Source organism: Phaethon aethereus (assembly GCF_964289735.1).
Source record: "Phaethon aethereus genome assembly, chromosome: 9".
Taxonomy (NCBI): domain Eukaryota; kingdom Metazoa; phylum Chordata; class Aves; order Phaethontiformes; family Phaethontidae; genus Phaethon; species Phaethon aethereus.
The window spans coordinates 6,160,530-6,229,162 of NC_138585.1; the positions used below are offsets into that span (position 1 = coordinate 6,160,530).

At 40.4% G+C, this 68,633-nt stretch overlaps 1 protein-coding gene across 1 annotated transcript; it reads right to left on the minus strand.

Moving 5' to 3' along the window:
- Positions 1 to 19,286: 19,286 nt before the first annotated feature.
- LOC309407804 (vesicle-associated membrane protein 3-like) lies at positions 19,287 to 28,706 on the minus strand (the record flags this gene model as incomplete). Its single annotated transcript, XM_082003448.1, has 5 exons — positions 19,287 to 19,742; positions 21,421 to 21,579; positions 25,137 to 25,251; positions 27,995 to 28,063; positions 28,678 to 28,706. 5 exons carry the CDS (start codon positions 28,704 to 28,706, stop codon positions 19,683 to 19,685), a joined length of 432 nt encoding a protein of 143 aa, XP_081859574.1. The 3' UTR covers positions 19,287 to 19,682.
- Between the last annotated feature and the right edge of the window lie 39,927 nt (positions 28,707 to 68,633).

Below are 68,633 nucleotides of genomic sequence, written 5' to 3' on the forward strand. Positions count from 1 at the left end.
TGACATACCTGGCCACACTACTGGAAAACAAAGTAGGGATTTTAATAAGCTTTTCAGGCACTGCAGAAGTCCCTCGTAGACTAAGTCAATTCAAGATACTTCAGTAAATAAAGTTTCACAGACTGTGTTCACAAATAAATTGAAAATTTCTTATAAGCAATCAGAAATTCTTTTATTTTAATAAATTGAAAGAAAAAGAGAAAGGATAGATCACTTTGTACCCTGTCATTGATCCACAGCACCAAGGAGTGAAGGACTGATACAAATTCTGTTAGGATAACTCCCTTTGATTTAACTAGCTTGGGGAACTTGCTCTAAAGACGACAATAATTGAAACAAAGAGAGCAGAAAACTTTCCCATCTTTATGGATTATCTGGTGTTTAATTGGTATGAGCTTAACTACAGCCCTTTCCTCAGTGCAGCTCTAGGGAGACTTTCTTCACCTACCTGGTTTCCAAGGTATACAATTTCTTGGAAATTATGTGTCCAAAATATTCTTGTGACTTCTTCCTATTTGTCACATTTGTAGACACTGGCCAATAAATTTAAAATTACCAGGTGAATGGGGAGAGGCAAGCAAGCAGACAGAATCAAAGTGATCACATGAGCCTTATTTACATAGACAAAGACTAAAATATAGTACTTATTGTCATAATGAAACACATTTTATCCACTTGTAACATGTGATACTCCATTAGCGGTAGGAGACCTTTGGAATTCAATGCTTTGGTTGTGTAACTACACAATAAAAAAAATAAAACAAGCAGTTTAATTCAGTCAAAAGGAAAAAAAAAATCCCTTACATTCCTTAAAGGAGAAAGGTTAAAGGGCATAAAAGGGAAGCAGGAATTAGTAATCCTAAGTAGTATTAGCTAATTGTAGCTCATTAGAGGAAAGGCTAGTGTCATCTTAAAGCACTGTGCTACAGGAAAGCTAAGGAAGTACATTTGAGAAAAAAGGGGTAGTTAGAGCAAAACAAAAAGACTGAAAGAAATCTTACCTCGCCAAAAAAGCAGAGCCATGAGATATGCCTCCTGTAGTCAATTATAAAACTGATGTAAGGCTCATGGTTTCCTTGGTGTCTGGGTAGAAAACTGGGTAAGCAGCAGGATTTATTTTTTCCTAGTGGGTCTGAAAAGCATATCCAGCTGCCTTTCACCCCTTTTATCAATCTGGGTAATTTACAATGATTATTTTGTGTCCCCAGCCCTACTCTTTCACAGTGCATTACTAACCAGCTATTGTTGTTAATAATACTGGTAGCTTTTGCTGTCTTCATTTAATGCTGAAGAAAGCAGCACTTAGTTAGGTAGGCTGATTCCTCTCATGCAGTAATAGCATTCTTTTTCTTTTTTAAATGAATACAGTGCAGGGAAAACAGTGACTCGGGGCAGCCTTAGAGTACATCTGCATTGCAGGGACAGCCTATGAAGGCATATTCAAGCCAGCTTTAAAATAGTAGGAACTCGCTAGATGGGTACAAAGCTCAGCACGGATGGAAAGCCCACCCAAGGAGCTCAGTCAGTGCGAAGGCATTTAGCCCATTCTGCTAGAGCATTCCTCCAGCTGGTTAGCACAAAGCAGGTTTGGGCAGGCTGGTCTCTGCTGCAGGTATCCTCCCGAGTGGTGGTGCCTAAGAAGTTTGCTGAGGTTATTTCTTTATGTGTTCTCCTGCTCATGTGACTACTAGAAAGAAGATAACTTCCCCCTGCAGAAAAGCTTTATAACCTTTACTTTGTTATTTTGCACCTGGTCCTACCTGGGGTTCACTAGCAAGAGTTACCAAGCTTAAGTTAAGAAGAATGATAAAAGCAACATGTGTTTTGACTAAACTTAAGGGGTGTATTTAAACACTAGGCTCACCTACATCTACTTCAGCTGTTAACCAAAATTAGTTGTGAAGCTTTGTCATCTCTGCTCTTCTAATCTCAATTAGTCCAAGGCATGTGCACATCTCTTCTTGCAGAACGGAAGGCAAATTTGAGTTTCATCAGAATTTCCACCCCACCCCCATATAGTATAAAATAAGTTACCTACTGTGGCATTTAAGCAACTTTACTAAAACCAAAAACTGAGTAATTTTAAAACTAAGCTGTCAGTTTGTCCTTACCTGCAAGTCAAAGAATTTACCAGTCAGGCCAATTTAAACCTTTCCTTGCCTTTACCTCTAGAAGGAACAAAATAGGTCTGAACACCAGCAGAATTTGAGGTGTTTTGGCCTAGTCAGAGAGGATGCATGTGCTACTCTTCAAGGCACTTCAGAAAGCAAACCAAAAAAGGGAGGGTTTTTAAAATGACCGATTTTATACTTCACTGGAACCTAACAGCCAATGAATCAACTTTTGTCATACACTGACTGTCTACTGAGACAACATCTCTTCTCAAGCAATCAAAGTGCATTGTGTCACTATCTAAAAGCCATTACCTCAGTGCAAACTTGATCATTAGAGCTTGGACTCAGGTCCTTCAGAAATACAGATTAGTGCTCAAGATCAGAGACATGGCGCTCCACAATGCTGTTACATGTAACCACGCCTCAAATCTTGAGATGGAGCATCTTGTGATTCACACTGACTTAATGCGAATGTCAGTTACAGAAGCCAAATCGATGTAAAGAAACTCCTTCCCCAGTCATGTCGTGGATTACAGTAAAATGAATTGTGTAGGGAGACCATTAACAAAATATATTTGAAAACTGCACTGTGCCCATCGAGACACAGCCATTATTGGTGAAGTGAATGCACTCTATTGTTGGCAAGTTAATTAGGTATGATCGGTCCACTACAATCAAACTGAAACTATAGGAGAAGACCTAGTATGAGGAGTAGTGTATTGCACATTCAGAAAATTATGCTGTTATTTGCATGTTGTAATGCTAAATCTGAGATGATCCCTCAGTTCCACTTATATAATTGAGATTTTCTGTTGTTGTTGGCATCCGTGGAGTTGAGATTTTATAATACCAAAACTATTTCACAAATAGACTTCAAATGTTAAAAATTTACCCTGACGTTATCATTTCTATGATCTACTTTCTCAAAAAGAGTTTTACCAAAGTGTTGATATACCACAAGGTGGAGAAGCATAGGCATAGCAGGATTTAATTTCTTAGCCCCTTGTTAAGAAAACTGAGTGTGGAAGTTGAGCACTCCTGGGTGTGAAGTCACCAATTCTTGATGGCTTGGTCAGACTAAATACAAATCTTATTTGCAGAACCCTGTTCCCAGCTCAACTCAATTATTATCATCATCAAGGATGATGATCCCTCCTCAGCACACCAACATTTTGTATTTCTAAAGCTTTTTGTGTTTAAAACCAATGTTTTAAATCATGTTCATTTGACATGTTCATTCACTAGTATTGTTAGTATTGGCATGTCAGTATGTGCTGCTAGAGGTGATTACATTACAAGAGCTCAGACATCATCAGAGAAGCAGTAATTGTGGAGGGACAGTTCTTTCAAACATGCTCCTGCAGCAGAGTAAGTGGCATGTGAGAATGCTGTGCAGAGCTGACTGAAGAACTCTTTGTTCTCCCTTCAGTTCTAGTTTACTGACTTTGGTGAAACCAGTTATTAAAAGGGAAGGTAGGGAATGTACTTAAATGAGTCATGTTTCTTCTATGACTGTCAGACTACATCCGTAACTGGTTCAGTAGCTCTATTCAACTGGTGAGGTCATTCCCATGCAGCACATGACACAGGGAGCCTTTGTACAGACAGCTGCAGGCAACATGCTTCATATTGGCTCCTGACTTAACAGGTGTTCCATGAAGGGATCAACAAGAACTTCACGTTGATGCAGCATTTTCTGATGCCTGCAAGAGTACAAGAAAGACCTAAAACACATGAGAAACTTAGAGCCTTTCCTTCTAAGGCAAAAGTGCATTTATATTATATACTTGTTTTTTAAACAAGAGTTGAAAGAGTTTATTAAGGATGAATGAGACAACATAATCAGTCACCCTGAGCAATGCCAAACCAGAGAATGTCAGTATGCAGGAGGCCACCTTGGAAGCATCAGGAAACTACAAAGACCTTGATGGCTTAGTCAAAGTGTGCAGCCGTTGTGGCTAGACACAAATTTTCTGATTTCTTTTTTCTGTAGAGAAAGTGGGGAACATAAGAGTTCAATGAAATGATTTGAGAAGTAGTAGCTCTTGTAGACAAGAGGGGGAACAATATTCTCAAATTCAAATTCAGCACCATGAAACAGAGAACGGGTGGGATGAAGCAGAGAGGGAGAATGAGGCACTGCCAAAACCACAAAGAAAAATGCCGTTAAAAAAAGTTACAAAAGTAACTGATGTACAGGAGACAAAAAAGAGATCTGAAGAACTGTTAAAATGAATGTCAGTTACGGCAGAATGGTTAACCCAAGGGATAGACAATGCAGTTTAATCCTGTACAGGCAAATTGTTGAACAAATTTGTTTTGCGTTTGAGATCGAGTCTGACACTGTTGGCATCACTTGTGAAATAAATTCACTAGAATAATGGAGGGGTGACTGACAATGCCCATGCTGTCGCTGCCACTGTTGGCCTTTTCGCGGGCTGCACACCACAGGGTGGTTACTGCTTGCTGGGCCGGACGCCGCCTGAGCCCAGTGCAGACTCACTTCGGGGCACCGCAGCAGGCAGGCGGCTGCACTGCCGGCTGGCTCAAACCTGGAAATGGGTCTTTTTTTTTTTCCCCGTCCATTAAGGCAGTTTTAAAAGCAATACAAGATTTCTTTTTAAATATTTTGTTATTTATTTAAAGCAAAACAAAGTTTAAAAGACAACTTGCTTTCTGGCATTGCACATACTTAGTGATGTGCCCACTCTTGTCAACACATTTTAAGGAGGTGAGAGCAGTTCTGCAAATCTCTGCCAGAAGCCCCTACAAATTCTGCTGTGGTCTGCGAAGAGAAAACAATCGGGAATAGATTGAAAATAGATAGAAAACCTACTAGTTTGGGTGCATTGAGATTTGATTCCTCCCTCATGTCTGAGTCAAATAGGAGCAAGACACATATGCTGAAGGGCTCACATTTAATGATTATGTACCTTTTTGCTTCTCCTCTTTTTCAGACACAGATCATGTTAAGTGTGATGTGTTGTACAGCTATATAAGGCTGAAGAAGAGTTCACACTGCACTTAATCATGTATTAATGATCTAACTGCCCAAAGACAATTTTGTAATAAGATCCAGACACAGGGATGCCTGTAAGATGGTGGTGTCTTAACGGCATCAGAAGACATTTCAATATCCTACGTGAGAGCCGATAAGTCTACATACAGCCAAGGGAAGCTCACAATGGGCACAGCACCACCAAAAAAACCTGCTTATATGGCCGGCTTAGCTTTGTCACTTCATAAGCCTTCAGGTTCTAGGCTTAGCTGTGGGCTGGCTCTTTGTCTAGATTAGACAGGACTTGAGGATGCTGCTTTTGCCTACAGCTCCCCAGAAATGCCTTTTCTCATCAAGACAGACTGCTACTCTATTTTTTCCATCTTGCTGCCAACCCTAGGCATCTCAGAAATAATAGCATTTTCAACCAGCATTTGTGTTCAAAGGGAACAGAGATGTCTGAATAGTCAAGAAATGCTTAAGCAGTGAGTGCAGTAAGCAAGAATTTTACTTTTGGTATACTAACACCTCTGTGGAAAAAAAAAAAAAAATCACTCAAACTTTCAGACTTTTGAGTGAAAAAAAAGACCCTGAAATGAAACTATTAGTTGATTGCCTACCACAGGCAACATCTCAGGCCACTTAGTTACCATTTGGCCAGGCATTGGAAGCATCACCAGGATTTGTTTTGGTGGTAGAGGCAGGAGAATTTGAATCAAATTTATCCTTGAGGATATTGCTTACTATTGTTTCACCAGTGATAACTTCATTGGTCCTAAGCTATAGAGATACGAGTAAGATATTTTAAAAAAAAAAAAAAAGGCATCAAGTGTAGCACAGGATAATTAGGATGACTGCCGTGAGGGTGGGAGGATAAATGCAGTTGTGAGAAATACTAATATGGTAGTAGGATGTTTCAGTTTTCTTTAATAGAGACAATGAAATGTTTGTGCCACTACATACAGCATTTGGTGAGCCTTTACTTGGAACAGAGCACTGACTACAGACCAGCTTCTCTGGTCACCAGAGGCTGACTGTCAGGATGACTAAGGAGGACATGGGCTAGTCAAACTGAAGAAAAATAGCAAAGAAAAGAGTAAGAACTATACATTGTTCCTAGATAGTAACCAGGACATTAGAAAAAGTTTCCTAGCCAGCTCAAGAATTAAGTTCAGAACGAGCTTTCTAGAAGACTGAAGGGGGCAAAGAGTGCATGTGGTTATCAAATGGTGCCTGATAAGCAGGTGGGGCAAAACTGATCCAGACAGTTCCTGGTGATAAAAAATTGAACTTTGTTATTGGACCTTGTAGGTGTCTCCAAAGTGGTTTGAAAGGAGATGGAATTGTTCTTTACCAGTGCAATATGTACATTGTAATAGCCCCGTATTTCAAGGCTTCCTTTGTCTAGAAAGCTATATAAAACTGGTTTAGTTTCCCAGCTCCTCAAGCAGTATTAATCCCAGTGTTCCTTGTGGCATTACAGTTTCAGATGCTTGCTTTCTGCATCCTATTCACAGTTAAACTAACTCACTGGATTCTGAGCTGAGAAAAGGAATTTCCCCCCACCCCCCGCTCATTTGACCTAAGCTAGGGAGAATTTTTAGATTTCTCTCCTCTGTAGCCTTTTTGGATCATTAGGAAGGAAGTTTAACAAACTCTGGGTTGATGCAGGGCTATACGATGCTGGTGACACCCTCGATCTATCCAGTTCTTTCAGTGCACTGTAGTTACAGCTTACTACAGATACATCAGAGAGGCATGCACTGTATGGTATTGGGAAGTCTTTCCATGCTCCTGGTGAAGCTGGACTATGGAGCAGGTGTTTTCTAGGCTAACCCAGAGAATATGTAAATAACATGATGCTATATTGTACGTGTTCTAGTAAAAAAGAACAACCTGTGAGTTACTAGAGAAGCACTAGAAGTTTAGTTATCAAATCCATGGGCTACACTGAACAGAGCAAAGCCAACAGAAGGTAGAAAAGACAGGCTTACTTGCCTTTGTAAAGCAGTTCAGCTAACAGCTGTTAAATTATAACCAGACTGTTCAGATGCAAACGGAGAAGGCAAGGGTCTTATTTCTGCAGAATCATTCTAAAAGCTGCCTTAAAAGTGCAGTAACTCAGTGCATTCGGTACAAGGAAGTTCCCATGTATTTAATATGTCTACCACATCACAGTAAGAGCTTTTGATAATAGCTGCCCAAACCACAGGTGGTGTTACAAGGTTACGCTCCCCCTGATTTGAAACACCTGGGAAAGCAAAAAAATATGGTTTGGTTTTATAGTAGTCATCATCACTGCCTAGCTCTCCCTCATATAGAGCTTTAGCAGTCTCAGGATTACCTGCTTTTCTTCTCACATGCAGTTCTGCCCATCTTTAGTCATGTAAGATTTTTAAATTTTATTTTACATCTGTCAGGAGCGCTTAAAAACATCTTATTAAAAGCACTTACCTCCATGTACTTCAGTTCACAAAGCAAAGTATGTAGACAGTCACTTCAAGGTTTGTTTTGTCTTTGAGGTACCTTCTATTGACTTTCCAAAGCATACACAAGTCCCTGAGCTCTTCACACCACATAATTTAGTAACCCCTAAGAAGTAGTCCTTCCTTTTGCTCCCTGAACTTCCATTAATTCTGCAAATCTGCTATCTGAACAGCATGCAAACATACATAAGATTTTTCATATAATCTTACTCATTCTGCCATCTTCACCTTAAACTCTCCATTACATTACACGTAATTTCATTTTCACTTGGTTTCATCATTTGCTAGAGTTCTTTGTAAGCTCAAAAGTCAGAAATTAGGACATTTTGTTTCAACAAAACCAAGCTAAATATGCAGCCTAACTACAAAAGTGCTAATGGAGTATTAGCCCATTGTGCTCTCTTAATTAGCATAAGCCTCATTTTGGCTTTGATCATTTTCTGGTGTTCTTCACTATCGCATTCATATGCACCAATCAACCTAATTTACCCTCTCACTTAGTCCTTATTTGCTATTTCATGTAGACTAGAATATGCATTGTATGAAATAAATTGATGGCTTTTTTCCAGCTCCTCCTTATAGGCTCATAGTGCCCTCTATTTATTGCCAGTTGTGCTAAGGGTTACCAAGGAAAAGTCTATAGTTTTACTAATAAAGCACTGTCGTATGAGAAGGCATCTTGACATTATCTGGTTTTGGTGTGTTTGGCTGGGGAGAAATGATGCTGTGCCCTTTATATGTGCTGAGTTGATCTGCAACAAAATTAGAAGAGCTGTTGAGTAACACCCCATATGCATGAAGGTACAGAGCTACCTAGGAGTTGCTGTGATGCTTATATATTTTAAAATGTAGATGTAGCCACTAGGAGGGGGAGAAAAACAGCTTCCAACTCATGTCCCTTCAAAGAGCTTAATTACTTGTTAGGAATAATGATGGCAACAGTTACCGTGCCCCATTAAGCAATCACACTAGTGGCCAGCATCAGCTGTTTCAAGTTAAGGCACAAGATGCTCCTGCAAGAGTCTGTATCCCTCTCACAAAGAATCCTGCTTTCTTCATTTAAAAAATGTGTCCAAAGTACACCAAATTTGTGAACTAACAGTATCTCGCGGCAACAAGTTCCCTGAGTTCACTGTGTCCTATTAAAAGGAAGACATATTCTACCATTAAGAAAGTTAAGAATAAGGTCAAATGCACTAAATGCATTCTCCCATCTGCTCCTCTTCACAATTCTTTAATGGTTGTACCACTGTCTCCCCTCCCCGCTTTTGTACATTTTGTTCATTATTGTTTATACAACAGAAGTGTTTTTTTCTTTTCTATTAGACTGAATATATAAAAACTCAGTGTGAATTAGAAAATTTTAATTTCCAGAACTCTTTAGCACTTAACACAGGGAATGAAAGCTGAAGCTACTTAACTGTCCTTAAACTGTGTGTATTGGGAACAGAGATGATACCAAAAGCAACTTCTTAAAACAAGATTTATTGGCACAAACATACATGTTACAAATGTCTACGATATTCTTGGAAAATATGTTCACCACTTCAAAAAAAAAATCACTGTCCACAGGAAAGTACAGTAATATCAAACTTTGTAAGTCATCACAATTTTAGCATCAAAATGCATGCATTCATTGTTTATAAATGGAATTCCACTGACCTCCAGGTAAAGCACTTTAAGAAATTTCCTGGTCTTCACAACATTAATTTTCCTCCCCAAGTATCTCTAATAACATGCAAATGGAATGTTTTCTGTAGAGGCACAAATCACAATTTTTTGCTCAGTACAGCTGAGTCTACAAGGTGAGAGATGCTGTTCTCAGCACAGACTTTCAGATCCTTTCCAAGTGTACATTACGACATAGCTTAACACTACTGTGTGGCCTTTAAAAGGATGCAATTAAAGGTTTGGTCTGGAGTTTAGTTTTTAAAAGGGCAACTGAAAACTTATTTCTGGTTATTCCTATTAGATGAAGTAAAGCTTGAAGAATTGAAAGGAAAGAGGTAGAAGAAAGGTCTTTATTTTGCATTGCCATTCCAGCAGCAGTTGTAAGAGTAAACATTGCTAAGGTGACTTCTGAGGAGAAATAGTAATCTTAGTAAATCCTCTTCTTTCTTTGCTGCCAGTGTAGTAACTTAGTAGCCAATGAAGGTTTTGTCACAGACCTCAGACAGTACAGAAAGAGACTTTATCAGATGTCCTGCTATTGATGACCTCAGCTTTAGTGTTAGAGGAGCAGGCTTCACATACACAGAGGGGACAGAATGCACTGATATCCTCAGCTTGATCAGATCTGGCCTAGTCCCATGTAAACGAGGAAGAAAGAAAAGTTCTTAGTGTCAGTGGAAGTCTTTGAAAAATAGGGGTTGCACTTACTCCCACCAGATCTGAATTTGACTCTAATCAGATCAGTGCACACACAAAAAAGGCAAAAACATAAACCACATACACTTAGGAAGGTGCATGCTGCGCTTTTATCAACCTTAGTAAAGCAGAGAATATATCCAATGGCAGAATTCGCTGTGGAATCGCCATCCTTGGAGACTTTCAAAACTCATCAAGACAAACCCTGTGCAACCTGATCCAGTCTGAAAGGTAGCCCTGCTTCGAGCAGGAGACTGGACTAGATAAACCCAAGGGGTCCTTTGCAACCAGATTTTTTTATCATTCAAAGGAAAGGCTTTTCCTCTCCTGAATTAGAACATGGCACAGATTCCATATCAGGACTGGATTTAGTAAGGACAAATAAGGGGGTTGTGTTGTTTTAAACAGAGAATGGAAATGCTCCATATGCTTAAGCACATGTTTAAGTTGCTTCCAGAACAGGGCATGCTTTGCCCTTCACTCCAGGCCAGAGAGTGTGACATGCTCAACCATCTGTCCATTTCAAGTCTACAGTGCTGAACTGATTAGACAGCACCTCCAGAGGCCGCTTTTCTGTGTTAAGACTCAAGCATAAGTCATTAAGGAAAATACTAATTAGCTGGCTACAAACTCATTTCCTGCAATGACTAAAACAAGTTTATAATAAGAGTTCATATATTGCCACTAAGAGAACTTTTTATGCTGCAAAACAAACTAAAGGTTGCTCACAGTAGATACTGGCTATGTTTCATCTCTCTCATACTTGAAAAGAGAACATATCACCCAAATAGCAAATGCCTGTCTACATATATAAGCACTTCTTTTGGAAAGGGGGAGGAAAAAAGAATAGGAGTTGTCAAATAAAAATTTAACCGCTTCAACAGTTGGTGTTTCCCTCTCAAAATGTATTTTTGCAACAGACAAAGGATGTTTTTAAGCCCTGCTCTTGAGTAGGAGCTACTAATTTCTAACCTTTCATTAGTGCTGCTATACATAATGTGACTAATATTTTACCACATATAGGGTTGGGAGAGGGAGGATTTTCATTAACAAGACAAAGTAATGATGTTATTCATGATAAGTAGTGGGCTATCAGTAACATTTTATTGTGCAGACCTGTGCGTGTCTTAGCTACATTAGCATTTTAGTTTATTTCCAATCTAGAGAAAAAGTAAATGGAACATAGATTGAACTTAGCATTTCTAATGAGAAAAAAATATTCCTTCATTAATAAATAGGCTTTGCAAGCTAATCATTTTATTATGTGTATAGCTGCTAATCACTTCAATAATAAGATAAATAATACTTAAATAAGTAATGGTTAAACTGTGTACCCATGGCCTTTACTAAACATTTCTACTTTTATTCAGAATCTTTTTTCCCTTTAAGTTTAATGGAAGGCTGAACTTGCATTATTTAGTACACTGTAGCTTGCTAGTGGCACAGTAGCCACACTGACCACTGAATTTTCAGGTCCAGCCAGCACTACTGTCACTAATGGAGAAATTGATGCAAACTTTCAGGTCAATACTATAAATATTAATAGCTAAACTTCTGTATGTTGGCTATATTTCACTTAAACCGTTTCCCAATTTACTATCTTGTCATTATCACATTATCCTTATTTGCTGTTTCCTTTCTTTTCCATCAAAATTGATGAAATTACTGTTACAAGAAATGTTAAATACATTTAATTAAAACTGCAGTGTTACAATTAAAGTAGTTTAGCAAAAATGCTGTTGTCTAGTAGTCAGGAGCCTTCTTCTGTATCACATCATTTTGAACTGAATTAAGATCCAGGAGCCATGTTCTGCTCCCAGTGTTCTCGTCCCATCAGTGGAGACTGCCTTGAGGACAGCAGGGCATTATGGGGAGGAGGTTCTGCTCCACTTAGGCCTGCCTCAGCTCTGATTGAGGTCAACAATAACAATATGGCAGAAGGCAGGGAGTCAACTCAGAAGGCAGCAGAACAACCTTAGCCCAAATATGCTATGTTCTAAATACACTGCACTCCAAAAACAATAAGGCTTTCTAAGAGAATAGAGACTTGAAGAATAATGGAGAAGCCAGCCACTGTGAGAAGAGCTAAAGAACGGAGAAGCTTTTTTCATAATTATCTTTGTTGTTCTCTATGATATTTTCTCTTTGAGAACAAGTCCTTTGCCCTTTTAAACTTTTAGCACATGGCTTCTTTGGTTGAATAGAGTGTTACCTATGAACCATGAGGCTGTATTTATGTTTTAAACCAGTATAGGTTATGATTTTTGCTTTGGAGAGTTAGCAGATGTGATACAGTCACGACAGAATGAGGTTACTGCAGAAATGACTCATTGTTGAATAATCAAGTGTTTTCTCCACCAAAACTGCATGTAACTGGACTGCCACAGTTTTTCTGCTTTACTGTAAGATGTTGTTTTTAAATGTCAGTGCATCAGGAAGAAAGGTAAACTCCGTGGGTGGCTCAAATCTCCTTTTATGTATGTGTTTAAAGGCAGACAGTCTTCTGATTCTCAATGGAGAAAAAAAACTACTGAGTATATCAGTGGAGACATACATTATTGAAATAAGGAAGGGAAGTTAGCTGAAGAGGAAAACAAAATCCTTTCTTGAAGTGGAATAGAGAAGTGTTTCTGAAGGAAACCATATGAAGAAAGAACAATTGACGTGAGGTTCTGGTTTGATTATTTCATACATCCCAATCTAGCATCCCTCCTGAAAATAATGCCACCATCTCAGAAATCTTCAGCCAATCATTTATATAGAAACAATTCATTTTTTTCAAACTACATTCTCTGGCCTTTTTGGTTTTACTTTTAAAGAATGTAATTTAAGGGTGCTTGTGAGGGTTCTCTCTCGCATGAAGAAACACGTGCTCAAATATATCTCATCTAGCAAGAGCGACCTAAATCAGGTGAGAGGAATAACTGGCTGGAAGAGCATCTCACTCTTCTGACTACAGAGTGGGCCCAAAGGTTATGATCTGTTTCGGGTCTAGAGTTCAGATCAAGACATGAATCCAGACCAAAGAGACTTTGGTCTCTTCAAGGCCTTTCTCCAATACTCACTGTGTACATTGGGAGCAAGCCCAGTGCCTTATATGGCTACTGGTTTAGCCCTCTTCCCTGTTTAAAGGGCAGGAGAAGCAGCGTTGAGATCTAAATCCTGGATCACATCCAAGTGCTCTCTAGTTTCTTTGTGAAGGTCTAGCACCAACATGTGTGATTGAGGCACTGTCATAAAAAAATAATAGATTATATATACTTCCACTGGGTGGATAACCTTTCATGGAATAGAGAAAAACTCACTCTGCAAAAGCATGAAAAAGAGTTGAGTAACATCTGAGCTTCTAAAAGTTCCTGAAGTTTGTCTCCCATGGTAGATGCCCTTGTGAGAAGCAGACATCACCATTTTACAGGTATGCTCTAACACAGATGTCAAGTCATGGACTTGCTCTTAAGAGCTAAAGCCCATTGTATTCAGACAAGAAGTAGCTCAACTGCTCATATAGTTAAAGTTATGTGAGAGGAGTGACAGAAATGAGACTCAGAAACAGAAGAATTTCAAAAGGTCTTGCTACCCAGACAAAAACATAGCAGATTGTGGCTGTTCTAATTAATTCCTTGCACAGTTAATACCGTCCTCCTCTTCTGTCATTGTGGGTGCTAAAGTTACTTATTGCAGATGACTATTTAAAAAGAAAAAAGCCAAGGTTTTACCTGCCTGAACTGTTCCTGGGGCTAACATCATGCAGGTTCCAATGGAATTAAAAATCAAACTGACTGCATTTCTAAATCACCTCGTGTCCTACAGATCCTAGGTTACATTCAGAATCTTTATCAGTTTCTCCCCTCCTCCTTCTAATAATATTGGATTATGTTGGACTATGTTGGATTGACTGCACTGTTACATAATGTCATCAAGTGAAAACAAGTCAAGTGTCCCTGTCTGGGCTTCCACGCTACTTGCTGCTGCAAGTTCTGTGTACCAATTTTTTAGGTTTAAAGCCACATTTATGTTATTGCAAGGTGAGCTAAATTAGAAGGAAGAAGATATAATGCCCAAGCAGGACCATGCTAGCTTGTGGATAGTGGATGCAAATAACACTTCTTCAACCTCAGAAGCTGATGTGCACTGATTGGCAAGCCAAACAGCAGCTGTAATACAAGCACAGACCAGTCCCTAACCATCCCATTTCAGCTATGCTGTTTCTGAATGGCGTATCATGCTAGCATCCTAGCTGTACAGCTGTAGCCCAGAAATCAGAGGAAGAGTAAAAACTTCTTATAAGGATAGAATATGCAAGTCTCAAACAATGCCTAACTCTGGCTAACGCTCTCAAAATCCTTGCTTGCAGCCAGAGAAGTCTTCAGTCTTCAGTCCCCAAGATGGCAGTCAGAAAGCAATCAGCTTTGCAGTCCCCTGAGGGTTTGCTGAGGAGCGGGTAAAAAGAAGCCCTTTTGCGCCTAGACAGTAGTTAGTGATGAAGATCAGTGGCTGAAATTTTACCCACTAATTGAAATTCTAATCAGTGTTGACTAAACGAGTTAATCTTTTCATGGGAAATTTACAAGTAGGCAGTTGTAACTATGCATGGACATTTTAAATGCAGAGGCAGTGAGTGGAAAGCAATCAATCCTGGCTTCAACACAAATAAGATCTCCAACTGTGTTTATATAGATTGTCCTCTGTACCAGTCTACATATATGTGATGGTGTTGCACAATCTATGACCCTGAACAGTCCTATATTACCTTATTCTCCTTGCAGAAGAATAAACCCTCCGCAGGAGCAGTTCAACTCTGGGTGTGTACATCAGGGAAGGACATACTTGTTCATGCTTCCTGGGCTGAATTAGAAATGTTACATGTCTTATCTTACTGATTGCAACCAACCAGTACAGCACAACTAGTAAACATTCAGCATTCTTGAGCACACTATATGCAAACAACTTAAGAGATAAACACATTAATTTAGAATATTTCATTAGCACATAGGAGAAAATTGTCTCTTCACAAACATTTTACAACCCACTAGAGGCTAGGTTTCTTGACTAAACTCTTCCTTGCAAATTCTCACCAACGTTTAGCAGTCATCCCCATTAGGTACTGTTTTGAGGGAGAATGAGTACACATTCCACAACCAGCAGTTCCTCTTCTCCAGCCTCCCTAAAGCCCCCACTTCATTAAGTTGCGTGAGATACATTAGCTAGGAGGATGTAAGCTTTGCATCCTTAGAGCAGTTTCATTACAGTTTCATTGTGAAACCTTGCATCTTTCTACCTAGAGGATCCAAACTCTTTCATGTGTATTTGCAGCCATATCAGCTAAGTAGCCATTTCAGACTCTCATAGGAGAAGGCACCATCTACATTAGGGATATGTATCAGCATATGATCTCACTGATTGTACCATCTCCAGTGAAAGTTGTCTTCATCTCATGAGTCTTTTCAGCATTCCTGTAGAGAAGCTCTGTGTGGATCAAGCCATTCTCAACACAGGTAGAAGTGACAGGGTTTCATGAGGTAATTCTTTCCTATCAGCTAGCCAAATATCTTAGTAGTTTAAAAAGGGTCCTGAAGTTGGACAGCTTATTCCTTTTCCAGCAAAGGTTCAGTTATACATAGCATTCAGCTGTGACACCTCAGGGATTCAGGCCCTTAACAACAGCAGAGTTTTCTGTCTGGCCCATAAGGGTTTTAGAATTGTTTACGTACTCGCTCCGCTGAAGGACTGAAGTGAACAGGGCATACCAAGAAGCCCAGTAGCACATTAGTAACTTTGAAAGTTAATTTTCCTTGAGACTGTGGCCACCTACTACTTAATGATATGAAACATGTGAATATTAAGTAATAAATATATACAGAAAAAAATGCAACTTGAACCTTTCAACTATCATTGCTTTTTCTCTCTGCAAAATTCTACTTAAGCAGAATTTGTGTATATATCCACTGCAACAAGCTGGTCTGGGTCTCTGATTTTTTAATCTAAGATCATGTCAAGAGTGGGAATATTTACACTACTATTATCACCATGTCTATGTCCTAATTAAATTGCGGACAAAAAACAACAAACCAACCAATTATTTCTTTTTTTTTTAATTCTATGCATTTATCTTAGAAATTCTGAAGGAGTTATTCTAAAAATAACCTTTCAGAATTTCCTGGCTCAAAATTTAATAATTCATTTTTACTTTGGTTAACTATGATTGAACTCTTCAGTGTTTAAAAAATTAAAAGGAATCCAACATTTGGGAGAAACCCTACAATCATAGCATACAAGAACTTTCTCTCAAACCATAATATATAATTTCTTTTAATTACATCAAATGTTAAACTAATTGAATATGAAAAATATCTCGGCTGAGCACTTTACAAAGAAGACACTATAGTTTATGAACTATACACACACACAAATTAAATTTTTAAAAAGCTATTAACACCACCACTTTGGAACAGTGTTTCTCTGCCCTCCTATTCTCCAGGAAAGCTTTTCTAGGCACCCTTCCTTTTCTTGGCCTCTCTCCACTGTTCCCTTTATTTATCCATACCTTTTTCTTCCTGATTTTTGAACAGTCCTCACAGTGGGGACCACTTCTGTAAAATGGTGCAAAGGTAGCTTCCTACAATTGTGCTGGGAAGCCACAGACATCACCAAAGTTGTTCATGTGCTTTAAGTTAGGGCCATAAGTTTTGGGGACTGGCATTCAAGAGAGTCCCATGAAGTCTGACAAACTGCCTTAAGTTTTTAGCAAGAGTCTGTATCTTGGTTATTTATGATACTTATAGTACCATTTTTGCATTTCATTGGGCTTTTTCAAGACTGTGCTAGCTATCTAGCAACAAGCTGGTCTGGGTCTTTTTGTTGTCATACAGTTTTCTTCATGGCTTTCATATTGAGGCCATCCTGGTTGTACAGAACACCCCATAAGGAAAAATTAAAATCCATAGAAGATGATAATCCAGTCCTATTTATTTTCTGCAGGCAATATTTTTAGACTTGGATACTACAACTAATCTCAAAAAATCTGTGTTTGGCTAAGTTGAAATGAGATGTCTTACGTGAGTACTTGTAGGTACCACTCCCTTCAATGGGAGTAGCAGATACTCACTACCTCAAAAAGTTACATCTGATAGTGGATTTTGCCATCCAACTTTAGGTGCTCAGATTGAGAATTTTGGCCCTAATGTTTGCTGCAACCTTAGGGTTTGGGTCCAATCCACCTGACAGTGTCTCTTTAAGCAACAGCTTCCCCATAGTTGCGTTCTCTGATTCTGAGATGTTTAGGATGCTTTTCCTATACTACAGTTTCTGAAGGTCAGTGTGTACACATTTTAAGACACAGTGATAAGACAGTGTATGGAACTACTTGGCAGTATTTAGCTGGTACAGTTTCTTGTGGAAACAACAGAATTCCAAAACACACGACACTGAATGCTTATGGGTTATTACAAGCAAAAATCCCAAGACACCAGGAATTAAAAAGCGGAGTTCAACAAAGGAACACTGATATCATTGGTTGATATGAACAAAGTTGTGCCAAGTCTTCCTTCTTCGCTTTTTCAAGTGGAGAAATAAACTGGGAAAGGAAGCACAAGGGAAAAAAAAAAGACATAAACCAGCAGTTATTGCGCTTTATCTCACAGAAGTGTGTGCTGTCAGAGGCAAACACCTTTAGCACACCTTTGCTGAAAAGCACGGCATGTCTTGCACACCGTATGCCTTCCTGACTGGAACAGGGCTGCTCCTCCCTTGTCAAAAGGAAGGGGAACTGGAGTGGAAAGCAGGGGAGGCTGCGGCTCGAAAGATAGAAAGGGCAAGGACTGATGGTGATGTTAGCCGCCATCCTCAGCTCCAGCAACACCTGCAGACCCACATGTTGTAACTCTTCCTTCAGCAGGGAGCCAGCCTGCTTCTCCAGGGCCCCATTACTAGGTTGGTAGGAAGCCTGGCATGGGCCAAGCTACCACCCATGGTAGCTTTTTGCTCTGAGGAACTACCAAATTTATCTGCGTCTATAGCCAGCCCTGCATGGAGGGTATGATCTTGCTCCCGTTCAAATCAGTGACAAGAAAAGCCATGCAGGCCTCGTCTGTGGCAGCACTTGGACACTTGATGTCAACAGGATTTAAACATATACTTGAGAGCTACTGTAAATAAATACATCATCGAATTCAACACACAGTGTCCCCCTTGAAGCTGCAATCTTTAGGCACTATTACAGAAGGGTCAAACAGACTGAAAAAATAATTTAAGATCCAGAGCTTAAATACATTTAAATCTCACCAAACTTGCACTTGTACTATGGCGTACCATGACCTGGGTTTGATGATGTGACCCTCAAGTTTGTGATTAAATATCCTAAACCCAACCTAAGCCATGTCAAACCTGCTATTTCTGTTCCTAAACTTATCAGGACAGGCATCCAACATTTAAAACCAGGAGGGAAACAATGTTATTACTTGTATATAATTTCAGGCTTAACTTCTAAGGAGAAATTATGGGCTATCATGTCTGCTTTTTACTTTCTTCTTAAAATACACATAACGCAAAGTGATGCATATATACACAGCAATCAATTCAATGGCTGCACATCTGTCTTCCCAGGTTGCTGCACTAGACTGCAGAACAAAGGCCTGTCTTTCCCTTGAAGCCATTTGCCTTGAGTACCCAGTTAATATAGTTAATTAATATCTAGCCATTTCCCATTCTTGCTGTATCAGTGTTACGAAACCCTAGAATTATTCTGGGTCACTCTGGTGCCAGCATTCATAAGACTAATAAATTGCCACATGTATCTTAATCCATTTAGTCATGTTTACAGGTGATTCTGTAAGCCTTCTTGAGAGAAGCAACAGAGGAAAATGGAAACATGCCGAATATAAGGCATGTAATTTGATAGCTGGGAATTAATTCACATCCACAGCCTAGCCTCCTGGTGAATCTCTTCTGGGTTACTAGCTGGACTGTCTGACTCAAGAAATCTCCCTTTTGGAAGTTAATGCCATATTACAATTATGTAACATAATGGCTGTTGCTAACACAGAGGTTACATAAATAAAATGTTCAGTTCCTGTCATTACAAGATCCCTGGCTCCCAACCAGCATGACTGCTATTATTCATTTATATGCTATCTCTCCTATAACAAATGCGTAGAATGAGATGATCTTTTGAGACAAGAAATCAGTAAGACTTTGCGCCATCTTTTAACAATATTTAGGTATTTGAGATGAAAAGGGATTTTCAGAAGCACCACCATCTCAAATTCCAGCTGATTTGGTGGGAACTAGGCACCTACATGCTTTTAAAAAATTCATCAGGTGCCCATTTGCCTATGCACCTTCACCTTCTTTTATAGGCATGAGGTAATTCAAACATTACTGTTCACAATAGAAAATACCAGGACTGGTTGTAATGAAAGGAAGATGTCTGAGGCTGCTTAAAAATGTATATAAATATCAAAAGGGAGAGTCTTTAATCCTAGGGAAAGTTATGTAACATGCTAGTGTAAAATACATTAAATGTCCACAAATTCTATCTATATAAGGGTCCAGAGAGTTTGCAGTAATTCTCACTATAACAGCATGACACTAGAAGGGGAATTTCACAAATGAATCAGTTTAAATATTTTAAATCCATTTTTTGTTTAGTTTTGTTTTTTAATATATCAGCACTTTGTAAGTAACAGAGCTATTGAGATCATAAACAGAAGAGAAAATTAATTACTCACTTATAATTATAATGAGAATGACTGCGCATACTATACCAAGGATGATCATCATCTGTAAAAAGAAAGTTATGAGAAAAAAAAAAAAAAAGAATGTCAGGTTTTCACATGAAAGCCATTAACCTCTCAGTTTTTTTGCGTTTACTTAGTGGCTCATTCCTTGCACTTTTAATTCTTGCAAAGACTCACTGCAACAGACTTGTTAAGGCCCCAAATTTAGTGTCAATTTTAAGAACAGCTGAACACCAGCAATGGACATAGCCTCTTGACAAAGTTAGCAAGTTCTTGCCCACCAGCTAACATGCAGTGACCAACCTTGTCCGTTTCCAGCAGTAAAGTAAAGAAAAAGTGAAATTCCAAAATAAAACAACTCCAGAGGTGACTTATGTGGCTGGATTCACACATGGGCACAGACCACTTTATACGAGCATATTGTGATCACTTTTTACCACGTTCCCATAATCAGGGAAGAGACAGCTGTCTAATGCCTAGCAGCTATTTGTGCTGGCTTTTTGTACTTGTGCTGTTGAGAAAGGTAGCCCATGCCTAGCCAGCACGGTTTCCAGCATGTTAGCCTGGAAATAGCTCATCACAAAGTTGAAAAGGAAAGGAGAATGCGAGTAGGTTTGAAGGTCTAGTGTAGTGTAGGTCACTGTGGTGACTGCAGTCAGCATGGGTGAACCTGACTCAAAAATCTATGTCTGTAGCTCCCAAAAGCCCTGCTTCCTGCACCGTTAGGCAAAGCAACGGGGCAACAGCTAGAAGAGGCCCAGAGGAACTGCTCAGTTGAATTTCTAACCTAGATCCACTTATTTCTGGAGTGTTTGTGCCTGTAGTTTACCCAGAATATTTTGCCTTGCTTTATATTTCATAGCACTGTGGATTGAAAAGACAAAGCAGGCAACAGACTGGTAAGAGATATGTGTGGGATTCTCCCTTGGGAACAGGTGGTTTTATTTGGGTGGACATGAATGATTAGCAGCCGAGATGGCATTGAAAAGAAATGGAAATGAAGTTGAACTTTTGGCACAGTGTTCATGTGTTGATGATGCATGAGTAGAAAGAACCAAGTATATGGGGTCTTATATGAATAAAAGCAGCTGACGTTTCTGGGTCCAGAAAACACAAATCCTGGAGGATGTCTAAAAAGCAAAGGAGACCAAGGTTGCCTCTGCTCGTGGGAAAGGATGAGACTTTGAAGACAGCAGGGAAGCGAGCTGGTTGATTAAAGTCCTGCTCTATCCCAATCTGCCCCTCTTTAAAACAGACTGTTATTTCCTCACCTCTCACAGCAGTTTGTGGAACCAGGTATTTTTTTGGTAGTTTACCTTCCTAAGGAAAGATCAAGAGGCTGATGATCTCCCACAAGGAAAAAGCTTCTTTTCTCCCACTACTAGAATTCACTACACACGTTCAGATTTTGTGGTTCACGCAGGGAACTGACATGAATTAACATGGAATGTTCTCCCATCCCTACCTGCAGGCACTGACTGAAGCATCAAAATTTGTATCTACATTTTATATATTGCAGAAATTATCTAAAGAATAGGTTCTGGTAAAGATCAAAGTTGCTTGACTTATTATTCTGGAGCCTAGAGGGCAAGGCATCTCATTCTCCCCTTGACAAGAAAAGACCACTTAGAGATGCCATCCTGCAAGCAAAGTCCCAGTAAATGCAAGTGAAAGTAATGGCTGCCATTAAGAGACTCTTAATAAGAATTTATATTCCTTACCTTGCAATTTTTCCACCAGTATTTCCTCTTCAGTTTGGCTGCACTAGTTTCAAACTGTGAGGCACCTGCTTGCAATGCATCTGCCCGGTTGTCAAGCTCTGATAGCTTCTGGTCTCTTTCTAGCACCTTGTCCACATTCATTCTCATGATGTCTACCACCTGCAAAGACACAGCCTCACATTAGATTCCACACACACTAAAGCCGCAGGTCACCCATACATTCACACTCTGGAATATCATGTGTCATACTGAAACCAGCCATTCGCCATTATGGTATGTGAGGGCAATTACCTGGGCAGTGCCTCAAAATCCATGCCTATGGAAACAGACACATTGAGAACAAGATGATCATAGCTCAACTGTGCTTACATGCCCTTAAAGGTAAAAAATAAAGGGATATTATGAAATACTGTAATTCATTGTATTAAAGCTTTTGATTTCTTTTAGCCTACAACTAGCTACTTCACTATAGATACAAAAAACTGACGGAGCCCAGTAACGCTACTACAATTTGATTGACATTTGTCCAGTCATCACTAAGACCAAGCCATTATTTTCCTTATACATTTAATACAATTTCCTTACCTGAACTAGATAAATTGGCTAGATAAAGGCCACTCTAAAGGGAACTGTATGCATTTCCTGACCAAGGAATTTACTCATTCTGCAGATCCTTCTCAGACAAGATGCCCTCCTAGCCACAATTTGAAGTCCTGCTTGAAAGCAGAAGAGGAGAAAATTTTACCTGAGAAAATTCAGCCTGAAGTGTAGCAGGGAGCTCATGCTACCTCATTGCACAGCCTCAGCGAAAAAAGTGTGCACAGCCAGTACACAATAGGTAAGGCCCATTCATGCATGTATTTTATACACTGAGTTAGACGAAAATCCTCTTCTAGGAAGCGAATAACTCTAAATAGAAATCCTGTACAAATTCATCACTAATGTAAACGTTAGACATTATACCAGTCTCAGTCAAGTTGTGTCCACTATTCTAGCAGTGAATATGGTTGCTGGTCTGTTACTTCTCATACTCTGTAATAAGGAAGTCCATGTTGTTTGTATTTAATATAATTGAACTATTACATGCAAAAACAGAGAGTTATTAAAAAAATACATTATTTAAACACAGTGAGATTAAACTAGTAGTGAAAGAATCTTTGAAATGACTGGCATAGGATTAAATGCTGTTCCAAAACTCAAAGATTTGTTTCACTTGTCTACCAAACGTAAAACAAAATCAAATGTTTTGGTCAACCCAAATTTTCTTACTTGCTTTTCCAAACCAAAACCTTCCAAGCATTTAACTTCAGATCAAATTAAAAAAAAAAAAAAAAAAGTAGTTTTGTTTTCATTTCTCAGCTAGTATTTAGCTGAATTTTGTCATGGTACAATGTTTCGTAGTGAAAATTTTAAATTATTTGAAAATACTGAAAAAAAAAAATACTGTAACATTTCCTACCCATTCTCTCCCTTATTTTGCCCAGAACTATTTATTGAATTTAACCTAGATGCAGCGAACACTTTTCAGGACAAGACTGCATTTTTGTCAAATAAATAAATAAGTGTTTGTCTAGACTAAAACCAAGATCTGAGCCTTAGAAAATAAGCTCTAAGATGCCTAGAGAATTCAGAGGGGAAAACCCAACATGGATATAGCTGAAATACTGTATCAGCATTGATATAGCATTAAAAATGTCAGTCATTTTACTAAGACCAAAAATTTTCTCTTAAGCAAACTCATGATCGTGTTGCTGAGTTCTGGGTTTGTGCCTGTAATGCTGTGCAGAACAGCACTTGGAGCAGAAGAGCCAGAGGAGCATACTGCTGTGCTGTGGTGTTTGGTGCCACCTACAGATACTTTCCCACAAGAGATGAAAGAAAAACAACCAGGAAAGATCTAGTAGGAAGGACAAAGCAATGCTTAACAGATCAGATCTTTACGTGCTATAAACCAGTTTCACCGTGGTGACTTCACAGTACTGAAAGACTAGTGGCGTTTTTCTCCCTTGCTTATTCTTATACTGTGATTTTCCTATTAAACAAGGATCTGCTGACCATGTGCTATCCACTCAAAACCCATACCAACCTCAGTCTCCCTCTCAAACGGGGGGCGAAAAAAACATGGATCCTTATTATCACCCACATAATCCTGAAATCCAAGAGCTACTCACTGTCCCCTCATATTGGGTAAGAGTTCCTGCCAAAATGAGGCTATCATGCTTCACAAGACGACAAACTTGCATGGGGTTGAGTGAAAAGTCTCAGAATACAGAGTATCTTAAACACAAAGCAGAGTTCACTAGCCTCACTGGATCCACCTCCCTTGATCTGCTTGAAAAGTCCTATGTATCTGACCTGCATCACTCATTTTAGGCAATAACTAGCAATTATTTTTCATCTTCTAGGGACAATTACTTTTGCTGTACCTCACATAAACAATTACAGCACCATCATGATGTAATCTGTTCAGGAAAAGAAGTTTATTTCATTATTCTGACCCAAGACAAAAGCTGAAATGTAATATTCCTTTCCTCACTGCAAGAGTCATTCCACTAACGTCAATGAAGTTAGTGTGACGTGAAAATCTGATAATGAGGGAACCAGGCCTAGAAATTTCTGCAGACATTTCTGCAGCCAGAGGATGTTCTTGTAACAAGCCCCAAGCATTAGCGATGGGGAGGCCAGAAAGACCCTGTTTCAGATATTCAGCAAAGAAAAAGTTCTCAGAAAGACAAAGCTCAATTTGACAGGTATATTGAATTCTCTTAAGAAATGCATTTGAGTTGGATGTTGTGAGCTCTTCTCTATTATTTTTAAAACATACCTGGAGCTTTTGAAAATAGAGGCCTTTATGCATGTAAATAGCTATTTTCTAATGTGTATTTCATTGAATTGGCATTAAAGAATCACATAAGCCCTGGCCACTTCCCCATGGACAGTAAGCAAGTTACTTATGTCTTTGTAGGGGTTTAGCAAAACTCTGTACTTAATACCCAGCACACAAATCTGCGCAGCAGGTGTGGAAGGATGCTGCAGCTGCTACTGTACTGCTGCTATGCTGAGGGACTACACCCATGAGCAGTGGTATGCTCACTTATTCCCATTATCACAGCAGTTAGATGGACACTGGCATTACAGCCGAGGTTGCAGGATAGTCTGTAGGCTACACAATTTAAGGATCCAAGCTCAAACAGGCACATGGTCCTCCAAGACCAACAAAAGGAGTGGGGATTTGTCACAGATGCTGTTATAACATCATGCATGGGTGCCTTTCTTTGGGGATAAATTGTGATGATTAATCAATAGAGGTCTAGCTAATGAACAGAGCCCTGAGTTGTACAGGTTTCATGGCTTGAATCTATCTATGAGAAGACGATAGTCTGTCCCTGTGAAACAGCCTGTGAGATTAGCATCTAACCTTTAGGAACGCAGGTTCCACTGTAACATTTCCTCCTAACCTGGCTGACTGGGATGAATTCCTGAACTGGCATCGATGTCCACATTTATTCTGCACAAGTGTTACTGGTACAAGGATGTTCATACTCAGAATCTCTCTTGTACTGTCTGCCTCCTCATAAATGCCATCCTTTGGTAAACCCACTGCCTTCAGATGACTAGGAGTTACTAGATCACTAGAGAGGAAAGCATCCTAAAGAAAAAAAAATAACCACATCAGCACCCTTGTGGTGAGCAACAAACCACCTAGAGCCACTTACCTCATCCACCCGGGCTTGTGTCTGCTGCAGCCGTTTGTTGCTTGACACATTGGTAGCAGGAGGTGGCCCTGCAGCCCCAGAACTGGTGGGACCTTGGGTAGGAGCTGGAGCAGACCTAGATCAAAACCAGAAACCATAAAAAGTGACTGAAGCCATCTCCACTTGTTCACTACTCCTCTTCTGGAATAAGTCAAAAGTACCTATCTCTTAAAAAGAGTTTTCCATTGTCTCACAGCCCACATTTTCCATTCCTGGATCACAACCCTACTGTCCCATTCCCTCCCATGCTGCAATTAGTTTTCATGCTATTTCTTCATAGGACCATATCAAACTCTTCCCCTCCCTTGCTGCCTTTTTAAACAGCAAGCAATTCAGTTTATCTACCCTAATTTAGGCCAATGGCCAAACTGATTATGGGCCTGACTAGCAGGGCAGAACTTATGTCCCTCTAAGGAAACAGACTCTGCTCTGGGTATTTTATGTTGATGCTATTGGGAGCCAGGGTTGCAACCCTGCCTTCCTCCTCAGTGTGCTGAGTAACACATTCCCCTGCTCCTCGGTGTTTGGCTGGAAGCTAACCAAGTAAAGATAAACAAAAGGAGAGGAGAAAGAAATGGAGGAGGAAGTGGGGGTGAGAACTGCACATAGCATGGGTTTAGTCATCTTAGGCGTTCAGCAATGCCTAACCATGCCACCAGTGGTCGCTAAATGCCCCACCAAAGCGGCTGGCCAGGCTGGAACATCTGCCACAGACCCTGGATAAGTATTTTCAGCAATGCTGTAAACAGAGCCCTGATCTCCTGTGCATCAGCTGTTTTCTTAAGCATCAACACTGGCTTTCCCCAGCTTGCTCTAAAACAGAAGATAAAACAAAAGTCTCTTAGAATCCAACAATATATCCAGTTTGTCTCAGTGCAAGAGCTCCTGCAGACAAATCATCTTGTCAGCCTGAACAGGGTCCCTCAACCTTAGCCAGTCATTCTTCACACCCACACTTTAACCTGTGAAACCTTGCCTTTCCTTTCATGGGACCCCTGTCACTTCTTCCTGGAGAGAAATAAAACCCTTCCTGAAGCTGCAAAGGAAATCCCTAAGCATGTGAACTGAAAAATACCACAAACCCCACTCATGCATTGCCAATGCCTTCCCACAGTGACAGACTGAGAGAACACAGTGTTTCTCTATGAATCATTCCCTTTTACATTCTGGGGTCTGATTAATGCTGCTGGAATTATGGCCCCATTAATACACTGTCAAAGTGCCCAGGGGCACTAAAGTTAGTTCCCCAAAGGTACTTGAAGCTGCACAATTCAGTTTGACAGGATCACCCATGGACTGAGATCCCTACCGGGAATGCTGACCCTCACAGACTCCCAGTGATGGAGCACCTGTTTGCAGACCTGGAGCACTGCTGTATCTTACACTTCTTTTTTTCTAACTGTGGGTGAGAACATCATTATCAAGCTTTAGTTGAAAGAAAAGAACTTGAGCCGTACACAAATTGCTCATCTTTTGAGGACCTCACAGCCACTATTAAAAACATAAAAGACCAGATGCTGCTGCCACCTGCAACAGAATTAACTCCATTGAAGCGCCAGGGGCTAGGTTCCCAACAGGATTTATTCTGCGTTTATGCTGTTGTCACAAAGGATCAAAATCTGACTATAATGTGTATCCGACTCAAATAATGCAAAACAAGATCTCCCTGGAGCATTAACAACTTCAAAGGGAGTTCCTGGTACAACAACAGAGCTAAAATTGAAATTGTAACATTTCTTTGCAGTCGAAGAAGTAAATAGGCTTTTTCCCAGTCAACACAAGCAGACTTTTTTCCTATGGAAACATTGTGTCACACTGTTCACTACTACAAACATTACCAGAGACACTCTATTGAGCTATGTACTGTTAGCATCCCAGAGACTACAGAAGGGAAGCATGTGGGAAGTGCTTTTCCTGGGCACATGTTTTTGCTGCTAAGCACAGCTTATAAGTGCAGCGGTGTTCTTGGTCAAAGCTATGTGACAATTCAAAAGTTCAATGATCTGCCATATGCCTTTTCTACCCAGTAATTTTCATCTTTTTTTGCACCTCCCAGTCTGTCCTTAAAATGATTTGGCATAAAGTAGACACTTCCCAGTTTGTTCTCTTCCAGTATCCTTGCTGCCATCTAATTTGGTTTCAACTGTATTTCCTGGGGCTTCTTTGCTCCCTGTGTAAGGGAGGAATGGATGAGAAGAATAAGTGTTCTTACAGCTGCCCTGACCATCCAGCCTGAGTTACTGTAACTATTAAAGAGAGATGGCAATCTTTATGCTACAGTACAGCCAGCTTGTAATTAACATACCCATCTGAATTAATTACATAAAATCTAATACAAGAGTAACCAGAGCAGGGTGCTGCCTGCAGTACAGAGCTACTCTTTCCAAACCTTTTGTCTCTGGAGTTGTGCTCTCCTTACACAGTAACGAGCAGCTGCCTCACTCACAGCCTTGTGGGTCGCAGCAATGAGCTCCCACAAGCAGAAGACTGCTCAGCAGAACAGACGCAGCATCCGCTACAGATGGGACAGCACAGGTTCCCACACAGGGTCTAGGAAGTCAGTCTTTAAGCATGTGGCTTTAATGCCACCAGCAGTTCTTGGAGGTTAACAAGGCATGAGCCCTCTCTTGTCACTAGGCAGCACATAATATCCAAAGTGGATAAAACAAGCACAAAGATACCTCTATCACCTCTCCTCCTCCTGGCCTCCCAAGGCACTTCAGAACAGGACAGAGAGGTCTCCATGCTTCTGGCTCAGCCCTACCAGTGTTTGAGCTCTGTAGAAAGCATCTTGGCTGGGCAGCAGGAGAAGGCAGTACCTTTGTGAGCTAATGTGGCTCCAGTCCCACAAGGCATCAATTGCGAGTTTGTCTTTCAACCCAAGTTTTCTAGTAAAGAAGGAAATTGAAGGCGTACATCATTGGAAAGCACCAATATTCTCTGGGATATCTTAGTGCAAGAATACTAGAATGAAAGTCCAATCTACATTTACATAATTCTTCTATTATTACCTCTGTATTGTGTTATATCAGCTAGTAATTTCTCAGCAGCATTATTCAAAGAAATTCATGCAAAATATTAGCACTATGTTAGAGAGGCTTTCTTTTGAAATACATGAAGCATCACAACTTTAAAGTCCAATTTCTCATGGCCTGGCATGATGTTTAAGAGCTACAAAAGAATGCAAAATCCATACAGAAGCTCTATCATTGGGCCTCTACTCATCAGACTGTGCATTTTGGTTTTTTTAGGAAAAGGAAAAAAGTTACCATTGATGCTGAGAATCTTCACTCCCAAGAACAGCTCAAATTAATTTTGAAAGGGGAAACAAAGCTCTGTTATTGTTGGTTAAAAAGGGTACAAATCCTAGCAAATATTCCTAAATGGCAACCACTCTGCGATGTCAGAGCACTGGGGTACGCTCTAGGAGAGTGACGAGTACACTTACTTCAGGACAATGGTACCACATGCTTAGAGCCTCAGCAGTTAGGTTGTCCTTTACATAACACTAGTTACATCTTCACTCCCCATGGTGTCAAATTTTGCTTCAGTTGGCGCATGAGCAGTCTGACTGAAAGCAGGTGCTGGATCTGTGTTATGTGTGCAACCACCTAGGAAGAAACATTTGGGGACTGTCCTAGCAATTCAGTAAAATGGTCTTAGCTGACTCAGATGTCCTCAGTTCTTCTGGTTACTTGCTGGGCCTGAAACTGGTAGGTCAAAATCATGACTAACAGATTTCTCATCTCACCTGGATATTTTGGAAACAATGTGCTACTTAGCTCTAATAGTTAAAGGGAGCTGAAACCCTAATTGAAAATTGCAGATATCCAGTGTTACTGTATTCCATTTTGGCATTGGCTTAAAGAACATTAAGGATGACCCTGTAATGTTTTGGGAAGTTGCCTGACACATCTTTGTCATACAAGTACATACATACATTTTTGTTCATATGTGTGAATTACGTAGGAGAAATTTTTTATATTAGGCTAGGGAAGGGATATGCACAATGCAAATACCAGGAGGGTGCCAGGCCACCAGTGTGACTTTCAGCAACTTGTTTTATGCATCCAAAGTGCTTTTTAAAGCCTCCAGATACAGGACCTAATGCCTTCAAAGTCTTTATCCTAACAACACTGCAATAAGCTAAGGAAAAGTTATTCCTGCATATGGCTGGGAAACAGGTATAGGGAGATTAAGTGACTTGCTCAGTGGCACAGGAAGCCTGTGACAAAGTCGCCCAAGCCTCTTCATTGCCATGCTTCTGCTCCCCTCTTCTTCAGCTACTGACTCCAAATCAAAGCTCACAGACTATTTCTAATAGCAGGAGTTATTTTCTATCCCTCAGACTTAAATAGTGAGAAACAGTTAATGGTTACAGCACCAGTAAAGTGAAAATTACATCAGACAGCTTTAGCTGGTATCAGCTGGCAAAGCTCAGGGGAGGGGGCAGTGAAAGCGCATCAATACAGCAGAAGATTTGACTAATGATCCCTACAAAAAGTGAAATGAAGGAGGCAATTTTCTATGACTCCCAGTTTGATTCCTCTTTCCTCAACACCTTTCCCTGTTGTTCAAACGAAATACAAAATTGCACTGCCTCTCTTCCTCTTTATTTTTTTACTGTCCAGGTACCACATTCATATAGTAAATATTTACTGCTGCAACCAAACTTATGTATATTTAAGACACTGTTCTTCCATTTGGACCCCTTCAAAAGGCATCTATTCATTTGGGCTTCACTGCTTAAGTGGGGTTTGACAGTCTCTGGTTCCAAAGGCATTAAAAAAAAAACCCCAAAACCACAAAAAAACCCTTTACTTCATTGTAAAATAAATCAGAACACTTCCATAGCTCTGTACTCTTGAGATTTAACTCTAAAACAATTATTAAAATTAGCTACAAATGCAAATTCATACACTACTTTAGTGACTACAGATGTCAGTGAAGATCCTGGACCTAACAGCAACTGTAGAAACAAACCATTCTCACATTGCCCCTGGTGCTGAGAGTGTTCATCTGTGAATTTAGATGCATCTGAAAGCTTTGAGGCAGGGAGAATCTCTAAGGAAATAAAAAAGCTCTACAGCACCACGGTTTGCTGTTAGTTTTGAACTTGCTTTGTTTATTCCCATGCAGTAACAGCTAAAAGAATTTTTCTATTGCTAATTTGCAAAGGGGGATTTTTGCTGATAATGCTTAGAGGAGTCTTGGTTTCTGGAGGGATTTGCTAGTTCCCAGTTTTCTGTTAATCGGATTCTACCACATAGGATTTTATTTCTGCAGTAGGTCAGTTTAGCCAACACCAGCACAAAAGCTTTCTTAATAGTCATTTTGACTCTATGCAGTTTGACACAGTCCTAACAAAATCTAGTTTAACCAAAAAGGGCAGACTAAAATTCTGTGCTAGCCTATTTATATGCCATCTCTCAAAGAAATCGTACCTTTGATACTTAAACTCCTTAAAGTTCTGGGCCTTCCAGACTTGTGTGCTTAACTGTACATACTTAACAATAGTACAGGCCTAACACAGTTGTGTGTGGACAGTCACAGATGTGTGTGTCTAGAACTCAAGAGACATTAGCTATCCACCCTACCCAAATTTTTGCTTTTCCCATAGTGAAACGGGCTAGTGTCAAATGGCATGTCCTGTTACTCTTTCAAAACCACACACTAATTCTGTCAGGACAGGTTCAGAGAAAAGGCAACTTACTTCTAAACACCCCCATAAAATTAAGTGTCCTTCAGAATTAGGTTCTCAGCCTTCTTACAAATAGATGTTCTTTGCCTGTAAGGTGAGAGGACTCTTCAAAAGCAAGCCCTGTCTAGAGAGCAAGATCTACTCAGTTCTGAGATAGATGGACTCAGTAAGGTAATTTGCTTTTCAGTTCAGCTGCCCACCGATTTTATGTATTTCAGATTTCTAGTTGATATTCCCCTCTCCAGCTATTAACAAGTCTATTTTAGTAGGCTAAGTTTATCCTTGTTTTCATTCTACTAATCTCACTTTCACAGGGAAAAAACCTCTATGGGACTAAAGAAAGTCATGATACTATAAAACTCATTAGGGTGAAAAGATAATTAGGTTATTGACAGAGGAGTATCACTGCTGGGCTAGTGGACATTTGCATACTTGCAAATGCAAGTGGAGGGATTTTCAGACTATGGAAAGATGTTTTCAGTCCTCTGAGATTTCACAAAGGGAGCAGATTAAACCCCAACAAGAGCAAACAGTCTTCCTTCACTACCAGGGAACCATCACTGCTTTAGCAGAGATGTTCTTAATTGTGCTTTTCAGTGTTCCATCTGAGCCCATCAGTATTCAGTAAAAATATGACTATTGCCAATTAAATGTCAACAGACTTTAACTTAGACTCATTCCATACTATGACTATAAATTTTAAAATGATTTCTCATGCTATTTGTAATAATTGGGTATTAATGACTAATAGCGAATTGGTGGTAGGAAAAAAACCCACATCGAAAAGGAATTAGCATTTGAGATGTCTTAATTCTGTGAAGAAAGTTCTGCTTTGAACACATTTCTGTTCCCAAATGTGATTTTCATACACCACCAGCAATATTCTACAAGGACTCTCCCTTATTACAAAATATTTACTCTGATCATCAGCCAAAGAATAATACCCTACATTTAATGTCCTGGGAACACATTTAATTAAATATTCCCACCAGTTTATTATGACTGCATTGACCATCTGGTGTTCTAAATATGCACACAGAGGGAAAAAAAGAGGAACCTTAAGACATCATATTTAATTTGATCATCATTAGTTATGCTAGTAATGACTGACTGATTTATCTTCTCCAGTATCTTCTATTCAAGCCAAACGAGTATTACTTACAAGGCCCAAAGCACCTGAATTCTAAATGAAGCCAATTAGTTCAGCCAAATTATTTTTGTGACAAACATAAGAATATGCCAGAAAGAATATTCCATAATTTCCCTAAATTGTAGTCTTCACAACAACCAGTTGTGGTGACTCAGGTGGGGTTTCTGTTAGTCAGAAAAGTAACACAAGGCAGGATTCCTTTTCTGAAATATCAACACTACAGATTTTTTTTAGATCCTTCTTTCCCCTTGCTGTCATCTTTTGCAAAGGCTGTGGCTTAAGGTAAAGTCAACACAATGCAGGGATATTGATTCATTTGTTAACCACTGATCACGCTTTGCAGACGTGAGAGTCTCTGGATTTGCTTGAAGGATGATTAAAGGTTAGATGACTCAGGGTGTTAGTGTACACATTTTATGTTTGCAAATGAAAAACTCAGAACTACATTATAGAAGCCAACCATCTAACATCTGCTGGTGTTAAGCGATCACCTACACAAAAAAGCACCTACACATACAGACTAATTCTACTGGGTCTTTAGACCCCAGTTCACCAGCCTCATCACATTTAACTGGACAAAAGAAAGGTTTAACAAAAATGTTCGGAACTAATGAAACAAACAACCAAGTAGACCGTCACCATTATAATCTGTAACCAATCTGATCCACTTAAAAGAGCTCAGTCTGCTACTTAAACCACAGTTAGGAATTGTGTTGACCCAAACTAGACTAACCAAATCTGGGCTCTAACACACTGTGATATGGGGTTTAATTTTTACCCCATAGCACTTGCCTCTCCAAAAGCAGTGGCAGTGATGAGGGTTCCCAATCTCTTCCCAGAGGGGCAGAGCAGCAAATTAGGCCTCTCTGGGAACAACTGCAAGAGGGAAGAAAGAGCCCCATATTACTGAGCACCCAAAAGAGCTGGTTAGTTTGGGGGGCAGCCCCACTGCACCTCGCTGCATGTGGGACCTCTGCTCACCTACTGCTAGCAAGGCACACTGGAGCAGGGAATCTCCGCTGCCCTGCTCAGATTAGCAGGGGATTTTCCACCTAACAAACCTCTGCATTAGACTTATCTACGGATCTGGGTAATCTCTGACCAAATCACATATATTTTTTCACAGCTACAGGGACTGCAAATCTATATAATTAAGTATAGTGAACTGAAATAACTAAACAGCTCTAAAGTAAATAATCTCCTTTTGAGGTAATTTCCTCAGACTGACCAGTGACTTTATCCAATTTTAGTCCCAAATTGTGTTTTTTTTCTTAGAAAAGGGTTAATTCTCATTATTTGCTGATTTGAAACTACCTGTGATCTTTATACTAAAAAAGTTTTACTTTAATTAGAGAATGAAAGCAAATACAAGTGTAAGCAATTATTAAAAACTTTCTCATATTTATATTGACATTAACATATTGTGAAAAAAGAGAAATGCAGTTTATTGTTTTCTAAATTTTGTTTGTTTAAATTATTCATTTGCATCAGGCTGCTTTTGGATAGAAATTACAGTTTAGTAAAAAAATGTGGAAAACCCATCATGTGAAATATTCATGATAGTTAATAACTAAAAAATATATTCAGTGCAATGTCTATGCAGAAAAATACCAAAACACTGTATTGCAGTAGAAGTCATTTTTTAAAAGGAAGTATTACCTCTAGTTCCTAGGTAGTATTGACTGTACCTTCTATTACTTATTACAAGATTTCAGAATTAACAGGTTTCAGGCTCTTTTAGTAATTTCTTTTCATTAGCTGAAAGAATAAGAAGCTACTTTTTCTTTTTTTTAACATTTCTCCATCTGTTAACCTTGAGTGTTCAGGTTATGATGTGGGCTAGGGGGAATAATACTGGCACAAAGATCAGTTCTGTGATCTGATTTGTCACAAAATGGTTACTACTGCAAGTTAGTTGAATGTGGAAAACATAGCACTCAGTATGGGTTGCCAATTTCAAATAGATTCAAAGGTGCAGGTAAACAAACATATACCATTACAAAAAATACCAGAATTTTGTTTATAAAAAGATCCTTATGCTCCACCAGCCCCTATGTTTTTATCGTAATCTAGCCCATTTGAGCTGATGTGGTCTTCAACTCCATCCCTGAGAGCTCTTGACTTTGCAAGGTGCATTGGTAGCAGCCTTTTTCCAGTTACTACAGCTCTGTCTTGCACACTGAGGTTATGTTACACACCTGGAAAATAACACAAAGACTGACCATCACAGGAAGAGTTGCATTCTTCTCCCTAGAAAACTTTATTAAAGGAATTTTAGTTTATAAGCAGGAGAGTGCTTTTACTGTATGTAAAAAAAAAAAAAAAAAGAAAGAAGAGATGTGACAGAGAAATCAAATCCTGGATAACACAAAGCCTTTATTTTTCTTGTGCTAAGTTACTGATCTGAAATTAAGGAAAGAGAAAACTGATTGCAAACTGAAACAACACTGGATAAAAGCAGAAAATCACCAAAGCATACCAGGCTGTGGGAGAGGGGAAGCCTAAGAGAGCAAAGCTTCACGCAGTGCCTCTAGTGAGATATGTCAGAAACAACTCAAGAATAAAGCAATAAATACAATGAAAATCCAGTCAGTATCATTGCTGTCTTTTTCCTCTCCATATTGGAAGAAAAACACAATCTGTCTTGGAAACTATAGGGATAAGGTATAAATACCAAATACATTGCTAGAGAAATGTTTCAAAAATTCAGGACTCTAAAACCAGAGTACATTTCAACAATTCAATGATGTTAAACATCCGGGTCTGCCAGATATTCCAGATTCATAAACCTCTATTTTCAACCTCTAGAGCAATCACAAGGACACAGTTCAGTGGAAATGGTCAGCTTTAAGCAATGTCCCAGGTCCTGTTTCTGAACAGGAGCTGCAGTACCTGACGTTCACAATGACATGGTACGTTATGGTTAGACTTCACCTACGTTTCTCACACAGAGGAGTAAGAGTGTCCACTATTTCTAACTTTCTGTGTAGGCTTCCAGGATCATGGGCTATACCTAAAGAAGTAAACAGGCAGCAGCTGGGCAGGGAGTAGGAGGGAAGGATCAGGGTAGAGTTTGACTCAGCCATCCCCTACTCACTGACTCATGCACTGGTGCAGAAGAAACTGCTGTAATTTGTTGCTGGTTGCAGTCAAACGTTAACCCTGATGCAGAGGAGCAAGGAAGACTCTCAAAGGAATGGCAAGATTGATATGCTTTCCCTGCTTTTAAGTAGTATTTTTTGGATCGAGGATGTTTTCTGTGACTGTCTTTTGAGAGACCCAAATTAAAACCTAGGAGGCTTGGGGGCTTTCCATTTGCCTGTAAATTACTTCCTGGCATTCTTGTTGCAAGGTAGAAGGAAATGAACTATTAATATGATGCTCTTTGCTTTTTATTTAAAAAAGCCCCAGCAACAATAAAACAGCTGAAAGTCAAATTTCCATCAGCAGTGAAATGGTCTTGTAGCCTTGCTATATACATCTGTTCAGTGGCAGTTTCATCACAACTTAAGTTTATAGGGTAATTACCATCCTTACTTATACTAAAGCTTAATTATCAGGAGCCTTATTAAGCTTAAATCTTCTCTAACTACTTGGCCAAGAGACCTACAGTGAACATTTTATCCCACCTATTCATTACTTAAACAGCCATCACACAGTATCGGCAAGTGTTAAGAGAGAATAACAAAAGTATCTGTACAGAAAACCAAACTTTCATCCTTATTTCACAGAATCACAGAATCACTAAGGTTCGAAAGGACCTTCTAGATCATCAAGTCCAACTGTTAGCCCAACACCACCATGCCCCCTAAACCATGTCCTGAAGTGCCACATCCACACGTTTTTTGAACACGTCCAGAGATGGTGACTCCACCACCTCCCTGGGCAGCCTGTTCCAAAGCTTGACTACTCTCTCGGTGAAGAAATTTTTCCTAATATCCAATCTAAACCTCCCCTGTCGCAACTTTAGCCCATTTCCTCTTGTCCTATCACTAGTTACTTGGGAGAAGAGGCCAACACCCATCTCACCACAACCCCCTTTCAGGTAGTTGTAGAGAGCGATAAGGTCTCCCCTCAGCCTCCTCTTCTCCAGACTAAACAACCCCAGTTCCCTCAGCCGCTCCTCATGAGACTTGTGCTCCAGACCCCTCACCAGCTTCGTTGCCCTTCTCTGGACACGCTCCAGCACCTCAACATCCTTCTTGTAGTGAGGGGCCCAAAACTGAACACAGTATTCAAGGTGCGGCCTCACCAGTGCCGAGTACAGGGGCACGATCACTGCCCTGCTCCTGCTGGCCACACTATTTCTGATACAGGCCAGGACGCTGTTGGCCTTCTTGGCCACCTGGGCACACTGCCGGCTCATGTTCAGCCGGCTGTCAACCAGCAACCCCAGGTCCTTCTCCGCCGGGCAGCTCTCCAGCCACTCCTCCCCAAGCCTGTAGCGTTGCATGGGGTTGTTGTGGCCGAAGTGCAGGACCCGGCACTTGGCCTTATTAAACCTCATACAGTTGACCTCAGCCCATCGATCCAGCCTGTCCAGATCCCTCTGCAGAGCCCTCCTACCCTCCAGCAGATCAACACTCCCACCCAGCTTGGTGTCATCTGCAAACTTACTGAGGGAGCACTCAATTCCCTCATCCAGGTCATCAATAAAGGTATTGAATAAGACCGGCCCCAGAACTGAGCCCTGGGGAACACCGCTTGTGACCGGCCACCAGCCGGATTTAATGCCGTTCACCACAACTCTCTGGGCTCGGCCATCCAGCCAGTTCTCTACCCAGCGAAGAGTAAACCTGTCTAAGCCACGAGCCACCAGTTTCTCCAGGAGAATGCTGTGGGAGACGCTGTCAAAGGCTTTACTAAAGTCCAGGTAGACAACATCCACAGCCTTTCCCTCATCCACTAGGCGAGTCACCTGGTCATAGTAGGAGATCAGGTTTCTCATAAAATGTCACATTCAGTTCTTGAAGAATGAAACACAGCTACCATTTGCAAGTGACCGTGTCCTTATCACAGGTGCTCCACCTTTCAACAGTGTTATGATTCATACACAATGTATTTTCTCCCCAGTTTCAACATACATCAATTACTGAAACTAGATTCCATTTAACCAATCAAATATATTAAAGTAAAAAAGGAAACTTCTCATTTCAAACTGTCATTGAATAAAAAAATAAAACCCCAGAACATTTTGAATACATCAAAGCCAGAGTTCTAAAGACCTTTTAAAGAAAATCTTTAAGATTACTTTGCCAAACAAATAATTTGGCTAACTAATGTAAATTTATTAAATACTGCCTAACAGAAGGTTATATGAACCATATTGAAACATGTTTTGAGCACTTTAAACATGGAAAATAAGATTTGTCTATATCATCACAGCCATCTCTCCTAAACTCTTCAGACTCCCCATCTTCATGGGATCACTTGAGAGCCTTGTAGTTTCCCCTTAGACTATGCTCCCATCTTTATCTTACCATCTGTCTTTCTCTCAAAACTCTGATATTTTTTAAATGACCATATTTGCTTTACACAAAGACCCATGTTTACATCACGTTTCCAGAATGCCTAGAGTGATTTCAGCAGCTTACAGACACAGCCTGTGAATCAATGCTGAGGCTGAGATATGGCATCTGATTTTCTAATTTAGTTGAGGTATTTAAATCAACGTTGTGCACACCTGTACATTTGCAAATTGCTACAGTCCAGAAACTGAACTTCAACTTTGCTTTTTTCTCCCAAATAAATCCATAAACAACTTCTAATTCAGTAAAGACCAGTTTATCTTGCTTCTATCTTTTAGTCTTGTTACACTCAAGAGACTGCCTTTTGCTATTTCTTAAAATGCTTAGACACTTCACTGAAAATCTGCTGTGAGTTGCATCACTATAAGCAGCCCTTGGGATTCTCTAGATAAATGGAAACAGTCTCCTCCATGTCTGCTGAGCGAGTATTGCTATTTTGCTTAGCATTCATATGAAACTTGGAAGTTAATTATTTTTACAATACTTCAAAAGTAACCACTTGTTTCTCATCTCCTTTTTTTTAAAACAAAAAAAAAGTCATTAGGATTGTGGAGAAATGTTTGAGATTTAAACCTGTTATGCTTTGAAAGTCAAAGACTTAATCAAAATTTGAACTTTCCAAATGTTATTCAAGTGAGAAGAAACTAGTAGGAATCATATTTGGGACAAAGCAATCCATTTACAATCAACCATAAAGTCTTGTTCAGATTAACAAAGAAGAAGTCAGATCACTGAAGCATTCCCATAACTAACATTTCCTGCCCTCAAAGCTACTCTTCAAGCGCTCTCAGTCCTTCCATCTGTGTTACATCCCTTGAAGGCCAAAGTATTACCTCCTGCTATTGTGATTGGGATACAGATACATACTTTTTGGTTTAGAAGAAAATGTTACTCATGCAGGTTTTTTCCATAAAAAAGCTAAATAACTTTCTACAGCTATCCAGCTAAATATTGGGAATTAAATCTACCTGTCCACAACAAATTCAGCCTACCTACAGCAAGATTCAATGCACTGATAGAGCTATTAATTTTTTTTTTCCTTCTTTCTAATTCAGCTTTGGCTCTTGTATCCTTTTTTTATTTGAGTCATCATGCTGGTGCCAGTGCTGTAATGCAGGCCTGGCACAAGAGGTTTCAGACATACAGTTCTTCAAACACTATTGGGAGCCTTGTGTAAGGCATACAGGAGCATGATGATGCACCAAACAGAGAAGAAATGTGCAGGGCTGTAACCAGTTCCCTAGGTAACAAAGAGATACTAAAAGAGAAAGTGGTACCACGGTGGTAAATAAATAAACACATGCAATAAAGGCCCACAAGCATGACTAACTTTCCTAGATACCGCAGAGAATAGAGGGGCAGAGCATCTAAATTCATGCACTTTGCATCTGTGAGGATACAGAAAAATTCCTCACCAATTAGAAGGTCAGATAATACCCTCATTCACAAGTTGCTTTTAGGCAGCCAGGAACACTGCCTTGCAGCCCTTTTCCTCTTACCTCATCACTACTTTCCCAACTCTCTTTCACATTACAAACAGCTACTAAGCAACAGGAGGTTTGCAGAGAATGAGTCATTCTCATGTGGCTGATAGGCTGAGTACAGGATGGAATTTAGTGACCTGACAATGCACAGCCCAAGAATCATTGTGCTTCCAGATAACCAACATGGTCACCGAATGCAGCAAAACTTAATAAATAAGTGCTTTAAAAGGATATAATTGTAAGCCATGCCTTATAATTCTCACAGATAGATGTGTTAGCCTAGAAAGATGACTGCTATACGTTAGATGCACAGTTGACACATGGCATTATGGATTCCATACTCATAAGGTGTTCCCTTAAAGTTAACTAGCCAATAATTAAATTAGATTTTATTTAGATGGCAATTTGAAATCCTTAGGCTTTGGACTGATAGTAAAATTTTTGGCAACTAAGAAAAGGGGAAGTGAGGCATAACCCCGCAAGGTCAGTCAGTTCCCAATGTAAGCAATGGATTTTGACGTAACTGGGAGTGTTTCTGGCAGGAGACATCCTTTTGACTGAGGTGTTTGGTTGGTTTTTTTTTCCCCATAACAGAATAATGGAAAATAGAAAACTTATCTGGAAAAGGCCTCAGGAGTTCATCTTGACCATTCCCTTATCTCCAGACAGGACTGACCTCTACTTCAGATCTGAAACAGGTTTGTCTGCCTCAGCCTTGACTGTTTTTTCCCCCAACTATATTTGTATCAGACATTTTGATGGTTCATTTAGCACTTTTAACTCAAGCAAAGCTCTTAGGGCACCAAACAGAGCCATTAATCCTTGCAAGTATGCTTTGCAATATTTAGTCTTAGGGCCCCTAAGTGAGGACTGGCCAAAGCGTATCTGTAGCATAGGTTCCTCAATCACAAATCAGCTGAGGGTCTAGAAAAGAAAGAGTTGTGAGCTGTGAATATGAAGAACATTGGTGCCTGCACAAAAAGCTTTACAACAAGCTCTTTATTTTACCCTTGAAGTCCTAGAGTGGCTGAACTACAGAGCAATTCAATACAGGAAACGGACAGAAGTAATTTTCCTTTCTAACTTTGGTAGAAATCACACTGACTCTGAAGGAAGTGTCTATGAAACCTTTTACAAAGTACATTTTAACCTGTGAAGGGACCTGTTCAAATCAAAGAGGAGTTCTCATTACCTGTTGTCTTCAAAACCACGCTGATTCAGTTTCCTAGCCTTAATTAGAATTGGCTAACTTCCTAAAAAAAATATAATATATTCACAAAAGCATTAAAATTTGCAGTACCTGCTGTCTGTGAATATTTAAATGAGTGAGTTAACCGAGACAAATATTATCAGAAAGATAAACTGCAATGTTATTGGGAAAACAAACTTTGACACCTGATTCCAGTGTTCAAATTGAGGAGAAAATTACAGAATTAATCCAGCCTAAATGAACAGACTACATTTCGGTTTTTTCCATCACATTTCAGGTAAAAACAACTAACAGCTTGTGAGTTATCCACTGAATAACAATTCTCAGAGATTACTTTCAAGTGATTTAAAAAAAAAAGAATTTGTTAGATGCTCAGACTTCTCATAGTCAATTCCAAATTGAAAAGTCAAAGAAATAATAAACTCTGAAGTATTGATTGACTTCAAAATCATAAAAGTTACTACTGCAAGACTTTGTCACTCAGGCTATTTAAAAGAGACTGAAGTAATTCAACATATATGTATGCATGAGTGTGTGTGTGTGTGTGTGTATGTATGTATGTATCTCAAACCCTCAAAAACAGTGACCATCAGAGCTCAAGGAGAAGATGGCAGACATTAGATTATTCTCCAGTCTAACAAACAAAAACATAATGGCCTAAGATTAGTGGGTTATCAATTCAAATAGTTAAATGAAGGCTAGATTCCAAATAAAAATCCTGAACATCAACAAACCGATCATTGCATAATTCAAACAAACTTGTAATGGCTTAAAAAAAGTAAACTGTGAAACAATATAGGTACATGACACAAGAAGTGAGAATTTAATGGTGTTTTGGCCTTAGCCTGTGTTTCAAGCTGCAGTTCATTTGAAAAAAACAACCTCTATTTGAATTAATTCAATTTTTATCAATAACTGATAAATCAAATTTTGGGATAAAGTATATGTTTGGTGATTATGCTAATCTCACCACACTGCTACATCCAAGTTATCCAAGTAAATGAAATGTAATCTGTAACTTGCAGAAAAACAAATTTTGTTAACAATCTCATCTTCTGGGGCATTGCTAATTTTAAACATTTTCTTTCTATTTATTTTGCTCATCTACTCTTTATATAAAGTCACTAAACACTAACAGAGATTCTTAAGTCTTTCATGAGTCAAAAGAACAGCATGCAGTTTCCAACAATGAACCAGTAATTATCACAATCTCACCAACACTCAGCCAACCAAGCATAGTTAAAGCAGGTTTATTTTTACTTTGTGCTCACATAGGGAAGTAAACACGATGAAAAAAAAGATGATTCAACTTCTTTTATCAAGGGAGCACGTGTCTAGTTTTTTTACTTCACTCTTGCACTCTGCTGTAATCTTCTCTGGATAAAGCTGTACCAAATTCATAGTTTCTCTCCAGTAAGTTTCCTGCAGAATCCAGACCTCAAAAATATCAAAACATCTGAGTTATTGCATAGTACCACAGCTTTTTAAAAATAAATGCAAGTTCTTACTACTTGCAACAATTGTGTTGCCATCACATGATTACCAGCAGCCATCATATGTAATGCACCATCTGTGCATATGTGGAGTAATACCAATACCTCTGCAAGGAGCTTGAAATTAGCATAAGAGAACAGTTTGTAAGTGGTTATTGATATCTTGAAATCCCATAAAAATGTTTTATGGCAACATTCCAGAGAACCTGCTGCATACTTCTATATACAGTCTTCCTGAATGATACTGCAATGATAAAGAACCTTCTAACATTCTTTGCTAAGCATTTTTTCTTAATAAGTGACTAACATGTCATGAGATTCAATAGATTTGAAGGACCTGATTTTCTGAAAAGTCTCTTTTCCAGAAGTTTGCAGTACCACTTTGTACTTTTTTTTGAAAGAACTTAAACTCAGCCTTCAATCTTGCACATGCAGTTTTACATCTGGAACTAATTAGAGAGATTATTTATCTACCTACCTGATGGCATGTGCAGGTAGTTCAGAATTTTTTCTTGATTTCAGTAAGATTACTCTCCTACCATCATAAAGGAAAAGTGGCCAATCTGACACAGGTATTTTACTTGTGAGAAATGCCTTGATGAATTAGATTTAATCTGAAGAACTTTCTAATCATGTAAATTCAGAGCATTCTGTCAAGCAAATATGCCTGAATCACACCTATTTGGTTTAACTTGTACTGAAAAATGACAGCAATTGCAGCGTTCTGTCATCATCTTAAGAAAACAATTATAGTAAAATATTACAGTTACAACTCCACAATGTATCAGGCAATGTCCAAGGGGCTTTTAATAGTAGGGTATTGCTCTATCTTACCATTTTAGATGTCCTGTGGGGCAACTGGAAACAATTGTCAATATTCAAAAGGAAAGAACATTTTTGCTCAATTCAGTTATATGAAGCAGCAAATAAAATACACATTAAACTATTCTGACTGTATCCATTAGATACAGACACTTTTCAGAATGTCTAACCTTATATGAATGTATTGAATCAAACAAAAGAATGAAGAGGCAGGTCTGAGTCTGCTAATTCTTGCTTTATTGACTTGTCAGTTATTACTTTGAAGATATGTATTGGAGTCATGAATTTCTCTGTGGTACACACCACAGAATGAAACATAGATTTCAGTAAAGGTGCCAGAAGAAATGTATTAGAAATGGCTTGCTTTATTTTTATCATTTGTATATTAGTTTGCTTGGAAACAAAATGCATCAAAGCAGGACAAAGACTCAATCCTCCGGCTTATTTATTTATAGAACAAACAGTCATGGTATATTATCGTACTTCTTTACTTTGTACACAATTTCTGCCTTTTCTGTGGTTAGGGTCCTCAGTGAGCTTTTACTGATACCAAGACTGATTCTTATCCCTTCTGCTGGTTAAAAACATCAGCAATATTCAGAATTACTCCATTTATGCCCTAATTTATGATGTCATTCATTAAAAAGCAGCCATTGCAGACTATATTATGAACTGTTGCATGAGGAACCAAACCAGTGAACACTGGCTTCGTAGCCAAAATTGCTACATCGCTCCCCAGTCACCAAAATACCTCCAGCTTACCTCCCTTACCATCTTGCAAGACTTGCTTACTTGTAATACTTCTAGTTCCTGACACATCCACTAGCTCTTCTCCACCATTTCCCCTTCTATGGAGAGCACAATAACCCACCCATAATCCAGGAGGAAGCAGTTAAGGACATGTTAAGCCACGTGGACACCTGATGGGATCCACCCGAGAGTACTGAGAGAGCTGGCAGAGGAGCTTGCCAAGCCACTCTCCATCATTTATCAGCAGTCCTGGTTAACAGGGGAGGTCCCAGAAGACTGGAGGCTTGCCAATGTGATGCCTGTCTACAAGAAAGGCCGGAAGGAGGATCCTGGGAACTACAGGCCTGTCAACCTGACCTCCGTACCGGGAAAGATCATGGAGCAGCTGGTCTTGAGAGTGCTCACAGTGGATGTGCAAGACAACCAAGGGATCAGGCCTAGCCAGCATGGGTTCATGAAAGTCAGGTCCTGCTTGACCAACCTGATTTCCTTCTATGACCAGGTAACCCGCCTAGTGGATGAGGGAAAGGCTGTGGATGTTGTCTACCTGGACTTTAGTAAAGCCTTTGACAGCGTCTCCCACAGCATTCTCCTGGAGAAACTGGTGGCTCGTGGCTTAGACAGGTTTACTCTTCGCTGGGTAGAGAACTGGTTGGATGGCTGAGCCCAGAGAGTTGTGGTGAACGGCGTTAAATCTGGCTGGCGGCCGGTCACAAGCGGTGTTCCCCAGGGCTCGGTTCTGGGGCCGGTCTTATTCAATACTTTTATTGATGACCTGGATGAGGGCATCGAGTGCTCCTCAGTAAGTTTGCAGATGACACCAAGCTGGGTGGGAGTGTTGATCTGCTGGAGGGTAGGAGGGCTCTGCAGTGGGATCTGGACAGGCTGGATCGATGGGCTGAGGTCAACTGTATGAGGTTTAATAAGGCCAAGTGCCAGGTCCTGCACTTCGGCCACAACAACCTCATGCAACGCTACAGGCTTGGGGAGGAGTGGCTGGAGAGCTGCCCGGCGGAGAAGGACCCGGGGGTGCTGGTTGACAGCCGGCTGAACATGAGCCAGCAGTGTGCCCAGGTGGCCAAGAAGGCCAACAGCGTCCTGGCCTGTATCAGAAATAGTGTGGCCAGCAGGAGCAGGGAAGTGATCGTGCCCCTGTACTCGGCACTGGTGAGGCCGCACCTTGAATACTGTGTTCAGTTTTGGGCCCCTCACTACAAGAAGGACGCTGGGGTGCTGGAGCGTGTCCAGAGAAGGGCAATGAAGCTGGTGAGGGGTCTTGAGAACAAGTCTTACGGGGAACGGCTGAGGGAACTGGGGTTGTTTAGTCTGGAGAAGAGGAGGCTGAGGGGAGACCTTATCGCTCTCTACAACTACCTGAAAGGGGGTTTTGGTGAGATGGGTGTTGGTCTCTTCTCCCAACTAACTAGTGATAGGACAAGAGGAAATGGGCTAAAGTTGCACCAGGGGAGGTTTAGATTGGAGAGTAGGAAAAATTTCTTCACCAAGAGGGTGGTCAAGCATTGGAACAGGCTGCCCAGGGAGGTGGTGGAGTCACCATCTCTGGACGTGTTCAAAAAACGTGTGGATGTGGCACTTCAGGACATGGTTTAGGGGGCATGGTGGCACTGGATTAATGGTTGGACTTGATGATCTTGAAGGTCCTTTCCAACCTTGGTGATTCTATGATTCTAGTGAGTGTCAGAACATTTGCTGGTCTGGTGAGGTCCAGACCACTCCTGCATACAGTCAACCACAATAACCAATAGCCCTGAGTTTCTCTTACTGCCTTTTCCTCAGCTGGCAACAATAATTTGGGCTTCATCTCTGCCTAGCTGGTGATTTCCCAACAGCCTTTAGAAATTTGTATCTATGAGGTCTTTACCACTCTATCAAGTTTAGCAGAATAGTAAAGAGGCAATCACACAAACTACTTTTCCTTGGAAAGGCAGGCCAAAGCCAGCACCATTTAAAAGCCTTGCACGTAGATACCTCTTTCTAGCCTCCACTTTTGCTACTGTTATACAAACACGTGTTGTGCCTCAGTCATGTCAGTAGCTCTCCAGTAGAGGAAGACACTGTTCATTTACATAGAAGTGGTATAACAAATGAGCAGGCAATCATTCAGCTTTCAAAGGACGTTGCTGCTTTTCTGCTTTTCTTCTGCATGCAGTTGCTTACCTGCCCTGAATGAAATAAGAACATGAAAAATGTGGGGTGTTTTCAAAGTACAAATAAAAGCATCCACCACAAATGTTTGTATTGATTTAAGTTCTGAATTAAATTTAAAACATTTTTTGCCTGAAAATCCACATATATGGCCAGTGAATAATAATATGTAGTCCGAACACATTCCCATTAAGAAAAATCCTACTGTAAGAGTATGATGGAACAGTTCAATTCTAAATAAAGTACTTCGAATCTTCGTATAAAAGTCAATTCCAATGGGCTTCCGTCTCCACCACAGACTCATATTGCAAAACAGTAGTTGAAGAATCTTTTATTTTACTTGCCTACATTACTTATTAACCATTCTCATGTGATCAGTTTGATGATAGATTTTAAGGGTCATTTGGGATTTATTTTTTAACACCTCTTTCAAAAGTGTATACATAGGGGTACACATAAAGACATGTACATACACCAATTGATTAACGCAATCTATATTTAGTTTCTGTAACTTAGCATTTAACAAGCCACCAGTAACATACTGTCACCCAACCTTTTGCATATCATTCGCTATTCTACTTTTTTCCTTTTCTTTTTAAAATCCTTCAAGCATTTTAAAAACCCTAGGAAAAAAAAATGGATAGTTCATACACAAAAGATCTTTAGATTAAAAAAAGGTTGTTGCTTCAGAGTTGCTTCACTTTGTAGCAGCTGAAGTTCTGCCTCAGAATTTATACAGCAAGCATACCAACCTTCATGTGCTATTATGAAGAGCTTTGTAATTTCTTAAGTCAGAGTAACTGGTGTGAGAAAAAAGAAGCTGACAGAACAGAAAGGAACTGGGGAGAGAAAAAGAACCCTGAGCAATAAATCATTTTTAACATCTTTTCTCCAGTTTCACCCCCCACAAACTCTCCAGTGGAAAATAAAGAGGGAGAACTAATGATGCTTCATTTCATTATTATCTACAGATAGCACCCAAAAATTATAATTTCTTTAGGACAATAGTTCAAAGTTAACCCAGCTGCACGTCCACACTTGACTCAAGTGCACAACAGACTTCAGGCAAATGCGGAATACAGATTGATTAATCAGTTTTACTACCTGGTATGTGCTGTGCAGTGAGATACAGGCTCCTTAATTAAGAAACCTACATGTAACTGAAACAAACAGCCTCCGGAGATAGACCTGTACAGAAAAACTGTAGCAGAAAAAACCTACATAGATGTTTAAGAGCTTCTAATTGGGTGAAAGACTCATAAATAGCAAACACATGCCTTTTGCGACAAGTTAAGAGCTTTATGCAAGAGTAAATTAGTTAAAGAAATCAATTCAAGATTTCCTTTAACTTTTATCTGTTACTGCCTGCTGTTCTCTAAACTGAACAAATCTTTCTGAATTATTTATTACAAAGAGTATTGGCCGTGAAATCTACACTTTATTCAGTGCTTGAGTATTTTACACACTGCATTTCTTCTGTTACATTCATGATACAGACAGCCCAAATGTACTTCAACCCATGGTTCATTTACTATTAGGGGCAAACCCTGATCCTCAGGCTTGGCTGTTATTTTTGAACTTGTGAATGTCTAACCAAAACCTCTTAAGATCAAGAAGAAAGTAAATGAGTTTCTGCAATAGCTATTGCAGGATGAACAGTTCTTTATAGTGAGATTCCTAGTATTGCTTCTGTTCATAATCTTTGCAAATATTTAACTCCCATCCAGTTAGGCACAAGTTCTGAACAATAAGACACCCTGACTCACGGCATCTATAATGCAGATAAGTCTCTTCTCTTTCTTGCCTGTTTAGCTTGTTAGCTTATAGGGACAGGGAGCATCTCTTGCAATATTTGTACACGATCAAGTAGAGCAGAGACTCTGAAGTCTACTGTAATACCAAACACTAACAGTTTTAATGTGGATCTGTTGTTCCTTTCAAGCAAATATGGGAAATTAAAGGAACACCCAAAGCTCTATCTCAGCCACACTAATCCTGTGAAAGCAGTGACTCACCTAGTAATGGCTTTCCATAAATTAGGCAGCTAAAAATGGGTAGGAAGCGTGAAACCATTAACACTTCTTGTAGTGTAAATTCTCTCACTGCCTGTGAAGAAAATCCATGGCAGTAAAAATAAAAGAGATGAAGGTGTCAGCACCCGTCATGTTTAGATATGTTGTTAATAATTCAAATCTTCCTCCTTTGGAGCGTATGGTTTTAGAATGAGTCACACTCTATTTCCTTTTTCAAATGAAAACTGAGGTTTTGTTGCTCACTAATTCCATATGTTTTCTTCCCAGCTATTAAAAGAGAAGAAATTAATATGGCTAATTGCATGTGTTGCCAGCATGATCTCATAGTAGTACCCTACTGTAGCAATGTTTTATATGTTACCATCTTCTATATATCAGCACTGAAATGGAAGTGATTGGTGGTAAAACTGACAATATAGAGTGACAAAATATAATTTGACAAAAGAAAAGCCATACATAGCTTTGGGAAACAGAAAGAGATGGAAGAGAAGGAGACACGGTGCTTTTGTACCCATGAATAGTTTTTGGGAGTAGCACTCCCTTTTATTCCACAGAGCAGGTCGGTTGCTCTGGGCCTGGCAGGAACCAGGCATACCAAAAGGGCACCACTGTGATTACCACTTTGTCGAAGTGGAACATGATAAAATAAAGGTTGAAAACTGAAATTTCAGGACCAGTATCCAAAACTTGGCTGCTGAACTAAGATGGGTGGTGTAAAAAAAAAAAAAAAAAAGAAGAAGAAAGAAAAAAGCCTTTGTTTAACATCCTGGTTTATTGCTTTTGAAGGAATTAAGGGATTTGCTAACTATGAGGTGCGAGGCTACTAGCCCTTATATGCACACATCTGCATAGGCCCAGAATGTAACTGGTAAGCAGCAATTTCTATGGAGTTTGGTTAAGCTCCACAACTCCAAACATCTATTTTAGATATAAAAAGCAAAAGATACAAGCGTGGTGCCAGATAGAACATAAAGTGCACAATTTTCTCATGACACGGAAAGGACTATAAGAGACCCATTCTCTTAGAAAAGGGGGGCAAAGCATGGGCCTTGTACTCAGAGCTGGCAAAGACCTCAATACTTATAACAGTACTTGACATATTCCATAAATCACCCAGTAGCAGCTGTCCTTCAATTATTGCTTCTAAATTTTGTTGGAATCCTATTACCAACAATTCTGAATGTCAAATATTCAGGTCAAAGTCTTTTATCTTCTAATTTCTAGATGGGTACAGTAATAACATTTCTAATCAAAACCATTTGTTCTATCCAAACCAGTCTTGCTGCATCTAATTCTCATCACTTTTTGTTTCTCTGGTCTATACCATACCAAACTAAAGACGATCTTAAGAGACTAGACAAAAGAAGTGTTTTGCTATTAGTAGCTGAATTTTGTACTCATGTTGCTCTGCTCCTTCTGGAGCAACCACTAGAATCTATTCCTTTACGTAATTCTTTCTTGTCATGGGGACAGACAAGAGACTACCGCTCTTGCAGCTGCTATAAAACAAGGAAGAAAAATTTCTAGTTTAAAGTGAAGCTGTCTAACAAAAAGAAAGGCTTACAATTTTATTTTTAATTAAGTTAAATATACTTAATTTGAAGTTGCCTGTGAGCTGGAAGCAACACAGTTCCTACATCAGTTAAGCCACTTCTTGGAAGTTAAAAAAAGAAAAAAAATCACATGGCAGAGAGGCACACACAAAGCACAGGCAGTATTAATGAGGAGAGAGGTCTGGAAGACTAGGATTTACCAGGGCCTTAATCCCTCCCTCACCCCATCTGGTAACACCACCTCTCTCACAGTGTTTGGTCACAGGCAAGATACTGCACTTCTAAACACACTCCAGTATTGATCAGCTCTCCATCAGATCAATACAGAGGTGTCCCACATATGCAAATTTTTTCTTGCTTCCAGTTGCTATACAAGTCTACTGCCTTTTTCAAAATAAATTCCTATAGACAGGAAGACAAAAGGAGCAGGTTGTTTCTTAAGAACTGTAAAAAGAAGGCAAATGAAAATCTGACCCAAGACAGAGGGCAAGCAGGTGTTGCTAAGAATGGCAGGCAATAAACGTCAGGTTCTCACTCAATGTAGACATCACCATCAACCCAGAAAACAACCAGGAGGTTTGTGGAAATGCAACTGCTCAAATGTATAGAGAAATAAACCAGAGGGGCAAACAGCAACACCTACAGATAGTTCTGGGTGGCTGAGTATCCCTCAGTAGATCACACACTTACTTTGCAATTAGTGCAGGTGAACCTCCTGGTACATGTAAAGCACTGGCACAAGTCCCCTGAGACTTCTGCTTTGTGGTGGGACTGGAGTAAGGATGTGTGCTCTGCCACAGAAAACCAGCATAGCCTTGGACAAAGTCCAAGTCCAACACCTGATCCCAAGCTTCTTCAGAGGCATTTCAAATGTCTGATTCCCACTGATGTGTATGCCACTGACAGTGAGATCTTTGAGGATCTGTCTTTGTGCCCTAGCTGTAGTTCTCTATTTCTGTATGATTGCGAGCCATCAAACACTGCAGCAATGAAGAAGGCACATAGATACGTATAGCAGTACAGATGACCTTTGATAGCAATAACCTGAACAGAAGTTTTTCTGGAGTTCTTCACCCATGAACATTTCCTAGCTCACCAGAAGGGTTTCTGCCTTTTTTTAGTTTTATAAACTCCATACATTTTTGACCCTAGAAGGACCTAATCAGACTATTAAAGTGACTTTAAGAGTTACTACAATTACATCAGTCTTGCGTCACTCTGAGAGGATCTGGCTGCACTACAGGGTGCATTAGGCTGTAATCACCAGCACAGAGCTGCAATAGAGCAGGAATTCAGGACTGCAACTCCCAACGCTACCTCGACACCACACAAGCGGAGGCTGCGCCAGGAATGAGGAAAGAAATCCCTATTCCTGCTAATAGCCCTTTAGCTACAACATATAATCTCAAGTACTTAGCTAGCCATCTCACTATCCTTTATCTCCAACAAAAAAACACTCTTTCCTATTTCCCCTTTTTATGTTTGAATCTACTATTTTCTCCAGGTTTTTTTCTTACCTTGTCATAATCCATTAACTTCATGTGCTTTGATCTTTCCATAGGGAATTTATTTTCTCTCTTCAAAGATCTTTTCTAGTGAGAAGATATTTTCCCCAGTCCATAGCTTCTGTTCCCTTCACATGTCACAGCATGACTGCTTTTTTCCTTCTTCTTTTATTTATTAACATTTAAGAAATCAAATTTCAAATTAGAAGTGAGACAAGCAAGTTTATCCCTGATAGCACATGATGTGGCCTCTGATGAAAAATCTAAAAGACAGACATTGTGCACACACTGCTGAAGCAAATTTGCTCCACAAAAGGTTTTGTAAGGCAGAGTAGTTACAGGAGAGCAAAGACGGTCAAAGGTAGTCAGAGTTAGTCATAGATCAAAGGTGAGGAAAGAGGCAAAAAAGAAAGAGCAAGACAGAGGTGGTTATGTTTTACCCCAGTAACCCACTTTATGTAAGCCTCACTGGACCAGAACATCTTTCTGTCTACCAGCATCATGCTATTATAACCTGTTACTGCTCTATTTCACTGACCACTTAATTAATATTACATTGTATGTATCACCAAACACCAGGCACACTTGTAGGGTTTGCAAAGAACCATAAACAGCAGAAGTCACCACCCTGAAGCCACCTTCCCAGATGAACAGTGAGTAAAAGTAGTTGCAGGCTGTTTTGTTTCCTAGTACTTTGAGAGAAGAAACATTCAGGAAGAGGACAGAAGTCTTAACTTCTTTTAAAACGTCAATTTCTGGAGCACTGTGATGGAGACACAATCCCACATTAACTCAATTCTGTGAGACAAATTTGGAGGACATCAGCAAAGCGAAGACATTCACTAAAGCTCTGGGACAATCATAAGCATGTAAGAGAACTACATAAATCATTTTTACTTACTTATGCTACTGAATTTAAACCAGGATGTTCTATCATCTCTTAATTCCCATTAACAGTTGCTAATTCTGAAGGAAAAAAATCCATAAAATATATACAATGGCTATATTTGTTTTTCTTTTCCAACAAGATTGTAAGTCTTCTTTGGTTCATTTGTCAATGTTTATATGGTATAAATCTGTGCAGTGCTGAGGTTGCCAGTACCACTGTCTTTAAAACACAGAGGGGTATTTTCATTGTTTTAGCCTATTAAAACCATTATCCTAATTCAAATTCACTGTTTGTTCCCCCATTTAAAAAAGCTCTGTCTTGCAGACAGGTGTTTTATAGAGGGAAATCTCTCGCCCCCCTCTTCAAGGATTTTTCAACCTTATGCACTGATTTGAAAAATCACTCAAATCACTTGAAAAATCACACAAATCATTAACTTTCAAATCACTGCCTGCTTGTCTGATCCATGTTGTTGCTCTGCCCTAGTGTACCAAACGTGAGAGACCCAGGGCCTACAGGCCATTTACACATTTCTCTTGATTTCAGCCAACTGTATATGGATAATACAGGACTATTGCTATATTCCAAGAATCAGTTTGCTTTACTGACATGCATATTGCAGACTGGGGACAAGAAGGAATGAGAAAGATGCTAGACGCATCCTCTTCTACGTAGTATGGTATTATACAGTCCACAACCTTCAGCTTTTATGAACAAGGCTGGTTCCTGTGCAGTCGACACACCCTGTCCCTCTGTGAAATGTATTCTCAATTTCTCTGATGCTATAGACACATGACTTAAAATAGTTGTTACTGTTTTGTTGACATCAGACTTGCTATAAAGGATACTTCCACATAAAGGAGATAAGCACCAACAACACATCCTGTGTAAAGCAAAGTACTACTGGGAAGAAACAAGTATTCTTTAAAGCCAAAATGCCTGAACTGGGACAACTGCTACCTCAGTGGACTGGAGATGAGGCCCCAAAAACAAGAGGCTGAATTCCAACATTTTAATTTGTCAAACAACTTCTCCATTTTATACAGTCTGAAAAATAAACAAAACAAATTGCCTATACCAAAACAATCCATCTAATGCACACACATACAAAAAATACCAGCCTCTCAGGATTTTATTTCTAAAGACAGAGCAAAATACCAAGGTGTCAACATGCTTTGCATCATAACGCTCATATGCAGAATAGCTCTTGCACAGCATCATGGAAACATCTAAATTGGGCATTCTCTATACACACTTGCACAAAGCAGCTGTCATTAAAAACATCAACAATTTGAAAAAAATCTGCATGCTTCTAGGCAGAGGTGTTTGTTCCTGTACTGAATATGTTCTCACCTACCAATCTCACACTTCTCAGAGTATTAATATCTTCTCTTATAACCTTTGTAAGGTCAACTTACTTGTCTTTTTGATCTCAGAGTTAAGCATCCTGAGCATTTATCTGAATATGCCCAAGAGGAAATTCTATATAAAAATCCATGTTGTACTTGGGAATACAAAATACACTACATTCTGGAAAAGTAAAGGCTTCTTGATAAGAACCCGATTTTTCTTATGGGAGTAACTATAACAAATTCCCTGTTCCAAACACCCCCCATTACTTGGGCAGAGCTCTAGTAATTAAAGATAACTAAACAAAGTCCTTGGGTCTTTTGTTTTTCTTTTTTTTTTTTTAAGGGAAAGGAGAGCCAAATAGACTATCTTCCCTTTGTTCCACTTTGAAGACAGAAGGACAGAGACAGCACTAATTTCCTTCTCTGTGCAACAGTGAGGCAGTGTGACATCTAATGTAGCAGTGGGTAGTGCATCCCTGTCTATCTTTGTGTCTTCTTCATTCAGTCTCCCTGTGGCTATAGTAAAAAGGAAGTAGAAGCAACCCTTTCCATTCCAAAGACATGTGACCCCCGATTCAGTCCTGCTATAGGGCTCATTGACAGACATGGGTTAGCAGTAGAAGCAATGGTATTGCCCAGGTAATAGTTCCTGCAGGTATACTACATAAGGAGATTTATCACGTTGCCTCATTTTTAGCAGGGCAGAGACCCTATTTCTCTTCACTGCACTCCCAGTGTACATGTTCATTACAAAGCCAGTCAGCCTTTGTCCAAAAAGCTCTTTAACAGGAAACAGGGAAAGGATGGCTTCGCATGCCCACCTCTCTGCTTCTGCATGTGCATAGCAAGAATACCTAGAGCTCTACTAGCTAATTAAAAGAGCTTGGGGGAGAGAAAGCTTTGCTTAAAATTTCAAATCTCCGTTATGGCCGTTTGGTCTTGTTCAGAGGTCACACCATTTCTCATGTGCCTAGTATTTTTGCAAATGCTGAGGCATCCACAATGCTGCCGGTTTAGATGTGACATTAAAGTAAAAGAAGTCTTCTCCATCCTGACAATTCTCATTTTTCTGCAGTGCTCCTGAGAGAAGTATTTACAAGGTTGGAGCTTGGTGGAACAGAAAATGAAAAGGCTTTTCAGAAATTCAAAAGTTCTGTTTAGCATAAGAAACAGTCAAGGCCCTCACCTTAATTCCTCATATATCTAAATTAATTTTCTTCTGTCCTCACCCTACAACCAGTCTCTTCTGTTATGAAAGAGTGAAGCCTAGTTTATTCTCTCAAAGAGACAGCCAAGAAGAATAAACGCAGATCATTCTACTTTGACCAAATTAAAGGAAATGATAGCTCACAGCAGAGGGACTCCCTTTGTTTATTTGACAACACCAGGGAATTACTGCAATCCTGTCTCCTGTGACCACTGCCAGCCTGTTTGATACGTTTCTGCTGTTAGAGCCCCAAAATGCATGCTCCCATCCCAGTACAGATCCAAAGGAAAGCCATTTCAACAGTAAGTTAGGCTTGGAGCCCTCTGTCACTTGGAGCTGTAGTTGATGGTCGCTGGTTGATGAATCTATAATCAATCTGTAATCAAGCCACCTCAAAAAGGGAAAAGTCTCAAATACAGGCGGACAAGTTGCATTCACCACTGGGAAGCTGCAGGGGAAGACAGATTTTGAGATAGACCATCTGCAGGTTAACAAGGGACCACAGTGAAAACAACAGAAAACCGTATTCAGCATATGAGTCACCGCCTAAGACACCTGGCCGCCGGAGACTGTTATGTGACTGTGCTGTCAAGAGACTGAATGTTGGCTTGGTGCAGCAAGCTGCAAGTGTATTTGTCTCCTCTTCCCCCATACGCTCACCAAGTTGCTATCCCCTGTCTGTTACTCACAATACTTCCCCACCACTCTTCAAATAAGAAGAGTTTCTCATTTTTTATCCTAAATTCCAGATGACTTTTTTTTTTTAAAGATATGCAGAAATCTTTATCAAGTACTTTATCAAGTGCCTGTTGCTATTTATGTGTGTAATCCCATACGCAACCTGCACAATCAGTTTCAAAGCAAAACAAAAATTAGAGAAATAAACATAAGCCTTTGAGAAAAATCCTTTCAACTGGAGGAGTTTTGCAAATGGTTGCAATATGTCCAAACACTGAATCACAACTACTCTGGTCCAAGCTGAGGGAACAGTTGCCTTCACTGTAAACCAGATTCAGTCCTATAGACAAGCAATGCTAGAACAAACCCAGAGACAAGCACCATCACCAAACTGAAAAAAAAGTGCAGTTTTAAATTAAATTAACATTTCACTGGTTAAAGGTTTTACAATATTTGGGGATTTTTTCAGGTTCACCCAGCAAAGTACGTAATGCTTAATTCATTGGGAGTTACCTTCTGGACTACATTTTTTCTACTTTTTTTTAGTGTTTTCCTTCAAATTATGCAATGCTACTGCAGCATCTCAGAGTGAAAGTACCTTGTACAGAATGATTTAGCTCTGAGCTTAGCCCGATCTAAGTCTGATCTAGAGCAAGTACCCATGTTGTCTCTGAGGATTTTGGACTTAATTTCCTAAACAGATATGACTTCTTGGACTCCTTTTCCAGGTAGCACTTAAGCTTCTAAGGGACTTCAACACTAGCAATCACCCAGTGCAATCAAACTTAAGGTTTCTGGAGTTCTTTTACTTGCTACGAGAACTATAGATTCCTCCAAGACTACAGCAAGCTACTTGGAAATCTTGATACCTCTCGTTCACTGACAGTGCACAGGAACAAGGGTGTTTCTGAGAGAGGAACTCTGCTCCCCTCTTGGTATACGATGCTCTCTTCCTCAGGGTGCAGGCTCCCTCCGGATTCATCCACACACACTGACTTGTTAAGCTTTTTCTTTTGCCCAAATATAGAGTTTGATTCTGTAGTTATTATGTTTTAGTCTAAGTCAAAGCACCGCGTTTCTGCATGACAAGTTTCACCATCCAGACTGCTCATGAAACAGGAAGGGCTGGGAGAGGGGGCTCAGGGCTGAAAACAGGCTTTATTTCTAAAACTGTGGTGGTGAAGGATATCGTCAGCAAACAGCTATGTGGGAGTCAGCAACAAGAAAAGTGTCAACTTGTATAGTTTGTAACTGGCTTTGCCAGGTGGGGGTTAAACAAGAAAAGCACCTGTCAGCTGCGATTTCCGTTAGGAGATCATTCTACTGCTAAAACATTTCAGTCTCCGCACAGAACTTAAAATCAAACCTGCTCATTCTCCCCTAGAGTTAACTGCATAAAACTGATCATCACAACAAGGGCAATGAAAATGCTAATGCAAGGGTCTTTGCTTTAACATTGCTGCTGTAGCCATGCATCAATTATGAAGATGAAATATAAGAGACCACCTTGCTTCACATACATGAAGCAATTGAGAACTGACGTGAAAAATGTGCAGGTCAGTGTCAACATGCCAAGACGCACGAGGCATATTCTGCCTTTCCATTCCCTTCTCCTGGTCTCTCTAAAACATTCAATGCAAAGAGAAAAGCATCAAAATGTTAAGTGACTTGAAATATTTTTTTTATTTATATCATCTAGTAAACAAAGTTGCTGAAAAATGTCACCGTGTGATCTTCATATATGTGTGGGAGATAGTATCACAGCTGTCAGGGAACGACTGTACAGCTCCTTGCTGGAAAGTAGTAGTCAAACATTTCAGAAGCAGACTTTTATAGCCTGGTGGGATCTCTGCTAAACACTTGGGATATCCAAACTGTCGATTGCTTCCAGGAAGATATCTGCTGATTCATCCTGGCAGTACCCACTCTCAAGCTGAGCTCTCCCCAGATCCCAATCAGCAGAAAGGCTCTCAACCGCAGCACTGACACCAGCTCAGAGAATTCTGCCTTGAAATTCTTGGGTAAGCTGATGGGCTGTCATCATCAAATCCAGTCAGCTTTTGAAGTGTAGGAAACAACCAGATACACAAAGCCTTCTAGAGGGACTGTTTTGTCACCCAGTGCACTTGTGATGGAAAACAACAAAGCTATATTGGTACACAACTGTCCCCTGCAAATACATTTGGCCAGAATCAGTCCTAGCAAATCAGGCCTGCAGCATCCACCACTCTCACCCTATACAAGGGATGCAAGGTCATTCTGACAAAGTTTTTCTTACTGATGCTCAATTTGATACTTATTTAGGAATCTTTGCATTTTTACCAATAGGGAAGTCCAATTATCTCGTGGTGACTGCTTCGTAAGATTTCATCCCACACAAATGTTCGGCCGCACAAAGTGCTATGCCAGTCAGTTTAGCTGCTCAGTGATAGCACAAAGTACTCTGTGCCTTTCAGGGTTAGATGACAACTTTGGTTTTGCTGCTGTTGATTAAAGCTTTTTGTTTCTTTGCTTCCCTTCCCCTTTCCCCATCTGAATTGTCACCATGGGCGACAGCTGTTGGGTGCAGCTATTCTCTGCACACACTTGGAAATGGATACTACTGGAGACACATGAAGGAAAGAGAAGAGGGAACCACTACTCTATCACAGCTATCAGCAAACCTAGCTGGAGTTCAGGAAGTTTTCTCACAGATCAACCTAAGAGTGTGTGTGTGCGAGAGAGAGAGAAAAGGATATTTTTGTCTCTTTTTTTTTGGTGGTCTTCAGGATCTCTGAGAGCAATGAGAAATATCCAGTCTTAGAATTCCCCTCTAAACTCCAAAATAACGTACAAAACGGTATCCCATGCAATAGTCTGTGCCAGCAGCTGGTGGATAACAGCAGATCAGGTTTATGCTTTCAAGCAACAGTGCCCTTTGCCTTACTACAGCACACTGTAGTTAAGGCCCTGAGTAAGGCCAGATTCACTAGCATGATAAAAAGGAGCTATTTTTGTATGCGAATTCAAATGAACAAATGTAATTTCTAACCATTAACCTCCTGAAGTAGATAACAAGTGGTTTAGGTGTAATTAATGATTTTCATAGTTTCTAGGAAAGCTTTACCAGGACCCATATATTTCTAAAATACTGGCATACTGCCTGACTCAGGACCTCAGTGTCTAAAAGGGCAACTAGTGCATTACAACACCCCGCTTCCCAGAGCCAGCATCCCAGCCTTTCTGTGGGTGCTGAGGAGATGCTCAGAAGCCTATGGAGCCAATTCTCAAGTCCTTTCCTCCACAGATCCACACTTGCTCTTATATAGGCAACCATGTTTCAGTAGAGCTGAGTACTTTGGGAGCATTGCTCACTTTAAAGGTTCAGAAGTTGATTACAGCAAGAACAGTAGTTCACAAGGCTCACTGGGAAAGTTCACTCCTCACCTTTTCTCATGAAATCTAGACTGAGGAAGAAAATCTGGAGCGGCAGCGAAGATGCTGGGCTTAGGATCTGTCCTGCTTCTGACAGCCCAAAAACAAAAGGTGGTTGCTACCAGCATGGATATATGGAGCATTCTCTGCCAAGCATGTCATAGAGCTCCTGTACAGCTCCACAGACTAAGGATCTACATCCACAGTTATGCACTGAAGCAACACAGTCCTTTGTGCTAATTCAACAGCCACCATCTTGCTAGAGGTTACAAACTGAGCTGTAAATCCACAGCTCTGTAGCAGTAGATCACAACTGCTGTCTTGGTCAGCACACCACTCCGTGGTAGCCTTGCTGCTACCAGCAATTCCTATCTCTTCCAGTCTGCTGCATGTGACAGTAAGATTTACTTCTCCTCTGTTATGGATCTGGACACTGTAACTTGATATACGCACATATGGTTTTATTAAAATGTGCACTCTGCACTACTGAGACAGCATTTACGGGGGAACAGAACGATAGCTTTTTCCAAACTACCAAGCTATCGAAAGACATGGTGTGGAGAGATGGGAGCAGACGCCATGCTTAGAGAAGATTGCATCGAATATGAAAGATGAGAAAGCTCGCTTGCAGGAAACCTGGGTTTTGTTCTCTGGGGGAGGGATATGAACTTTCGCATTCAAGCCAAATTTAATAATGTATTCCAGTGATCTGCTTTTTTAACTCCCACATTTCCTCCCATTCCCAAATACCATATGATTTCCCCTTCTATTTGCAGGTATTTCTGCAGCATATAGATTCAACCAATAGGTTGAAGATGAAAGTGCTACCAAGTTATCATAGATAAAAAGTCAAAATCTTGAACATTTGGGAAACAGCCAAATGTTAGTTTAATTAACTCAATCGCTGAGGTTGGAAGAAACCTCTGGAGATCATCTAGTCCAACCCTCTGCTCAAAGCAGGGCCCACTAGATGAAGTTGCTTAGGACACCATCCAGTCAGATTTTTTAATACCTCCAAAAACAGCTTGCAAAACATCTGTCCTGAACACATGCACTACAGTCCTTTAAGAAGAATTTAAAACCAAATTTTGCAACTTCATTTCAAAGAATGCAGAGAAGTCCTTTGATAATTTTGTAACATAACACATTTTCCCACATCCAGAATGGGAAATAAGAAAAACCTTTTCCCTACAATGACTGCATTTTTAATACTCTTCAATTTTTCAATTTCATTTCCAATTAAAATTTTAAAAGTTCAATATCTAAATTTCCATCTGGATCTGGTGTGAGCATCTTAAAAGAAAAATCAGCATCTATCCAGTACCAGGCACTAAGAACAGTTCAGTACAACACTTATCCCTGTGTATTTCCTTACGAGGTCTAGAAAAGAGTTAAAGAGAGGAGTTTTGTAAACTCTGTGGACACTTCCTTTCCTACTCAGACTCCAGCATAAAGACACCATTCCATGAAGCAGGACATATCTCAGCCTTTGGTGTATTCCCACCACCCATCATTTCTGTTTCTGTCTCCAGCTTCTTGCAAAGGCTGTCTCAATTCTGCATGGCATTGACATGTTTCATAATAATAAAATCTCCAGTGAAGATCACAGCATTGACTCCTCACAAACTGTCAGATATTTGCTTCCAAAACACAAGCAAACTACAGCTCTGATGTATAAATATGCGGTGACAGCACTTGATTCCAATACATTTACTGGTTTATATTTAGAAAGCACTGCAATAGATGAGAAGGTACTTTAAAAACAAAACAAAATAAAAACCAAAACAAACAACAATTCCTTAAACAATGTGGTTTTGATCTTCTAAAAGGTCATCACAGGAAAATCTATTTTCTGGAAGAGTTCTCTTTTGACCCTGTGATACCGAGTCTAGCAGGTGTAAGTTAAGACCTGAAAAAATAAGTTTCTTTCTCATTTAGTCTGAAATAGAAATAATTTCAGTTTTGCTGCATATTTCTCATTAAATTTTGCATCTGAAGAGATCAAGGAACTTGATCAGGTAATTCAGATCATTTGGTCAGGAGCTTCCATTCTAATTATTTCACCCAGTACAGAAGCTACAATATAATCGCAACTGACAAAACGCTTGCACATGTACAGACAGAGCTATTTCAATGAGTTACTACTTTACACAGAAAAACATAAGGTTGTCATAACTGAGCAGTTAAAAAAAACCACCTTGCAATCATTTGGTGGTTGTTCAGTGGATAACGGAAAAGAGTTTAGAGGGCTCAAGTACAGATATCAGGGAAAAAGGAATTGCATCATTAAAAAACACCAGCCTAGTTAATTGCTGGTAATGGCTATGAATAATGACAGTGGAGAGTACTGAATGACGTAGGTGAGAGGATATTCTCTAAGTCGTAATAGCTTAGAATGAGCAGTTCAGTCAATTTGAACTTATTTGGGACAGTCTGTACTGCCCCTTCCAGGGCACCATATACATTTGGCTAAAGCTGTCAGTGAGAATCTTTCATGTGTTCTGCATCCTACAAATGGTGGCAGAACGGCAGTGGAAGGAAGCAGAGAACAGGTTTAATACATTGGTTTCCTTTCTTCAACCATGCCTGTTCACTACGGGCACATTCTGTACATACACATGCACATAAACATGGGTTTGCCTGGGGCTCTACAGCCTAAATATTAATTTTCCAGGGAGACATTAATTATGTAAATAGCATCTAAAAAGGGGAAATGCTCCTTTGGCAGACTGATTCAGCTTCCACTACAGCCACTTTAAGTGTCCTGTCCCTCACTCCTCAGCTGGAACAGTCTGTGCAGAAAGCTTGGAAGTCTATAGGAACAAGTCATGGCTAATGCATAGCAGAATGAATGAATGCAAAGTTACAAGGAAAGGGACCACCAAACTAAATATATTTGGGTTACACCTACCTCATATATTAGCCTGTTCTGAAGAATGTTTATTGTGACACATACTCACTTTGTCTGTACTTGTCACATATAATTCCCAGTTGCTCCTGTTCTGGGATTATTTTCTTTGTTGAGGTTCTCAAAACACCATTCAGTTTGATCTCTACACTTTCAAAACACTCATCGCCCAAATACCCAAAAGATTTATGACCCGCTTGGGCTACCATTATTTTAAATGGCAAGTGAGTGTATCAGGAATAACACTTTATGTGAGCTAGAAACATTTATTTCTAATTCAATATGTGAAGAAGATCCCTGTCTACCTGATGCCACAAAAGAGCAAATCCAGGGAAGCAAGCAATGAACAAAATGACATAGATCTCTCTGTCAATGTCTCAAAGCAGCAGACTAAACAGCAGCTCCTAATGTCTTACTCAGAGCTGTGAGCCTCAGAACCAGCAAACAAGGGTCAGAATAAAACCATGCTGAAAATGGGGTCCTTTCCCCTTCTCAACATCCTCTTCTCATGTATACAGCTCCACTTTGCTGAGTACAACCTGGTTATTTTCACTACAAGCTCCATTACATCCCTTAAATGAGAAGAACAACCCACTCCTTTCATAGCTGTGAACCAATACTACAAAGACTCTCAAACCATCAGTCCCTGTGGCTGACTGTAGCAGGGGAAAAGTGGCAGAAAATGTCAAGACTGAATCTAGTGTCTCCGGATCCGAGGCAGCTGGCCACTAGATGTAAAACCCTCAGAGCTCCAGTGGACTCAAATCATCCTGCCACCATGGATTTCCAGAGCTCTTTTGGAATGTATTTCTAAGGGAACACACTTACCAGCACAGAACAGCTGTAAACTTTACACCTCCATTTCATGCTGGTTATACTTTCCTAGGACATGTGCTGGCTGTATGCACTTCTGTAAGCCACTAAACTCCCTAAAAGCAGTGGATCAGGACTGTGTAGCGAACAGTACTTAGTTGGTTTGTCTCTGCTGATCAGTACAAGGGCAGGGTAGGGAGATTTTGCAGAGCTTCCTAAAATCATGCCCACAAAAGGAGGGCTAAGTATTACACTACTAACAGCAGGAGACCATAAGCCACGCCATTCTTTTCAGAGAAACTGAATAGACATTCAACCAGAACAGACTCATTACAATCGGTGGAACTGTTTTATTCCCATCCGTCCCCTCCAGGATGTACTCCTTGCTGCTCTAAAACAGGCAGAAGGATTTTTTTTTTAGAAAGCTCTAACTGCTACCCAAGGAATGAGATACAGGGAGGCAATTCTGCCCCAGGGAGAGTCAGGTGCTTTGCTTTGCTGCTTGTATCACAAAAGTTGTACCCTGCAATAGAGCACATTTGAACTGGATTAATGTAATCAGAGGCACCCTGCTGTCTGGTCACTGACCTATCTGTAAACAACAGATGACATGATGCCATGAGCTTCTATTATATATAATTACCTATTGAGATGTGACCATCATAAAAGAAACAAAACCATATACTTTACCTGCTGCTATTAGTCTACTCTCCAGAGATGAACAAAGCCTATAAGCGCCTCAGCTTTGACCGCCATTTTCTTCTCCTTACCTCCCTTCACTGCTCCTCGTATTCCCTCCAAATAAGTTTGTATGCTCTCCCTTACACCTGGAACTCTTCCCAGCCACACTGGCATGGTCCAACCCTTCTCTGTTCTTGCTTTAGAGCCCTCTTATATCCTCTCTCCCTTGCATTCAACCTTTTTACGTCACATCTTCCTCTCCTCTGCCTGCACCGAGGTGAACGATGTCTGTTAACTCAATGTATCTTATCTGCCCTGGATCGTACTCACTGCGATAGAGACCACAGGGACAGATTCCCACCTGATGTAAATCAGTGCAGGTCTGCTGGAGTGATACACAATCATGAATCACAGAGAACATGGTGAATAGGGAACATTGTTCTCTGGTTTCAAATACAAGAGTAAGATCTGGCAGAACCTGCTCTCTGTGAGCTCAAAAACAACAGGAAGCAGCTTTCACACCCTGCATGGTCCAGCTGTGGAGCTCCTTGACACAGGACACTGCAAATGGACCAACTGGAATTGTTGTTCCTGAAAGAACAACACAACCCATTGGGAGTCGTAACATACAAAGAACCCCTCTTCAAGTTCAGATATTCCTTGAGCCTTCAGTTGCTAGAAACTGGGAAAGTATTCTAGGAATACCACCGCATACCCACTGTTTTCTTGTAGTCTTCTCTGAGCACTCCCTGCAAGCTGCTTTAGGGGACAACACACCAGGACAGACAGAGCTCCCAGTGAAGGAGTTCTTTATTGACACTTGTTCACACCCAGCTGAAGACACAGCATCGTGTCTCATGTGCATGTCTGTACACGCACATAAGAAGACTCCATGTTTGCAATACTCTATAGGTGTAACAGCAGGAAAAGTAACCTCTACGGAGTATTTGGTGCTCACTGGCAATTAGCTTTTGTAGTCCAGTGAATTACAACTGTAGCTGCTGCTACAAGTCAGTAGCTAACACACATTTATCTCTGTTGTTCATCAGTAACTCAGAAGCTACTGGGACATGATATTCACCCAGATGTTCAAAAAAAGGTTTTCATTACAATATCTGGCAATGAAACGGAAGCCAACTGACACTGCCAATGACAAGCTGCTTATTTGGCTTGGCTTTGTTTCGATTATCAAACTAAAAGTATATATTGACAAAAATGGCTTTCCCTGTTTCTTCTAATTTTTGTCAGAAGTCTCATGCAAGTCCCCTACAGAAGTATGGTCGAGTTATATTAGCATCACCCTTTCTGCTTTATTTACAAATGCTCTCATCAACACCTATATACACCAAGACTGAAATATATACAGGTTAAGTTAAATGTTACCCAAGTTATTGCTTTGTGTCTGAACAGCTTAGATTGTATAATACTGCAGCAGCAAACTCTTGTATTAATCATTGAAGAGCAGCTCACATACAAATAAAGTATCTGATGTCATCATCTGGCTCTTGATACAAACACAACTAGGCAACAGAAGCTTACAATGAACTGGCTTTTGCTAGATGGAGTTCAGTGTTTACATGAGGAATCTTCTTTTAGATAGCAATTTTTTTTACTTCCAAAGGGTTCCCTGCTTTGGAAACATTTTAGACAACATGGACAAAAGCTTATTGTCCAAGATATTATATAGGAAATAGCACTAAAGAAAAAAAGCCAACACTTCAGAATATGTGATTGTAGACTCTATTTTATAAACCTCTTCTTCATAAGAGTTGGTTACTGGAAATATTTTAAAAGCAATCACAGATTGCCAGGACTGTTTCCACTCCTCATCTTGTCTGAGTCAACCAAGCTCCAGTTCTTCCAAGACCACCCAATACCAGCAGATACTTGGTCCCATACACCATGTCTAAGTGACTGTTTTAGACATCTTCTCTGTCTGTCCCCTTAGGAGTCACTAGGAATGAACAATGAATTGAAACGATAGTAAAATGATGCATTTAGCTACCTGAATTCTTTTGTGAATGAACAGGGGTCTGATCAATTCCTACTTACCTCAGCACACTTCTGGTTTCAGAATTGACTTTGGGGGTTTCATCACTGCCTAGCAGAGAACGTTAATGCTTTCATTAATGCTGAATGTAAAGAGTGGGAAGAGATATTTGAAGAGATACAAACAAGAGGGAACATTATTATCAAGCGCTGCTGACAGGAAGCCACTGGTACTGGAGATGGTGAGGCTGCACTGATCAGACAGCTAGTATTTGAGAGAGAACACTTCATTAAACAGTGAAAATAAACTGGACCCATTAGCTGTGGATCAGCAGCACAGAGTGACTTAGGCTATCAAACAATCCTGACTTGAACCTGTTGAGGATACTTGGCCCAGCATTTCGAGTATTAGAAACGTATCCGAGTTAGAACATGGCAATAATCCTCTCCGCTGCTGCCTGGCAGCTGGATAAACAGCAGTGAGAGCCCCATCTAAGTGCTCACAGGTTAATAGCAGAAGCACATAGATCACGCTCTGTTGCTGCTTGCTACAGACTCCGGCTGGCTGAGTTACACATACCAAGCCCCACGCCCTGGAAATCCTTCGTCAGAGGCTGCAACTGCACGGATGCCATCCACACGGGCTACAGCTGCTTCAGACATTTTATTCCCCTTTCCATCCCTTCACCCAGCCTACGCCGGAGCGCCAAAGTTAATCCCCCCTCGGGTGCAGAAGCAACAGGGTAACACCCAGCTATTTCTCCGGACTCCGCAGAGCAACTCTCCTGCCCCACGGCGGCTGTGAACTTTCCACGCGCGTTTCTTTGCAGGGCAGCCCGGAGCGCAGCCGGGCGGGGGACAGGGGCTGCGGGGGCCGCGGGCCGGGCCGGCCGGGTACTCACATGGTGTGCGGCCGAGCGGCTCGGGGTCTGCCGCCTCCCTCTCCAGCAAAGATGGCTTTCCGGCTCTGCTCCTGCTGCAGGCAGCCTCCCAGTATTGTAGGCACTGTTGCTGAGATAGGAGGGGTAGGCACCAGCTACTGAGCATGCCTGTGCCTCACATCACGGCGTAGGAAGCGGAGGCAAGGAACAGAGGTACCCCCTCCCCACCCTCACGCCAGGCAGGAGAACGACCTAGAGCGACTAACACAAACGGAGCCCCTCGCTCCGGCCCGCATCCCGCCGCCGGTGCGTGCGGAGCAGGAAACGTCTCGCTGGGGTGTGGTTACTAGAGCGGGGCTCATTCCAGCCAGCAGGCTTGGGGGGCCATTCAGATGAAAACCTTTCTGTGTTTCTGTAACCACCTTCTTTCTTGCTCCCTCTCCTCTCTAGAAAGGGGAAAAAAAAAACCCGGGGGGGGGCGGGATTGGGGGGAGAAGAAAATCACAAGAGGTATTGCAGTTCAATCAGTGCTGTCATGGGTGAGTATTTGCAAATGGAAAAAAGCTAGTTGTCAGGATTGTAATTCCTACCATAACATAGAGCAAAACCAGAGGCAGATAAGCTACTAAATCAACCATTGCTTCTTAAAAGATTGTGCCTCTGAGATGAAATACAGCCAAGTCTCTATGCTCTTGGCTTTGACTTCTTGCAGCCTTCAGGTTGCTAGGTCTGGGCATTCAATCACCCTCCTTGAATCCCCTTCATTAACATTAGCACTTCTCTTGCCCCCTTGCCCCTGCACAGAACAAAACAACTTCTGAAGCAGAACATGCTATTTGCACTTAAACCAAGGCCATCACATAATCTAAACAGAGGCCAAGAAAGAAGAAATTCTACACAGTTTTTCAAGAAGTGGGAATTTAACATTGCTGTCCCCAATGATACCTTGTTCCATTTTACTTGCAAAAAAATAACTCCATCCGTCCCTGCCTTCACTAACTTGCCATCAATTTCAGTGACAGCCAGCACCCAAGTAAGGCAAGTGCTTACCCAGAACACACAGGAGCTTTTTTAAGTATCTAGACCTCAGATCTTGAGGTGCCTATTGGGGATAAATTATACTGATGTCATCAGATCAAATCTGTTTTCTGCATGTGGGAGCCAAAGAAAGGATAAGTTGTTCCTCAAATCAACAGGCAAAGGTACAGGTGCTAGGGGTGAGCAACACGTCAGTCCCAATTTCTAAACTTGTTATCAACCAATATTGAATATTTTCATGGACAAAGAAAGTAACCAGGGAATGTGACAACACCCACAGCAGTGGTACACAGCCCAGACATTAAGACACACTGTTAATGCCTAAATCCAGGCTCAGATGCTATCACAGCCCGATTCAGATGCAAGCCCCTGGCTACCATCTCTGAAGGGGAACAAGCACTTGGGAAGATGGAACATCTCAGAGCCACTGAGTCACGGGAACCTCTCTTTCTCCTGCCTCCTCTGCCCGAGAGCTTGCTCACTGCGTTAAGGACTCGTCATACCTACTGCCACTGGAGGGTGATCCTCTCTCTTCTACTGAAGCCAATTATTTGCATGAATAAATAAATATCACCTAGGGCAGCACTCTGAGCCTTAGTTTTCTACATTTGGCCACATCACTTACATATTGCACTCGTAATAGCCTGGCCCTGGGAAACTTTTCCCTATGGAAGGAAAAAACACTTCAGATTGGATTTTCTCTACAAAAAGCTGGAATTTCAACCAATTGACATGCCCTGATGACAACCAGAAGATTCCTGTCTAGCTTTAAGCTTTATCCATCCACAGACCACTTAGTTCAGCACTTCTCATCTGGCATTCCTCCATAACTCTTTCCTCCTGAGAACAGTTTACTTTTCAGATATCCTAGACAAAGATATGTTTACATGATACCCCTGTAGTATACAGCCACACCAACACCCATACTTAGACTGAAGCCCAGTATCGGGACCACCTGCTAACAGGTACATTATCTTAGTCCTCAAACCCAAAACACATTTGAATACCGAGGAGGTTAAAAGTCATGCATGGCTGGTGTGGCCAGGAGCTCCTGGGACAGAAGGACCCACTAGCTGTACCTTCCTGCCTTTTCTGTGGTATCAGTTCATGTCCCTACTACACGGCGGGTGGAACAAGTAACTATTGATGCTAGACTAAAGCTCTTAAGACTCAAAAAAATCCTGGAAAACCCCAAACCCAGCATGGAACAGTTTTAATATATCAACTCTCTAGAGCACAGTGTTTATGCTGACTTCATGCCAGCTTTATCCTGATTGAAGGAGAACAGAGAACACCCACAAACACCCACTTAAGGGACAATTTTACTGCATTATGGTAAAATGGCAGACAGACATTGCCTCCTTTAGCAGAAGTGTGCCAGTACAGGGATAATGCTTCAAACACTGGGAATATACTGCAGAATGAGCTTAAGCAAGATCGGTCCACCACATCATATGGCCACAGATTTCTTTGATCTGATACAGAAAAGCTCTCAAAAACAAATTAAATAACATCATTGGACTATGGCCTTACTTGCTAAAGAAGAATTTCCTACCAGCTAATGAAGGCATCACCATTCCAACCCAAGAAGGCTCATGATCCTGAAGAAAATCCACAGCTAAACTGGGGGACATTTTCCTTTAGCCCTACATTTCCTTGAGATTACAGCTTGCCATTAAAGGCTACCAAAGCCTTTGGTGTTAAGAAAAGATGCAGAGACACCCTGTGGTGGCAAAAATAATATCATCAGAATTAATTCAAATAGCTTAAATTTTATTTAATTAAGACACAGAAGCGAATCAGAAAAGCTGCATTCTGGGAACACAGAGAAATCTCTCCTAAGCTTTTAGCCATGTCATTTCCTCTCTCCAGACCCCCTTTCCTGTCTAGCATCTTTTGCCCTGTATGTTTGCATAACAGTCCCTGCCACAAAGATTTTACCTCTTGTTCTGTTCGGTTCTTTTACTTCAGGGGACACCAGCTGGATCAGGGCTGCTCTGTGCTGCTGCAATTGGAGGGATGGCTGTGGAAATGCACCGTTCCTGGAAAATAGTTCCTTGCTTCTAGCCTGCCAGACCTGGGTAGGGAAAACTATCAGTCTCCTTTGTAAATTGTTTCGTGTGGGTTTTTTTTTTACCCCATCCAGAATTCATACTTTGTCCTGAAATCATATTTATAAATATGAAGGCAGTTACAGAGGCATCAATACGCTG